This window comes from Rana temporaria, chromosome 4 (assembly GCF_905171775.1).
Source record: "Rana temporaria chromosome 4, aRanTem1.1, whole genome shotgun sequence".
Classification (NCBI taxonomy): Eukaryota; Metazoa; Chordata; class Amphibia; order Anura; family Ranidae; genus Rana; species Rana temporaria.
In genome coordinates, this window is record NC_053492.1 from 353,511,647 (window position 1) to 353,566,028 (window position 54,382).

General features: G+C 42.7%; 1 protein-coding gene across 3 annotated transcripts; it reads right to left on the minus strand.

Moving 5' to 3' along the window:
• Positions 1 to 2,185: 2,185 nt before the first annotated feature.
• Positions 2,186 to 54,173, minus strand: C4H1orf198 (chromosome 4 C1orf198 homolog). Of its 3 annotated transcripts, none has more exons than XM_040350836.1 (4): positions 53,647 to 54,171; positions 31,949 to 31,999; positions 9,201 to 9,794; positions 2,186 to 3,162 (listed from the first exon to the last, which is right to left on the minus strand). In XM_040350836.1, exons 1-4 carry the CDS (start codon positions 53,986 to 53,988, stop codon positions 3,106 to 3,108), a joined length of 1,044 nt encoding a protein of 347 aa, XP_040206770.1. In that variant the 5' UTR covers positions 53,989 to 54,171; the 3' UTR covers positions 2,186 to 3,105. The 3 variants fall into 3 exon arrangements, with proteins under 3 accessions (XP_040206770.1, XP_040206771.1, XP_040206769.1); XM_040350835.1 differs by lacking the exon at positions 2,186 to 3,162 and adding an exon at positions 4,869 to 5,318 and having other exon boundaries at positions 53,647 to 54,173; XM_040350837.1 differs by lacking the exons at positions 2,186 to 3,162; positions 31,949 to 31,999 and adding an exon at positions 4,865 to 5,318 and having other exon boundaries at positions 53,647 to 54,173.
• Between the last annotated feature and the right edge of the window lie 209 nt (positions 54,174 to 54,382).

The window sequence follows — 54,382 nt, forward strand, 5'->3', positions numbered from 1 at the left end:
GGATTCCTGGCTAGTAAAAGTATCTGCATCAGCAGTCAAAATAAGCAGTCTTAAAAAATATATATAATTTGTTGTAATAATTGGTGTAGGTACTGGTAGTACTAATAGAGACATTGGGGTCGATTTATTAAAGGCAAATCCATTTTGCACTACAAGTGCACTTGGAAGTGCAGTCGCTGTAGATCTGAGGGGGACATGCAAGGAAAATAAAAAACAGCATTTTTGCTTGCACATGATTGGATGATAAAATTAGCAGAGCTTCCCCTCATTTCAGATCAAAAGCGACTGCACATCCAAGTGCACTTGTAGTGCAAAGTGGATTTGCCTTTTGTAAATCAACCCCATCGCCCATATGCCCAGTATTATTACACTTAGGTTTCTGGTTTCTATGAACCCTGTTTTTTTACCTGGAGATCCTGCCAAGTAACAGCACTTCCTGTTGTAGGCAGAGACAGCTAAGCCACCATCTTGCAATTACTAGCAGCGGTGTCAGCCTGCCATGTGCCCCGTTTACGTTGGCAGTTGGGCTACCCATTTTATAGGCTGTCCAATGGCTAAGGCTGCATTCACACCTAAGCGACAGCCGCGTTCGCGTGTAGCGGCAGATTTGCCGCGATTACAAATGTTTCAATTTTTTTTTTTTTCCTAAAGTATTCCCATTGCTGTCTATGGGAAAACGCGCCTGTCGCGTGAAAAAAAGGGTCCGGGACTTTTTTTCAGGCGACAGGCGTTGCGCGTCTATGAGATGTGAACCATCTCCATAGACGGCAATGGGAATTCTCCTCTCTAACGACAGAAGCGTCCCGCGTCGGGCGTTTTGTCGCTTAGGTGTGAATGGGGTCTAAATGAAGGTGTTCACACAGCAGGGTGACAACGCGGATTGAAAGGCAGTGGCTTAGTGTTGTCAGTTTGCAACAGAAAATACAGTTACAGGCAGGAGCTTCAGTTAAGAAACCGTGCAGCCATTTCCCACACACAAAAAACTATTTGCTACAGTGGGGCATGATACCAAACATACAAAAAAAAAAAAAAGACTAGGGGTCGGTTTACACCAGAACGTGTTACAGAAAAAGGTGCATTCTGTGTGCATTTCCTGCGCCGCGCCCAAAGAGCAGTGCCTGCGCAATCAGCTGCAAGTGCCAATATATTCTTAACGACACCCCAAATGCAGATTGTAAAAGCAGTGCGTTTTCCTGCACCAGATTACATAGTACTGCAGTACCATGCGATCTTATGTAGTGCGTTTTTGAAAAGTAGTGCACTTGCAGCTCATCAGATAAATAGGCTGAAAAAATTGCACCGCACTGAATTGTACAGGAATCACACAAGATCCGATCCTTAGGGGTTACATAAACCTTGATAGGGAAACTCACAACTGGGCTTATGCAAGAATTTGTATCTTATTCTTTAACCCAAATCAAGTAGCGAAGGATGCACACCATCTCCTTGCTTCCAAGGATGCAGAGTGTAAGGTCAGGCAGTTTGTTGGGGCAAATTTTCAGCCGACAATCTCACATCCTGTCTCAGCCCAGGTTTACACTACTGGGATCACAGACATCGCATGTGATTTGCACCCACACCTGTGGTGTTGATCACATGCGAGATGCAAGTTCAGCCATATAGTTGTATGGCTGAACTTGCATTAGATTCGCAGGTAAACAAGTGCAGGGACTGAAATCGGATCGCATGTGGGTTCTAACCTATGCAATCCGATTCCTGTGCGAGTTCACAGTTCGCACTGCGAACCGATCTGGGGGGTGTCATTAACAATGGAATGAAGGAAGGAAGTGCGAACTGCCTGTGGGAGAGATGCAATGCGGGAATCAGCGCTGTAATCCGCATCGCATGAGTGTGAACCTAGGCTCAAACTTCAATCTTTAAAGCTCACGATTAAAATATTAATGGAGGAATCAATATTCTGTCCTTGCGATACATAGCATAAAGTTAAGTAAACAAAAAGCTTTACATAGGTCTAATCAGTATATGCAAATTAAATGTAAGACCACTATTTTTTTTTATCAAAACGTTACACTTCACGTATAAAAATGTTGCATTACTTTTTTGTTCCGTTTTTGTGTTGGAAGCATTAAAAATAGTTACTGAAAATATAAATATATATTTAAAAAAAAAAAAAAAAATGTAAATTTAATGCGTTAATGCTAAATATAAATAAAACCACTTGTTGTTAAAACTGGAAATAAAAGTTTATTTTCTTTGTACTGCCTTTTGCCTTTAAAATATATTTTTTGTGGTCAACTTTTACAATATCTCTAAAACCTTTGTTTTGTAAAAAATAAAAATGGCAATGTAATTTAAGCAGAAAGATCATTTTGTCATAAGTGGCTGATATGTTGGTAAAAAGGTGTCATCATATATAATTTAACAGCTTTGGGTGGTTAGTGTTGTTGGAAATCAAGACAGAAAAGTAGTATATCTACGTATCAAAAATAGTTATATCAGCATTATTGTAATGATGGGGACCAGAACTAAATATATACACACACACACATGTGCTAATTGGAGATTCTTTAACCCTGTTTACTTGAGAAAAATTCTTTACAATTCTATCCTTCAGCCTGACATCACTAGCACAGAAGGAACTTTTTTCATTCCTATCAATTCTTGTTGTCAAACCCTTCTTCTATTCAGTAAATACTCTAGGATATAAATACTATTTTACATAGGGTGCTTAAAAAACGTATATTTTTAGTTTTGCAATTAATTAACCCAAAACGCCAAGCTGAATTTAGGCTCCCATAAAGTAGATTAGTCCAACAAAATTACAAGCTAGTTTAAAATGAGTAGTAACAGGCAATTTTGGTTTTAGCTTCCCTTTAAGGGCAATAGTAAAATGCCACAAAATATTTTTCTCAATTACTGTTCAAAAAGTTACATTTAAGAAGGTCGATAGTTTAAGCACCTTTTAAAAAGAGCTTGACTTTGCCAAAACAATACAATAAAATTTTAACTAACAAAATACTTCACAAAATGATATAAAATAATGCATACGGTTTTACAAAAAGCGGTTTAGGAAGGCAAGAATTTGCAGGTTACAAAGAAACAATTTGCACATGATTCCGATTGGTTTGATAGCAGCCTTTGGTGTTACCAATTATCAAGGAAATCAAATCCAGTCTTCAAGAGCATACTGCTAGTGTTAATCTGTAAAGGAAAAAAAAAAGACTACTGTCACATGTATAAACCAATACAAAAAAAATAAAAAAAATAAAAAAAAACATGAAGAAAAAAACTTTAACAAGGTATGAAAACGCAGCTTATTTACTCGGCTATGAATTTCAAATAATTATAGTTGGCAACATAAAATTTCTAGAAAACCAGTTTTAGTTTGTAAAGTAAACCTCCTGCAGTTTCCTTCATGCTCAGCTGTGGTAAAACATTTTTTTTTGATTGGAGGCTGTTGTAAGCTGTTTAAAGCATGCAGTATCTCCTCGCAGATCTCTAGCGATCCATGGAACCCTATTGTCGAACCTGCTGCCCCAGGGCCACATGCAGGCTTTTGGCACCCTCAGAGGCCCTTTATTTTAAAATATATTTTTTACGATGTATCTTGCTGAGAGAAATATCATGTGTCACAAGTCATTTTTAATGGGACTGTATGAAGCACAAAGATGAAAGCATTGGTTTGTAAAAGGGACTAAAAGAGCTGTGATCTCCAGTGGTCCCACGTAATTTGTGGGACCGCTGGAGGGCTGATATGGGAAGGAGGTGAGGAGAAGCTGAATAGATAATATTGTTAGAGCTCAGACAGTATATTCGGGAGAGGAAGTGTCTGACTTAAACAGAGCATACTAAAGCCAGCCATAGATGGTTTGAATCTCAGCCGGTTCAGCAGGGGCCAGCCGAGATTCCATCCATCTATTGACTTGGGTACAACCAGTATGTTGAAATTCTAGCATGCGATGATTGCCAGTGGCTATAACTGCTAGCATAATGGATCATTGTGTTCTTCCGGCAGGGACAGTATAGGGTGATGGGTACCTGTTGATGTTCTCTATAAATACACCTTTATGAGATTATTTTTGGAGTTTGCAGCCCTTGCCACAAAAACCTCCTCCACCATTGGGAGAAAGACATTTCATACTGTGTGGACTCCAGCTGATTATGCATCTCTCTTTTTATTACAGAAATTGTGGGGGTTGTAAACCTCCCTTTACACTTTGTACCTATAGGCAAGACTTTTTCTAGGCTTACCCATAGGTAATGTAAATATCTCCTAAACGTGCACTGTTTAGAATATATTATCACTATACTGTGCTGATGAGATCATAGGCGCATGTGATCTGAAGAAACGGGCACCCGTGGCTTTTCTTCAGTAGCAAGTGCTGGGACTGGAGGCTCCCACACGCATGAGTGACGTCACGTGGCTCCAGCCAGTCAGAGCTGCGGCCCTGGAAGGAAGAGGAGCGAACATGGATGCGGCCTGCAGCGGGATGGCACGGGCGGGGTGTCACATAATGTGCTTGTATGCAATGCATACTAGCACATTGTGTCTTTACTTTGCATGGGAGGGAAAAGAACATTTTAGCAAGGGTTTTTATGCCCTCTTTAACAACCAGCGATAAGGCTACCACCGGAGGAGGAGGAGGCGGCGAAGAAACAGCAGGCGGGCAGGTCAGCCGGGACCAACAGCTGTGAGGGGTGAAGGGAGGAGGCTGGACCAGAGAAGCTGGATGGCAAGATTGTACAATGCCCATACTATCCTGGCGGTGGATAGGGTGGAGTAAGGGTGGGGGGGGTGCATTTATTTTACCCATTTGTTGATTGCTAAGGAAGCCGGCATATGCGCAGCATACAGGGAAGAGCAGTCCACATTATGTGATGTACAGATTAGAATACACAATAAACTATCCCCAAAAAAATGTATACTCAATACAGCATAAAAAATACATTTTTACAATTTAAAAAAAGACTTGCTTTTGGCTGTAGGCTGGTTTTCTGCTCCCACGGCTGTGCAACTACTCAGGTGCCCACAGTGTGTTCATGGTGGGCACCAACAACCAAGGCTGTCAGAAATGCTCTGGCCCTGTAGAGTGCCTCATGTTGATCTATAGTTGTGACTGGTTGGGACAGTAAGGCAGTGCAAGCTAATGACGCCACACCAGTCAGTACCAACTTTTCCATTCCTCTGGTATCCCAGTGGCTCCTGAAGCTCTGTTCTTCCAGGCTGAAACCTTCACTTCCACTAGCTGGCTGCATTGTAGAGAAAATTATGCAACCAATTCTTCACTGGCTTTTCAGAGCTGCCTGCAGTTTGTCTCCTCAATTGATGGCTCTGCTCTCTCCCACAGAATGCTGAGCTGAAAAGGATGACAGATCAGGAGAAGTGGCCATAGCTTATGAGAGGCTAGTAATGGAGAAGTCTGCACACTGCAGGGGTCCAGACAATTTTTTTTGGGGGGGGGGGGGGATACACTACACTAGAATACATTTTAAAACTGGAAACAAGCTGAATTTCCATTGTCTTTAAACAGAATATAGCCTTAACTTTTATGTATACAAAATTATACATGTGTTTAAAGTTCAGCTTCAAAATGTTTTTTGTTTTTTTTATATTTTTGCTTTTGTATTTATGTTCTTATGCTCTGTAATTTGGCTCTGTGCCACTTTGTGCAGTTACCTTCACTGGGCAGGTAATGTTGGGGGCCTCCCTCGTTGTCTACAAGCCCAGACTGCCCACACTTGAGCACTAATGTCCCTCAGACCTGAATGAGATTTATCCGTACTGCAGAGCTACGTCCATTTCAGGTCTTTCTCATTTTTATTGGCCAGGCTGTAGACCATGTAGTCAAGTGAGGTTTTAATGACTAGTGGTAAGCTGAGGAGTATCTTATACAATCTAACATTTCTCTTTTAGGGACTCAAAAGAAAGCTTTCCCAGTGCCTTTAAATGCTTGCTGAACAGTGTTCTTCAGACTAATGTTCACAAGCAAAGAAAAAAAAAAAAACGTTCCATGCGAACCTTTAAGTTCATTCTTTTTCATAAATACACATGAAGATTGGGGGATGGGAGTGACTAGCCAGAGGACCAATAGATGGCTAGAATATACTGTATGTACATCTACATCTTGGTTTGTGACTATTTAGATAATACAGTCATTATGTATTCAAATAAGAAGAGGATAGCAGTGCAGGATCCTCATTAGTATTATGAATTTAATTTATTCAGCAATAAAAATAGTACACTTACATGTTAAACTCTTTACATCCAGCATAGATAGAAAACGAAATCACCGCAGAGCTGTCAATGCATGTCAGCAGTGTGTACCTCTAGCCGGCAAGGATCAGATTCTGACAGCTATCAGAGAAGCAACCGATGCCCGACATTCTGCATACTACACTCTGCCTCTTGGAACACCCTACATGCTAGTGAGAGAGGTTCCACGAGTGTAATATGTTTTCTATGCTGGATTTTAACATGCACGTGTACCATTTTTATTGATGAATACGTTCAATTCATAACTCTAATAAGGATCCCACGCTGCCATCTTCTTTTTGTTGTTTGAGCTTTTTGGATCTCCCCGGATCTACTTGGCAAGCTGCAGGATCCTTGTCATGTGAAATCGGCCTTTGTCTATAACACGTTTGGTACCTTTTGATTGACTGCTTGAGGAAGCTGACCCTTTTAGTGCACTACTTGTTTGTGAATTTTATGTATTCAAATAAGGATCTGTGGTAAAGGGCAGTTGGCTGAAAATTATGCTTAAAGTTAGATTTGTCAATTATCAGTTCTCATATCCTTCCAAAATGGCACGCCTGCCAATTATCTGTGGCAATTGTACTCTGCTGTGTATTTATTTATTTTGCAGAAAACAAACACGTAGAAAATTAGATTTCAAGGACCATAATTGTTGTTAGCCATGAAATGAAGACTGCATCATATAGCCAAAAGGAACAAATGGTTGATCAGGAAATTGATGATTTGTAAAGATAAACAGATTATGCAGCAGTAAGTTGTGTATCTGCCACACAGATGCATTTCCCTGTAACAAAGTGCCCTTAAATGTAATATGTACATGGATGACAAAATGTGTTCAGTAATTAACATGACATTCAGGAAGAAAAGGCTTATAACTGAAAAATAAAGGTGATGTATCCCTATACATGCATACATCCATGCAAGACATATGCATACATGTGGTAGAAAATATTGTTAGTAATGTACAGTAAAACCTTGGTTTGAGAGTAACTTAGTTTGAGTGAGTTTTACAAGACAAGCTACATTTTTTATAAAATTTTGACTTGATATACAAGCGATGTCTTGATATAAGAGTAGCATCATGTCACAACTGAGTATCAAAGAGAAGAGTGGAACGCATTATGCTCGCAATCCAAGGTTTTACAGTATAAGAAATAAAATGTTGGCAAATTACAGCAGATAGATCGGTTTGACTTTTTTGTGGTCTTAACTCTAAACCGTCATCTTAATTTTAAGGGCTTGCACACATGGGTAGCAAAAGTGGAACCTAGTGAACACTTAGAAGAATATCCAAGAGCTAAACTCTGGATTATTGGAAGTGACGGATTACTGAAGTTTTACAGGAGCCCATTCCCAGCTAAGGACTATGGAGTTGCCATGGTAAGTAGCCAAGGTCGCTGATGTGGTAGACTAGAGTCAGCCAAATAGATAGCAGGGACATAATGGACAACAAATTCAAGGTCAGGTCAAGCAAGCAATCAAATCCAGGGAGTCCAACTGTTCTGAGGTAGTAGTAGGAGTGGCAGGTATACCAGCCAAAAAAACGTGTGTCTGGATAGACTGAGAACAGATAGGAATAATGAGTGAAAGTATTTACCTGGATCTTCTTCCCTCTTTACAAGTGTGTGCAGGGGAACCCCCACAAGCTTCTATGGGAAGCTACTTTGCACAGCTAGAAGATTCAAGCAGTAGGAGATAAACATTCTGGTAGGCCATGGATGCAGGATTTCAGAATGTATGCAGTTGGGGGTAGGCTACGTAAGGTTAGAGAGAAGTAAATTATACTTAGCCTTTAAGTAGTTTCCATTGTGAAACTGCACTGTTTTTCATGCCAATATTGAATGTTTATACACAAGTTGCACAAAGGTTTCAGCTTCCAGTTTGCCAATCAATTGTATATCAAAAGGTGTTGCAAAACTTTCTAGCAACACAGAGTGTGAGTAAAATTTGCTTACAGAAGGTATGACATAAATTAACCACTTGCCGTCGCTGCACCGCCGAAATACGTCCACAAGGTGGCTCTCCTAGGCGAGACCACGTAAATGGACGTCCTGCCTATTAGCCGCCACTAGGGGCGCACGCGCGCCGCCGGAGGCGCGCGCCCCCCGCTCGCCCCCGACTCCCGTGCGTGTGCCCGGCGGGCGCGATCGCCGCCGGGCACACGCGATTGCTCGGTACAGAGCGGGGAACGGGAGCTGTGTGTGTAAACACACAGCTCTCGTTCCTGTCAGCAGGGGAAATGCTGATTTTCTGTTCATACACTGTATGAACAGAAGATCAGTGTTTCCCCTAGTGAGGCCACCCCCCCCCCCCCCACAGTAAGAACACACCCAGGCATACTTAACCCCTTCCCCGCCCCCTAGTGTTAACCCCTTCACTGCCAGTGGCATTTTTATAGTAATCTAATGCATTTTTATAGCACTGATCGCTATAAAAATGCCAATGGTCCCAAAAATGTGTCAAAAATGTCCGAAGTGTCCGCCATAATGTCGCAATACCGAAAAAAAAATCGCTGATCGCCGCCATTACTAGTAAAAAAAATATTAATAAAAATGCCATAAAAATACCCCCTATTTTGTAAACGCTATAACTTTTGCGCAAACCAATCAATAAACGCTTATTGCGATTTTTTTTTTACGAAAAATATGTAGAAGAATACGTATCGGCCTAAACTGAGGAAAAAAAATGTTTTTCTATATATTTTTGGGGGATATTTATTACAGCAAAAAGTAAAAAATATTCATTTTTTTCAAAATTGTCGTTCTATTTTTGTTTATAGCGCAAAAAATAAAAAACGCAGAGGTGATCAAATACCACCAAAAGAAAGCTCTATTTGTGGGAAAAAAAGGACGCCAATTTTGTTTGGGAGCCACGTCGCACGACCGCGCAATTGTCTGTTAAAGCGACGCAGTCCCGAATCGCAAAAAGTACTCTGGTCTTTGGGCAGCAATATGGTCCGGGGGGTAAGTGGTTAAACACCAACCTGTGAAAACAGTTGAGGTCCTGTTGAAACAGTCTCATCATTTGCAGGTCCCTTGCTGGTTTCCATTACAGGTTTAACTGGCTCTGGCAGAAAGACATCATCTAGTGTGCTGACAGAAGACTGGCTTGGCCTAGAATTCTCCAAAGAGACAACACTTGGAATGGTAGTCTTCGGCTGTTTGGTAATCACAACTGGCTTTTCAGTCAACGGTGTTGGTTTCTCAGGTTTGGATACTTCCTTTTCCTTCTGGAAGGAATCTTGCCTATAATATACAGGTAGTGGCTTTTCACCTTTTTCTAAGGACTTTATCTGACTCGGTGTTAAAGACTGAAATTCTGACTGTGAACCTTCAATTCTAGATCGCTCCATGCTTATTTTCCAAAAGGCTGACTCCTCTTCTTTCCTCATTGGAGTTGATCCATCATAGTTGGGTGTTCTAGCAACCGGGGTATTCTTAACTTGGGGATTGCCAAGAGGAGTCTTAATCTGATTGGTTTGATTTACAGGTTTAGGGGTTTGCTTCGTTTCAGTCTGAGCAAGACCAGTTGCTAATTCTTGACCAGATAAAGAGGCGACGCTGAACTCCATTTGACTCTGTTAAATTAAAATTCACGATTAGACAATTTTAAAGAACAAATAATGATTTATAAACTGTAAAGTTTTATCTGTACCAAAATAACAACTGGCAATATTATCTGATTGTAATCCTGGTCACATAACTGATTTTGGAACTTTTATAGAATATATTTACAAAACATACAAGTTACCTAAATTAACAAAATCAGGGCCAAATATGCAATATCCCATACTAGTTGTCTAGATAAAAAAATAAAAATAAAATGTGAAAAATGTATTGCAATACAAATGAGATTTTCTCTAAAGCATTTGGGGCTATTTGACAGCTGCACAGAAGGCACTACGGTGCATGTGAACAAAAGTTCAAGACTTGGCCACAACAAGACAATTTTCAAAATACACTACTGCTTGTGAATATATACTGTAATGATATTGATCTTAATTCGTGTTGCCTTATTTGCTCTCAAATCAGGATACAAAGAATTTTGGATCTGCTCCTGTTTGGCATGTGCAGTTTATGAACTTTACAGAGCCATCATTGTGTACATAATATGGCCTAGCTTCATTTTGTGCATGGCTCCAATTTATCTAAAACCATCCCTGAGTGTGCATCAGTGTGGACACTGCTTAGTGAGCAATGGCTGCTATGAAACAACACACAGCTCGAAAAATCGGGAAAAGTTCTTTAGCCATGACTGATTTTAGTTGCAGGGGTGCTGCTCTACCTTTAGATCTTGATCTGCAGCTCAAAACAAGTGGTAACAGTTTATTTATTGCCACAGCTAAAAGCATCCCACTGCCTACTACAGATACTGGTGGGAAAGTAGATTTAAAGCGCACAAAAAGCATACTTCTTTCAGTAAAATGCAGGTTTATATTTTTCAATACTTAGGAGGTATATTAAAAAAAAGCCTTTGTGCAGCCATAGGGAAACACTATTTTAGGAGAAAGCCAACCAGTGCAAGGCACGGGAAATGCATCATCTGTTTATTTACATATTGTCATTTTAGATAAGTGACTTACGGTATGTAAAGTATGCAGGCAGCAGGTCTTTAAATATTTTGTACAGTAGTCCACCATGGACAAGCAAATATCCTGGATTTAGAAACAGGCAGTGTAATTGTTCACTGGAAATTTAATCTGTATCGTCTACGGAATACATAAGAATTTTCCTACCATGCGAAAGACGCCAGATTGGAATGCCAATGTATAAACCTCTGCATACCGACATCTGTAAAGACCAGGAGCTAAAGGATTCTCAATTTAGAAATTCAGAGCTTGTGCTGCACAGATATACTTAATGTGAACATGTACTCCAGACATGTTAATAAACTATACAGGCATTTAAACTTATCCTATTGTACAGTATATTCAAATTATGTAAAAATGTCCATGAGTAAGATTGTGAACATGGATATGACCCGATTGGTAGCCAAATACAAATGCCAAATCAGTCTTTTTATACTTCACTGACCTTAAAGCAGAACCCCAGCCAAAAAATGGTCTGGGTCTGTGAAGCACAAATAGCCCATTAACCACTTAAGGACCGCCTAACACCGATATACGTCGGCAGAATGGCACAAGCAGGTACCTGTACGTACTCTTTAAGTGCCCAGCCGCAGCTCCGTGACCACTGCCACGAGACCCGCGATCGGTCACAGGAGCTAAAGAACAGGGAGATGTGTGTGTAAACACACCTTCCCCGTTCTTCACTGTGGCAGTGTCACTGATCGTCTGTTCCCTGATATAGGGAAAGACGATCAGTGATGTCACAAGTCCACCCCAGCCCCCCTACAGTTAGAAACACACATGAGGTCACACTTAACCCCTACAGTGCCCCCTAGTGGTTAACTCAATTGTCATTTTCACAGTAAACAATGCATTTTTATAGCACTTTTTGCTGTGAAAATGACAATGGTCCCAAAAATGTGTCAAAATTGTCCGATGTGTCCGCCATAATGTCGCAGTCACGAAAAAAAAAAAAAAATCGCTGATCGACCGCCATTAGTAGTAAAAATAAAATTAATAAAAATGCCATAAAACTATCCCCTATTTTGTGAACGTTATAAATTTTGCGCAAACCAATCGATAAACGCTTATTGTGATTTTTTTTTACCAAAAATAGGTAGAAGAATACGTATCGGCCTAAACTGAGGGGGAAAAAAAGTGTTTTTTCAGTTTTTTTTATCTTTTTTGGGGATATTTATTATAGCAAAAAGTAAAATATATTGCTTTTTTTCAAAATTGTCGCTCTATTTTTGTTTATAGCGCAAAAAAATAAAAAACTGCAGAGGTGATCAAATACCACCAAAAGAAAGCTCTATTTGTGGGAAAAAAAGGACGCCAAATTTTATTTGGGAGCCACGTCACACGACCGTGCAATTGTCAGTTAAAGCAACGCAGTGCCGAATCGCAAAAAGGGGCCTGGTCCTTTACCTGCATATTGGTCCGGGTCTTAAGTGGTTAAAAAACAAACAAAATATATATATATTTTATATTTATTATATATACACCAGCTTTTGCAGCAATATTCAGCTTCAGTCCACAGTTTTCCCCATCCAGTACTTTTTTTTTTTACTGCCAATGGATGTACTCAGTCTGATGGCCGGTGTTCTATCGATTTGTGCCCTCCATCAAAAAGTGAACGGAAAGTCACTCCAGCCGATTTGCCGATCACCATAATGCAGAACACAGGCATCATTTAACCCACTTCCTCTGAGCCCAGGTTGTCCCAGACCTTCTCCAGCCTTTTTATGGTTTAAGGAGAAGCGGCCTAATGGTGTGCTTATCCGTTACTCTGTTCTCTCCAACTACCCGCATACTTCCTGTCAGCACACGAACGGATTGGTTCCTTGCACTGCTTCTTTCTTACACACTGCAGCCCTGCTGCACAGGAGAATGCAAGGGGCTGCTACCAGCTCAAACTCAGGAACCTACACATCTTGCAGTCAAAAAAATACATTCAATAATTCTAGAGCTGCGGTAATTTGTGTCTTTTATATCTGCCTAGTCGTCAGCCTAAACAATATATAACAACTTACTGAGTCCAAGATTTGGACTGACTAATGTCCACTGTGCTACAAAGAACCTTCTTAAATATTTCTTCCATTTTCCAGCATGCATTTCATATGCCCGATTAGCTCTGAACATTTTTTGCCCTGGTTCACATTGCAGCGATTTGGCATGCGATTTGACACGTCAAATCGGCGTCTATTGCCGGCAATGGCACCATCCGAATCGACGCGGCATTGATTCCCAAAAGTAGTTCTGTACTACTTTTGGCAACTTTGGTGTACAATTTCGAAAGACATCTGTGCAGAAATCCGCACAGAGATCTCTGAAATCGCCCCTGAAGTCGTGACTGACATGCGGTAATGAGATTGTGCGAGTTCAGCTGAACAATTTCATTCCCGCTGTCAGTGTAAACCTGGGCTCAATCAGTGTCAAAAACTAGATTTTAAGCGCACTCTGAAAACATGATAAATGTGATAAATGTCCTGACTGCATAGAACTAATATGGTGAGTATAATGATTCTGTAAAAACAGGAGACAGAAAATAACTTTTTACTGGCCAATACGTCCTGAAATTGCTGCAGCTTGTTGTGCATCTGGACAGGCAATATGGGGTATATTTTCATTTGGATAGTTTTACTATTGGAGTCTGAAGCCTCGTACAGACGACCGGCCGTGTGTATGCTCGATCGCAGTTTTCCAGACAGGAAAACTGCCGGAAAAAAAAAAAGCTCTCGTGGCAGTTTTCCTGTCGGGAAACCTGGTCGTGTGTAGGGGGAAAAAGTTAGAGAGCAGGTTCTCGGGTTTTCCTGGCTGACTTTTTACCGCCGGGAATCACGTATGTGTGTACGAGGCTTCACAGTTTGCTGTAAATTCATGATAGTCAGTTTGGGCCTTTAAAATATTTAGGCTCATATGTGTGATCATCATTTTTTTAAGATTCTTAGTTCAAGTCTTAAAGTGTAGTTCCACCCATAAATATAACATTACATCAGTAGTTTTAAAAAAATGTCATTAGTCCTTTACGAATTTTTTTTTTTTTTTAGATACCTTCAAAGTGTTGTTGCTAGGCAGAATAGTTAATCTTCCCACTTCCTGCACCTAGGTGCTTAATGCTTCCTAACCTACACCGCACAGACTCCTGGGAATGTAGTGGGTGTAACTTTCCAGGAGTCTGTGCACTCCCCAGTCTCAAAGAATCATGTGACTTGGACAGCACAGGTGCTGAAACCTGATCTGACACTGCTTGTGCAGCACTGAGTATGTGCGAAATCTGCAAGGCTGAAATCCAGGAAGTCATACAGTCTGGCTTCATGATGCCCACACTTAAGATGGCCCCAGTCAATTTCTATTTTATAAAGTGTCTAAATGCTGTAACAACCTAACAAAACGGACCTTAGTTTACAGACCAACTTTACTAGAATACATTACGCTTGTGTATTACAGGGGTATTTATATTTAAAAAGTGAAATTGTGGCCGGAACTCCACTTTAATGATTTATAGAAAGTCAAACACTTAAAATCTGTACCATACATTAGACATGTAAGACATTTTTTATATATATATATATATATATATATATATATATATATATATATATATCACACACACACACACGTATACATATACACACACACAATTTAAAGTGGTTGTAAAGCCACTTTATAGATTCCCCTCTGTTCAATGATGTTTTGTGCCACAGTGTATGTTCTATATAAAAAAACTATGTTGCTGTATACCTTTTTCACAGTGCCTCTCGGGGTATAGAACGTACACTGGGGCACATACCTTCACTGAACAGAGGGGAATCTATAAGGTACACAAAGTTATTTTAGCAGCAGGAGGGGAGGGCAACGACAGGCAGAGAGGGGAAGAGACGAGAGACAGCGGATGACGGAGGCACGTAAACTGACCACGGTATACAGGCTTAGCAGCCATGATAAATGTGGTCAGTTTACAGAGGGGAGGGAAGCACCAGGCAGGATCGGCCATGCATTTTAGATGATAGAAAGGGCCAAACTACACAGCACAAGCACTATGACGTTATTCATGCTTATCCATTTTTTTTTTTTTAAGGGTTACAACCACTTCAAGAAGGTGTATAGCACCTGCAGGTTAAAACAGTTATCTATGCATGGAACCAGGAGTATCCCCAAAATAAACTACCAAAATAAAATATTACAACACAGTGAGCATTACTTATTGCTCCATCAAAAAATAATACAGGCATCCCTGCACTTTTAATTACTGACCTACACTATGCAGTGGAAATAGAAGTATAATAGCTAGATTCAGGTAGGGGCGCGCATCTTTAAGGCGGCATAGCGTATCGTATTTACGCTACGCCGCCTTAAGTCAGAGAGGCAAGTACTGTATTCACAAAGCACTTGCCTCCTAACTTACGGCGGCGTAGCGTAAATGGGGCCGGCGTAAGCGCGCCCAATTCAAATGAGGATGGGGGGGCGTGTTTTATGTTAATGTTTGGTGACCCGACGTGATTGACGTTTTTTACGAACGGCACATGCGCCGTCCGTGTACATATCCCAGTGTGCATTACTCCAAAGTACGCCGCAAGGACGTATTGGTTTACGTCCAGCCCCATTCACGGACGACTTACACAAACGACGTAAATATTTCAAATTTCGACGCGGGAACGACGGCCACTTTGACGGCGGCAAAGTGGTTGTAGAATCCTGACCGGACGTCATATGACGTCCTCAGGATTCTGAGCGGCTGCGCGCCCCCGGGGGTGCGCATCGCGGCGGTCGTTGTTGCGGGGTGTCAGTCTGACACCCCGCAACACCGATCTCGGTAAAGAGTCTCTCACGGAGACTCTTTACCACGTGATCAGCCGTGTCGAATCACGGCTGATCACGATGTAAACAGGAAGAGCCGTTGACGGCTCTTCCTCACTCGCGTCTGACAGACGCGAGTAGAGGAGAGCCGATCGGCGGCTCTCCTGACAGGGGGGGTTCGCGCTGATTGTTTATCAGCGCAGCCCCCCCTCGGATCGGATCGCCACATGGACCACCAGGGAAGCCCACCCTGGACCACCAGGGAAGGGCAGATCAAAAAAAAAAAAAGGCTAAAAAAATAAATAAAAAAGCATTGAAAAAAAAAAAAAAAAAAGATGCCAATCAGTGCCCAGTGTCAATCAGTGCCACCTCACATTGTCCATCAGTGCCACCCTACAGTGTCCATCAGTGCCACCCCACAGTGCCCATCCATGCCCAGTGCCCACCTATCAGTGCCCATCTGTGCCACCCATAAGTAGCCATCAGTGCCACCCATAAGTGCCCAGCTGTGCCACCTATGAGTGCCCAGTGCCGCCTATGTGTGCCCATCAGTGCCGCCTATGTGTGCCCATCAGTGCCGCCTATGTGTGCCCATCAGTGCCGCCTATGTGTGCCCATCAGTGCCGCATACAAGCGCCGCCAATCAGTGCCACCTCATCTGTGCCCGTCAGTACTACCTCATCGATGTCCATCAGTGCCATCTCATCGGTGCCCATCAGTGCCGCCATATCAGTGCCCGTAATTGAAAGAGAAAACGTACTTATTTACAAAAAAATTTACAGAAAAAAATAAAAACGTATTATTTTTCAAAATTTTCAGTCTTTTTTTAGTTGTTGCGCAAAAAAAAAAAAAAAAAAAAATCGCAGAGGTGATCAAATACCACCAAAAGAAAGCTCTATTTGTGGGAAAAAAAGGACGCCAATTTTGTTTGGGTACAGTGTAGCATGACCACGCAATTGCCATTCAAAGTGCGACAGTGCTGAAAGCTGAAAATTGGCTTGGGCGGGAAGGTGTATACGTGCCCTGTATGGAAGTGGTTAAAATTGACTAGGCCAGCTATTTGTTCGACTAACTTTACGCCGGGAATCGCCTTACGTAAACGGCGTATCTTTACTGCGACGGGCGCACGTACGTTCTTGAATCGGCGTATCTAGGCATTTTCTACATCGAACTCAACGGAAGCGCCACCTAGCGGTCAGCTGAAAAATTGCAACCTAAGATACGACGGCGCAGGCTGTCGTATCTTAGCTAGGTTTAAGTGTATCTCAGTTTGAGAATACACTTAAACTTACGACGGCACAACTCTCTCTGAATCTGGCTATAAGTGTTCAGGTCAAATGGCTTCCTTATATGTTTTCAAACAGTGACAGCTGGTACAGGGAACTTCTCCCCGTACTGCTGCCACAGGAAAGGGGGGCAGCGGGCCACCATTATATTTTTGAGTGGAAATGTAACAAACTTCTCTTAAAACATTTTTGGATGAGAGGGTATGCTTTTCATTATGACCACCTAAGCTTATCTCATAACTCAACGAACATTACAGTGCATCCACCCTCTCAGCTGGACACAGGCTTTATTAAATATCTCACAAAAAGTTGACATTGCTAGTAGCGTTGCACCGATACAGATACTGCCATCGGTGCCGATATTAAGCATTTGCACAAGTACTTGTACTAAACAATACTAAAACTTCAGACTTGGTCCACATATGTAGGGGCCGGTTTGTAGTGCCATTTCGTTCAGAGATTCAGGTGCGATTCCAATGTGAATTGTAGTGTAAAAAATTAGAAAATCGCACCTGAACTGAACTGAAATTACACAAAACTCTTTCAAATTGCTGTTCAAAAAGAGCCTGGTATCTGGTTTTACTTGCTGCATTAGACATACAGAAATCTTAGACATACAAAGGTTTGCATTTTATCAATAGGACATAAAAGGTGCAAAGTATCTACAGCTCCACACCAGCAGACACCGTGAATGACTATTACTGCCGTGGAGAATTCTTGCCGTTTCCTTTTTCTTTACAGTCAAGGGAGTTACAATATTTTTTGTATTTTTTTGTTTCTTTTTCTTTTTTACTTTTTGCCAGTTGTGTCCCCACAAAGAAATGTTTTACCTTACCTCCTGCTAATGGTCGGTGTTTGACAAGTGCAAGAAGTGATGGGATGGTTTTTGGCAGGAACAGAGATGGCAACAACAATTGTAAAATTGTATCAAATACTTACCATAATCTTCCTTTCCTGTCGCCAATCCATGGCAGCAGAGAAAGGCCTGGTTTGTAGTCTACACACCAATTCATCCCAAAGGTGTTCTATCGGGTTGAGGTAAGGACTCTGTGCAGGTCAGTCAAGTTCCTCCATCCCAAAAATTCCCATAGACACACTCCTAAACCTTGTGGACAGCCTTCCCAGAAGAGTTGAAGCTATTATAACTGCAAAAGTTGGGCCAACTCAATATTAACCGCTTGCCCACCAGCAGCAGTTATACGGCGGCAGGTCGGCTCGGCTGCACGAGATCATGTAATATTACGTCATCTCGCGATTCAGCCAATAGGGGCGCGCCCCCCGCTCGCCCCTGGTCCCGACGCGCGTGCCCGGCAGTCGCGATCACCGTCGGGCACCCGCGATCGCTCGTTACAGAGCGAGAACCGGGAGATGTGCGTGTAAACACACAGCTCCCGGTCCTATCAGGGGGACAAATGCCTGATCGTCTGTTCATACAATGTATGAACAGCGATCAGTCATTTCCCCAAGTCAGTCCCACCCCCCCTTCAGTTAGAACACACACAGGGAACATAATTAACCCCTTCCTCGCCCCCTAGTGTTAACCCCTTCCCTGCCAGTGGCATTTTTATAGTAATCAATGAATTTTTATAGCACTGATCGCTATAAAAATGACAATGGTCCCAAAAAAGGTTTCAAAAATGTCCGCCATAAGGGCGCAGTACCGATAAAAATCGGTGATCGCCGCCATTACTAGTAAAAAAAAAAAATATTAATAAAAATGCCATAAAACCATGCCCTATTTTGTAGACGCTATAACTTTTGCGCAAACCAATCAAACGCTTATTGTGATTTTTTTACCAAACATATGTAGAAGAAGAATACGTATCGGCCTAAACCGAGGAAAAAAATAAAAACCGCAGAGGTGATCAAATACCACCAAAAGAAAGCTCTATTTGTGGGAAAAAAAGGACGCCAATTTTGTTTGGGAGCCACGTCGCAGGACCGCGCAATTGTCAGTTAAAGCGACGCAGTGCCGAATCGCAAAAAGTGCTCTGGTCTTTGACCAGCAATATGGTCCGGGGCTTAAGTGGTTAATAATAATAATAATAATAATATAGTGTGAACCTGGCCTAACTGTATTCTGCAAAAAAAACTATCCAGCTTTGTTTCATTTATTTTTATTTTTTTTACGTTGGCGCTCAGCATTTATTCTTTTTGATTTGTAGGGCTGAAGTGGTTAAACCCTACAGAGTAGGATGGCATTAAAATTCATGTGCATGTAAAGGCAGGCGTCACAATACTTTTGGTAATATAGTGGAGTTACCTAGAAGAGTTGCCTCTGTTGGGTCTTTATTGCTGTCTGTTGGCTTCCCGTCCCAGCGACACTTTCACCCTCTTATTTTTTTGTTTCGGTTTCACCAACACAGGGGTGTGGGGGTCATCATTGAGTATACCCTCAGCAATAAAAACACGACAGAAGTTCTGATCCTTACCCACTTCAACAAAAAAAAAATATATATATATATATATATATATACACATGGGGTTGGGAGGTACGTATGATTTCTTACCCATTTATAAAACTCTGGAATCAATTAATAGCACTAGGAAGATCGGACAAAAAAAAAACAGCACCACTTCTATTTTTGCCTTCTGATTAAGCAAGGAGACATTTTACTGATTTGGAGGCTGCCGTGAAAAGAACATCAATTTGCTACAAATTCAGAAGGCAGATTTTCGGAGTCTATTTTTATACGTTATTCAGTTGGTAGGAATGTATGCTATTTCACAAGCATGCAAGGCCTACTGTGACCAGAGAAAAGCTGTTTAGTTTGGCAGTCTGGAGAATTTTAAGTAGCTGAGGAAAAGGAATCTAATTCTGTACCTGTAATAAAGACATGAACCAAAGGGCAGGGTGACAATTAGAAGATCGTTTTATCCATCAGACTAATGCTCATCACATATAAAGTACAGTACTGTTACGGTTTTATTTAACCAATGGATTGGAGGTGGACAAAAAAGGAATCAGTCATACAGATTACACTATAGACATTTAGATCAGTGTTCCTCAATCTATTTTCAGTCGGGACACCCTTTAAAATGATGCACAATGTTAACAGTTTACATATCACAGCACCATCTACACACATAGGACACCCAACATTAAAAGGGGATTTATTTTTACAAACCAATATACCTTTGCACACTGGTACCGACTGGTATTCCAGCATTTATCTGCTCCTTCATTCAGCTAATGTAACCCCAATGCTGACGGAGGGGGGCAAACAAGGATGTCCTCCCTATCAGCCTATGACAACATCAGTTGTTAGGACACCAGAGGTGGCTCAAGGTGGTAATGCTGCACAATGAAATCCTGTGACTTTGGGTAAAGGCAGGCTTGATCCACCAGCAGACTTCGTACATTTTTTGGGCAATTTTTTAGGCATTTTGCCAAGGCACCCTGAGGAACCCAGAAGGCACCCTGGTTGAAAAAGGCTGCCTCAGCAGTACTTTAATGTCCTATGTGTTTCAACCATATTAGGGCGGCTCTATGGGAATGGAGCCACTCTAAACAAATATTTCAAAATGCTCTCTTTTATGGTATGGAATTGAATGCAACCACAGGCTTAAAAAGAAAGGCAAAACAAGCAAACATGGTAGTGCCGAGGTCTGTAGCACTAAAATCTATTTGTAACCTCTTAGTGACCGCCCATCATAGATTTGTGGCGGCTCTGTGCCAGATCACGGTCGATCTGACACTTCCAGGTCTAGGGCGCATGTGCCACTGGCGACCCGCTGAGTCCGCCGGGCCCCACCAAACGTTCAGGGGAAAGGCAGAACAGCAGACTGTCTGCCTATGTAAACAAGGCAGGTAGCCATTCTGTGAGAGGGGAATGTGCTGATCATGTATTCCTGCTAAACAGGAACATGGATCTTTACAATTCCTCCAGTCAAAGCACAGCCCCCCCAAGTTAGTAATCACTCCCAGGGAACACATTCAACCATTTGATTGCATCTGATGTTAACCCCTTTCCTGACAGTTTCATTAGTACAGTAACAATGCATATTTTTTTAATCAATATATCATTACTAGTAAAAATATATATATATTTATTTATTTTTATATATATATATATATATTTTATTACACACACACCCCCCAATAGTTTGTAGACGCTGTAACTTTTGCACAAATCAATATATATATATATATATATATATATATATATATATATATATATTATATATATATATATATATATATATATATTTTTTTTTTGGTGGTATTTTATCACCTCTGTGATTTTTTTTTTGCACTATAAACAAAAAAAAGGAGCGACAATTTTGAAAAAAAAGCAATATTTTTAACGGTTTGCTATAATAAATATCCCCCAAAAATATATATATATATATATAAAAAAAAAAAAAAAACTAATTTCTCAGTGTATGTCGATATGTATTCTACTTTTTTTTTTGCAAAAATATCGCAATAAGCTTATATTGATTGGTTTGTGCAAAAGTTATAGGGTCTACAAAATAGGGGATAGATTTATGGCATTTTTTATTATAATTTTTTTTTTTAGTAATGGCGGCGATCTGCAATTTTTATCATGACTGCAACATTGCGGCAGACACATTTGACACTATTTTGGGACCATCTATGGACCTCAAGTCGCATCAAATTCAGACCAAAGTAGTGCAGTAGTAATTTCTATTTCAAACTGAATGGGTTGTTTTACAAGGTGATGGTTTACAATCACTTAAACACAAACAAGGAAACAAGGACCTTCTATTGCTGTCAGCCTCCTCCAAATGTTTATATTACTTTTTTTTTTCAATCTGTGATCTGACTTTTTGTGGCTACATTCTCTCTCTATGGTATGTAGGAAGGTAGCTACCCTCTGATGCTTGCTCCTAAAAAGGACTGCAGGATTTTTAGTGTGCAAAGCGCCATGCACAAGATTGCAACCAACATGCACTTATTTAACAAAAACTGAAAAGATCTTCTGGACAGAATGGCTTTCGAGTGTAAAGCAGTCCTATATAAAACTTGACTATACGCAAGCCATTTAACCCTTTTCTCTGGCTTACTAAATGTATGAAAGATGAGAGTTCTTTGAATAAATAGATGCCAAATCTCAAAATTGCTCATGAAACAGCGAAAGACTGCGTTGACCAAAATTATCCATTAAACCACTTCAGCCCTGGAAGGATTTACCCCCTTCATGACCAGAGCACTTTTTGCGATAAGGCACTGTGTCGCTTTAACCCAGTGTTTCTCAACTCCAGTTCTCAAGGCGCCCCAACAGGTCATGTTTTCAGGCTTTCCATTATTTTGCACAGGTGATTTGATCAGTTTCACTACCTTAGTAATTAACACAGCCGTTTCATCTGAGGGGAATCCTAAAAACATGACCTGTTGAGGCGCCTCGAGGACTGGAATTGAGAATGGGGTTGCCACCTCATCCCTTTAAACCCGAACACACATGAATTACACAGGTTCTGAAGCTGATTAAGGTGGTAATTAAACTCACTTGGTGCCTTATCTGCATCAAATTAGACTCGGAAGCTGTGTAATTAACATGTGTTCGGGTCTAAAGTGATGAGGTGGCAACCCTAGTTGAGAAACAAGGCTTTAACCGACAATTGTGCAAGCGTGAGATGTTGTACCTAAACAAAATTTACATCCTTTTCCCCCACAAATAGAGCTTTCTTTTGGTGGTATTTTATCACCTGTGATTTTAATTTTTTGCACTATAAACAAAAAAAAAAAAAAAGAGCGAACATTTTGGGGGAAAAAAAAGCAATATTTTTAACTGTTTGCTATAATAAATATCCCCCAAAAATACATATAAAAAAAAAAAAAAAAAAAAAAACGAATTTCTCAGTGTATATGTCAATATGTATTCTCCTACTTTTTTTTTTTTTAACAAAAATATCGCAATAAACGTATATTGATTGGTTTATGCAAAAGTTATAGGGTCTACAAAATAGGGGATAGATTTATGGCATTTTTATTATTATAATTTTTTTTTATTAGTAATGGCGGCAATCTGCAATTTTTATCATGACTGCAACATTGCGGAAGACACATTTGACACTATTTTGGGACCATTGTCATTTATACAGCAATCAGTGCTACATATATGCACTGATTACTGTGTAAATGACACTGGCAGGGAAGGGGTTAAACTCTAGGGTCAATCAAGGGATTAAGTGTGTCCTAGGGAGTGATTCTAACAGTAGGGGGGTGGTCTCACTACTACATGACAGAGATTCCTGCCCCCAATGACAGTGAGCAGTAGATCCCAGTCATGTTGCTAGGCAGAACATAGGCATCTCCCCGTTCTGCAGCTCCGTGTCACGATCGTGGGCCCCCGGCGGACATTGAGTCCTCGGGAGCCGCGATTTAAAGAGGACATACCTACACGCCCATTTGCGCAGCCGTGCCGTTGTGCGCTGGTCGGCAAGCGGTTAAAATCCTTTACAGTTCATATTGGGTCAAAAACCTTTCCTCCTAAGCTAGTGTGTGCAGCAATACCTAATGTGCAGCCTTTTACCACATGCACACCCTACTTGCAAGATTTGTGTATGTATGTGTGTGTTTGGAGGTGTTATATATATTTATATATATCTCTATATCTTTTTAGAATTATTTAAAAATGTATTTCCCTTAAAACTTCATTAAGTTACAGCCGCCCAGATCGTTTTTACTAAGCAGCGGGCAGCTAGCTGAATAAAGTAGATCTCACAACTGCTATAGCTTGCATCCTATTACTGCATTGTAATAAAAGGGCGAATAGAAGCAATTAAGAGTATATATGACAACCGCCAACAGAATTTAAAGGCATCCTCAAATCATTCAAACTATTTTTACTGGGTCATGTCTGACCATGACATTTGTTCTAAGGTTAAGCGACATTCCATGCATACAGAGTGCTTTCTGCATTCAAACATTCATTTTCAAGATGTTGCTAATTAATTGCTGGATTCAATAATTATCCGAGAATTCAGGAAAGATAACTTCACCATGGATTTATTATGAACTATTCAGCCAAGGTTTTAAAAGCCAATAAACAAGCTTGTAATATTTAGCAGACTGTTGGAAAATATCTATCTTCAGGAATAAAAAAATAAAAAATGTTCTATGCTACTTCTTGGCATTTGTAGCTTGGGACAGTAGCTAATTTTGGTGCTAAAAAGTAAAAACAAAATCCATCCAGTGTCTATAACCTGGTCTATTTTTACTTGTTGAGCACACCCCAACACCTTTTCATTAAACCATAACACACAACCCCTACAATAAACCCTGAAATCTTAGCCTCCTATAAACACCTAAGGATAACTCTACCTTTGGAGACACATTACATGTGTATTTAGGGTGTAAAAAACTGAAAATTGGATCATACTTACCAGTAATTTTCCTTTCCTGGTGCCTATCCATGGCAGCATACCTGTGATAGAGCTCCGCCTCGACTCCTCCTTCAGGACTAGTGAATAGCATAAATTAAAGGCATAGTCCCTCCCCCAACATTCTCTGTAATATAGAATACCAAGGGTGGGAGCGTATGCTGCCATGGATAGGCACCAGGAAAGGAAAATTACTGGCAAGTATGATACAATTTTCCGTTTTCCTGGTGCCTCCATGGCAGCATACCTGTGATAAATAAATAGCTGACACGGGTGGGATAATGCTTTACAATAAATGTTTAATTAGAAGAGGACATAGCAGCCTGAACTGCCCTTCTTCTGAACTCAACAGTCGTGAGAGCTCCTGGACCAATATGGTAGTGTCTGAGGAACGTATGGTGAGAAGACCAGGTGGCAGGCAGCCCTGCACACCGTCTCCAACAAAACATTAGCCCTTGCTGCCCAGGAAGCCGAGACTGCCCTTGTAGAATGAGCATTCACTCAGGATGGAGGATATTTTTCACCCTGTAGGCCTTCTGGATTAACTTTACAACCCAAGATGCCAGAGTTCTGATGGAAGCTTCTTTGCCCCTGTATTTACTGAACGGTACAATGAATTTCTGAAGGAGTCGTGGCTTCTAGGTAGGCCCTGAGCACTCTAGATACGTCCAGCTCACGACAAGACTCTGAACCGGTGTCTGTAAACACTGGTACTGCCCAGGGCTCCAACAGGTGGCTTGGAGTAGCAACCTTAGGTGTGAACCCTCGAAGGGGCCGAAGTTCCACCCTGTCGGGGAAGATGTGGTCTTCACCTATCCCTAAGGAGTGAAGTTCCAAGATCCTTCTGCCAGATGTAATGGCTAGCAGGAAAGCCGTCTTTAGTGTCAGGTTCCATATTGCTACTTGTCCCACTGGAGCAAAGGGATGGTCAGATAGAACTTCAAGGACCAGGGACAGATCCCACTTAGGAAAAGATTGTCTGACAGGTGGACGAAACTTCAATAAGTGACTAAGAAAGGAAAATGTGAATCTGCGCTACAGAATATTTTCAAAATAATAATAATAAGGATCTCAGGTAGTAGGAAGATATATATATATAGTATATAGTATAATTAGTGTGAGGGGCTGCCCCTGCAGAAAAATCCCCACAAAATGGAGAAAAGTATGAGAAAATAATAAAAAGCAGGTGGTGGCGCCAACCTAAAGTGTAGAATGTAGACTGATGTCAATTAATAATTAATATTGTATAAGTGATATAGTAAAACAGAAAACCAAAAACCAAAAAATGTTGCGTGATGATCCAAAAACCAAAATGCAAATAAAATCAAATCAAAGAAGTGTTCCAGTGCTTAAATCTCATTCCTTCTCTGCTTCATGCAAAAATTGAGTGAATCAATAAAAATATATATAGTGCAATGTGCTTTCAAAAAACAGTATTTATACTGTAAGTAAACAGTCTTTATGCAAAAAAAGTCCCATGCAATAAATAAATAAAATAATTGAAATAATTAAAAAGTGCTGTGTGCTTCTTCCACGTGGGAACAACGTAGATGTAAATCTTCTGTGCAAAAAAACGTGCTCTCTCCCTGTGGTCCCGCACTCACCAGATACTTGAACCCCTGCAGGGGTAACAGGCGTTCCCAGTATAATATACTGACAAATCCCTGGATCTTCCCAGGATCTAAAAATCCACCGCTCAGAAGAGGAGACAAATAGATTGCCCAATAGTGTGATACCGTTTTTAAATGATGAACAATTTTTTATTCACATTAACAGGGTACTCACATTTAGTAGACAAGTTAAAAACACATAACGCATAAAAACGTGCTGTAGCTTAGAGTAGCGTCTGCTCTACCGGTTTCGTCGATCTGACGTCATCTGGAGCGCGCCTCTAAGCCCCCAGCACTTCCTTATTTATATAGGACGTTTATGTCTGAAACGTCCGCCATGTTGTAGTTTTTGAGGACAGGAGTCCAGCCGCTAGAGGTCCTATAATATAAAAATTGCGTCCGCCATGTTGTAGATTATGGCAGACAGAAGACCAAAAACCTGGAGTTCCTATGAGGGCTAAAAACACGCTCTGGAATACATCCGCCATGTTGTAGTTTATGAAGACCGAAGTCCTGTGTTTAAAGTTACTCTATGTGTGTCACATGTCACGTCACATGTGTGCTGCTACATGTAATGAGTTCTCTTATTTTGTGTGAGGATCCATTTGTTGTTGAGGAGAACTCTGTTTTTTTCTTGTTAGTTTTTTTACTAACACGACATGGTAAACATTTTCCACATTTGTGGAAACCTTTCAGGTTCTTGAAGATTTGGATTTGTTTAGGAGGGTCTATTGCATTGTGGACTAATCTATTTCTGAGGTTAGGGGCTCTTCGGTATATAAAACTCGGTTTGTTTGGTAACAGATTTTTTAGACTTTTATCAGATTGTAGAATAGGCCAGTGTTGTTTAAAAATTCTTTCAATGTCCTTGTGTTGTATATTATAACCTGTTAGGAACGCTGTATCCATAAATTTCTTCTTTTTCTTGTTGTGTGTACCTTTAATAATGTTGTCTCTGTTCATTCTCATGACTTTTGTTTTTAAATTTTCCAGCTCTTTTCTTTTGTAGCCTTTTTCAACAAATTTATTAATAATTTGTGTCGCCTGTGCTTCAAAGTCAACACTATTACTACAGTTTCTGAACAGTCTCATAAGTTGTCCCTTAGGGATATTTTGAATCCATTGCTTGTGATGGCAACTGTTTACAGGAATATAACTATTCCTGTCAGTTTTCTTAAAGAAAGTTCTAGTGTGAATCCTGTTGTCCACTTTAAATAACTGTAAGTCTAGATAATCTATAGATTCTGTATTCCAGGTCCCCGAGAACGTGATGCCGTAAATGTTGTTGTTGATTTCGTCAAAAAACATCTGTAATTCTATTTCCGTGCCTCCCCATACAATCAGAATATCGTCTATGTATCTTCTGTAAAATTTCAATGGTGGTCTCATTACTCCTTGTATTTGTTCCGCCTCCCAGTGATTCAGAAAAATATTAGCTACACTGGGGGCGTACTTAGCCCCCATTGCCACCCCTTTTGTTTGGACATAGTATTGTCCCTTATTCCAAAAATAATTGTGGCTCATAGCTAAAGTTAGACCCTCCAAAATGTAATTTATTTGTTCCTGCTTTAGTTTGGAATCTCTATGTAAAGCCCATTTTACTCCTTCAATATTCTCTTATTTTATAGATATTATATGTTTTAAGTTACATTTTTATGGTCCAATTGCAATGACCTATATAATAATCCTTTTATGGCCCCAATTTATATATTTTTCTTGTTTATGGTCTAACAGCAATGACCTATAGAATTATGTAATTTCTATTGTAGCACTTTATGTCTGAAAGACACATGCTTTTATGTCTTGAATATTGCACCGTTCTGTTTACAATCGCAAAGTATTTTAACTATAACAGGGAGATTCAATGCTAGTCACTCTGTTGCTTTAATACATAGAGTAACCTCAGAACAGGACTCCGGTCTCCAAAAAGCCATAATACGGCAGACGTTTTTTACATTTTTACATTAATATAACTCGTTTTTTACACTAATATAACTCGCAAATACATAGAGTAACTTTAAACACAGGACTTCGGTCTTCATAAACTACAACATGGCGGATGTATTCCAGAGCGTGTTTTTAGCCCTCATAGGAACTCCAGGTTTTTGGTCTTCTGTCTGCCATAATCTACAACATGGCGGACGCAATTTTTATATTATAGGACCTCTAGCGGCTGGACTCCTGTCCTCAAAAACTACAACATGGCGGACGTTTCAGACATAAACGTCCTATATAAATAAGGAAGTGCTGGGGGCTTAGAGGCGCGCTCCAGATGACGTCAGATCGACGAAACCGGTAGAGCAGACGCTACTCTAAGCTACAGCACGTTTTTATGCGTTATGTGTTTTTAACTTGTCTACTAAATGTGAGTACCCTGTTAATGTGAATAAAAAATTGTTCATCATTTAAAAACGGTATCACACTATTGGGCAATCTATTTGTCTCCTCTTCTGAGCGGTGGATTTTTAGATCCTGGGAAGATCCAGGGATTTGTCAGTATATTATACTGGGAACGCCTGTTACCCCTGCAGGGGTTCAAGTATCTGGTGAGTGCGGGACCACAGGGAGAGAGCACGTTTTTTTGCACAGAAGATTTACATCTACGTTGTTCCCACGTGGAAGAAGCACACAGCACTTTTTAATTATTTCAATTATTTTATTTATTTATTGCATGGGACTTTTTTTGCATAAAGACTGTTTACTTACAGTATAAATACTGTTTTTTGAAAGCACATTGCACTATATATATTTTTATTGATTCACTCAATTTTTGCATGAAGCAGAGAAGGAATGAGATTTAAGCACTGGAACACTTCTTTGATTTGATTTTATTTGCATTTTGGTTTTTGGATCATCACGCAACATTTTTTGGTTTTTGGTTTTCTGTTTTACTATATCACTTATACAATATTAATTATTAATTGACATCAGTCTACATTCTACACTTTAGGTTGGCGCCACCACCTGCTTTTTATTATTTTTTCAATAAGTGACTACCAAAGGATCCTCCGCCCATCTCTTATTTGTTGCGGCAGAGATTGCCGCTACCTGCACTTTGAGGGAGCTCAGACCAAGTCCTGTCTGAAGGAAACCTAGAATATTGGACGTAGAGGGAAGGATTGGATCAAATCCATTTCCGGTAGCAAATGACAAGAACTTGTCCCAGACTTTTGAATATATGGCATTAGTTTCTGGCTTTTAGAAGGGTTGTTATGACTCCTGGGAAACACCCTAGGGACTGGAACCTTCGCCTCTCAACCTCCAGATTCGAAGATTGTACTGTAGTACCATGCAATCCGATGCATGTAAACGCACTGTGATTAGGATGGTGTTAGGATTACATTGGAACCTACAGCAGATCACACACCCAGTGCTTTTTGCACGGGGTGCGTAAAACGTACCACAGAACACGAGTTTCCCACACTAGATTCTGATATGAACAGGCCCTTAAACTTAAAAGGTCAAGTTCACTTTTGAGTCATTTTACGATGCAACATGTTTTTTATTTTCTAAATAGGTTTCTTTAACCACTTAAGGACAGAAGGTGTTTTTCAGATTCGGTGTTTACAAGACTAAAACAGTTTTTTTTGCTAGAAAATTACTTAAAACCCCCAAACATTATATATATTTTTTTCTAACACCCTAGAGAATAAAATGACGGTCATCGCAATACATTTTGTAACACCGTATTTGCGCAGCGGTCTTACAAGCGCACTTTTTTTTGGAAAAAATTAACTTTTTTTAATTAAAAAATAAGACAACAATAAATTTGGCCTAATTTTTTTATATATTGTGAAAGATAATGTTACGTCGAGTAAAATGATACCCAACATGTCACGCTTTAAAATTGCGCCCGCTCGTGGCATGGCGTCAAACTTTTAGCCTTAAAAATCTCGATAGGCGACGTTTAAAAAATTCTATAGGTTGCATTTTTTGAGCTACAGAGTAGCTCTAGGGCTAGAATTATTGCTCTTGCTCTAACGATCGCGGCGATACCTCACTTGTGTGGTTTGAATACCGTTTTCATATGCGGGCCCTACTCGCGTATGCGTTTGCTTCTGCGCGCGAGCTCGTCGGGACGGGGCACTTTAAAAAATTTTTTTGGGGTTTTCTTATTTATTTTTATCTATTTTATTATTTTTTACACTGAAATAAAAAAAATAAAAAAGTGTAAACATCCCTTGTAATAGAAAAAAGCATGACAGGTCCTCTTAAATATGAGATCTGGGGTCAAAAAGACCCCAGATCTCATATTTAGACTTAAATGCAAGAAAAAAAAAAAAAAAAAAAAAGAAGGAAAATTTGTCATTTAAAAAAATGACAACAAAAAAAATTGTCTCTTTAAGACGCTGGGCGGGACTGACGTTTTGACGTCACTTCCGCCCAGCAAAGCTTTGAGGACGGGTGGGGGCCATCTTGCCCTCACTCAAGTCCTCACACACCAGGCAGCAGCATCCGATCTCCTCCGCCGCTACCGACGGCTCCGGTAAGCGGCGGAGGGCGCGGAAGTGCGGCGGGAGGCCCCTCTCCCGCCACCGATAACGGCGATCTTGCGGCGAATCCGCTGCGGAGACCGCCGTTATCGTTTACAGGCCCGTCCACTGAAAAGATGGATACCTCGGTTGTGGCAGCAGCTGCTGCCGTTACCGAGATATCCATCTTTAAAAACAGGACGTATATATACAGTGGGCGGGCGTTAAGTGGTTAAGCTAGTGCATTGTTGGTTCACTTACCTTTTCTTCGATTTCCCTTCTAAATGTTTTTTTTCTTTGTTTGAATTTCTCACTTCCTGTTTCGCCTCAGTAAGCTTTCCACCATCATCCAAGCAGTGGAAAGTCAGTCAGAACAGGTTACTGAACAGCTTACTGAGGAGGAACAGGAAGTGAGAAATTCAGACAAAGAAAACAAAGAAGAAGAAAAAACATTTAGAAGGGAAATTGAAGGAAAAGGTTAGTGAACCAACAATGCTAGAGCTTAAAGGAACCTTTTTAGAAAATAAAAAACGAACCTTTACAACCTCTTTAAAGCCAACTCTCATTTCTTGAACAAATATAGCAGAAACAGAAAAAAAAAAAGGAAAACCTGCCAGAAATATAACATTTTTTCCACTCTATCCAAAAAAATTAAAATATATGGCTGAAGTTAGGTTTTAACAACTTAAGACCCGGACCAATATGCAGGTTAAGGACCTTGCCCCTTTTTGCGATTCGGCACGGCATCGCTTTAACTGACAATTGTGCGGTCGTGCAAAGTGGCTCCCAAACAAAATTGGAGTTCTTTTTTTCCCCACAAATAGAGCTTTCTTTTGGTGGTATTTGATCACCTCTGCGGTTTTTATTTTTTGCGCTATAAACAAAAATACAGCGACAATTTTTTAAAAAAAATTCAATATTTTTTACTTTTTGCTATAATAAATATCCCCAAAAAACATATACATTTTTTGGTAAAAATATTTACTACTAATGGCGGCGATCAGCGATTTTTTTTCGTAACTGCGACATTATGGCGGACACATCGGACACTTTTGACAAGTGCTATAAAAATGCACGGATTACTGTAAAAATGGCAATTGCAGTGAAGGGGTTAACCACTAGGGGGCGCTGTAGGGGTTAAGTGTGACCCTGTGTGTTTTTGTAGGGGGGCGGGGCTGGACGTGTGACGTCAGTGATCGTCGTTCCCTATATCAGGGAACAGACGATCACTGACATTGCCACAGAGAAGAACAGGGAAGGTTTGTTTACAATCACCTCTCCCCTTTCTTCAGCTCCTGTGACCCGATCGCGGGGCACCTGCAGCGATCGGGTCTGCGGGTCCCAGGGGTGCGGTCACGAAGCTTCAGACTGGGTCGCGAGCGTGCCCGCGACCCACGGCTGGGTTTTTAAAGGGGACATATATATACACACACGTCCATGTGCCCAGGCGTGCCATTCTGCCAACGTATATCGCTGGGCGGCAGTCCTTAAGTGGTTAACATATATCTTCAGCCCTAGCCCAATCACTTAAAAACCCCTGCAGCAGTATACTTACCTTATTCCAAAGCATCAGCACTGACAGAACCAGAGATCAGTGATTAAAAAACAAAAAGCTTCACAATCAAGCAATATAAAATAGAACTTACTCGAGTTTCCCAAGAAAATGGTGCAGAGTGTTCATCTTGCCATGTTATATCCTGAAAAGCAGAGTAACGAAATGTCAGTATCCACTCTGTTACATCTTTAATTTAGATTGTGACTTATGCTTAAATTATCTGGCACGTTGAATAATCCAAAGGATCCCAGTGCAGGCGCCTGCTTTAGCAGTTAGAAGCTTACTGTACAAAAAACAACCCTACAAATCAAAAAGAATAAATGCTGAGCGCCAACGTGAAAAAAATTAAAATAAATGAAACAAAGCTGGATAGTTTTTTTTGCAGAACACAGTTAGGCCAGGTTCACACTATATTATCATTATTAAAGATACTTATATAGCTCCATCAATTTTACGCAGAGCTTTACATATACATTGTACATACACATCTGTCCCTACCCTCAAGGAGCTTACAATCTAAGGTCCCTAACTCACATACATATACTAGGGCCAATTTTAGACGGAGCCTATTAACCTACCAGCATGTCTTTGGAGTGTGGGAGGAAACCCACACAGGCACAGGGAGAACATGCAAACTCCAGGCAGGTAGTGCTGTGGTTGGGATTCGAACCAGCGACCCTTTATACGGCTAGGCAACCCACTACACCACTGTGCCACCCAGCGCAGGTCTACATGTAAATTGCATGCTTTCCAGCTCCCGTAGCAAAAATATCACTATTTTTTAAAGGCACCTACTACAATAGGCCATCTTGACACAGGTGGGACTTTGCTTCATCATATCAGATACTGCAGCAAGGAGACCAGTAGGGGGCAGTAGTGACATCACCAAAATGTCCTGATCTTCTGAGACTAGCAGTCAGAAGCAGCAGTGGCTTAGATCACACATTACAGACATAAAACTGCAGAGTTGTATTCACACAGGTGTGCCTAGGTACCCTTGCATACCAGAAAGCACACTGGTCTGGAGTTCCAGACAAAGTACATTTTGAGTTATTAAAATATTCCCTCTTAATATTGTTAATAAGAATATTAATCATAAAAATGATAATACATTTTCCATTTTCTATAAATGTTTACTTTTTGAGTTCAGGTTCACTTTAATATGAGGCGCACCCACGGCACTGGTGTCTGAGAAGAAGAGGAGATGAATCACTCTTCCCACTCATTCAACTTTGGGTTTCATTTTTTCGCTTTAGCTTTTGAGCTTTGCAAGCAACAGGCTTTTTCCGCAAAGCAGTTAAGCTTAGCCTGGTAAATAGGAGCCAATAGTTCCATCTGCTTGCTAAAAATAGGCATTATGAAAAACATCATATGCAGTAAAGTTTCAAAAGTTAAATTCTTTAGATCTAAAACATAAGAAAATGTATACAAAAATATGGTGCACTGTCCTTCAAGCACTATGGGGGTTATTTACAAAAGGCAAAGTGCACTTGAAATTGCAGACGCTGTAAATCTGAGGAGTAGATCTGAAATGAGGGGAAGCTCTGCTGATTTTATCATCCAATCACATGCAAGCTAAAATGCTCTTAAATTTTCATTGCATGTCCCCCTCGGATTTACAGCAACTGCACTTCCAAGTGTACTTTCAGTGCAATTTCAAGTGCACTATGTACCGTATTTATTGGGGTATAGCGCGCACCCCTAAAGTTGCCCGAAATTCCTGTGGAAAAAAGATTTTTTGTACTTACAGTTTTGGTGTCTTGCGCAGCGTCCATCGGCGGCCTCGTCGGGTCCGGCGTCCGTCTGCGGCTTCGGGTATCCTCTTCGTCGGGTCCGGCGTCCTTGCGTCCTCCCCGCTCGTTTACCGCACCAAGTTTGAATACTGCGCCGACATATACAGAGCGCAGTACACTCGTGTATGGTAGGGCAGGCTCGGCTACTCTCGCGCTGACGTCCTGTACGTCCAGGACGTCAGCGCGAGAGGAGCCGAGACTGCCCGACTATACACGAGTGTACTGCACTCGGTATATGTCGACGCAGTACTCAAACTCGGCGCGGGAAAGCGGGTATCGGCGTATATCGCGCACCCACGGTTTTGCCCTGATTTTCAGGGCAAAAAAGTGCGCGGTATACGCCGATAAATATGGTACTTGTAGTGCAAAGTGGATTTGCCTTTCGTAAACAACCCCCTATGTGTCCCAAAATGAATTATAATTCATTGTGACTCAAGATATTAAAATCAAAATGTTTCTTTCATATTTTTTGCAAGGCTCTGAGCATGCTCAATGTCTCATCGGAAATCACTGACTCCTTCCACAGTACAATATAAGGGTAAGGCAGCCCATACAGGTTGAAAAGAGAAAAAAAAAAAAAAAGGGGGGAAATTACGGATTTACCCATCTACACATTCAAGGTGGAGGGGGGATCACTCCCTGCTTAGATATTATGTTCCTAATCGGGAAGACTCAACCAAATTCCAAAAATCATAAATGGAACTAGAATACATACAATTTAGATGAAGTTAAAGCGGAACTCCATCCTAAAGTTGAACTTCCGCTCATCGGAACCCTCCCCCCCTCCGGTGTCACATTTGACACCTTTCAAGGGGGAGGAGGGTGCAGATACCTGTCTAAAGACAGGTATCTGCACCCACTTCCGGCCACACAGTCTGCAGGCAGGACTTCAGATCCCCCCCGTTGTGTTCTGGGAAACACAAGGCTCCCAGAACACAGCGGGAACCAGTGAGCATGGCGCACACGACTCGCACATGCGCCGTAGGGAACCGGGTAGTGAAGCCGCAATGCTTCACTTCCTGGTTCCCTAACCGAGGATGGCGGGGGGGGGGAGGGGGGTCAGCAGAGTGACGAGTGATCGCTCGTCCTCTGCCGACGACGGCGCTGCACTCCAGGACAGGTAAGTGTCCTAATATTAAAAGTCAGCAGCTGCAGTATTTGTAGCTGCTGGCTTTTAATATTTATTTTTGGGCGGAGATCTGCTTTAAGCGATTCTAAGGCCTTGTACACACGAGAGGATTTCCGCTGGAAACGGTCCGCCGGACCGTTTCCAGCGGATAAATCCTCTGGCGGATTTTGATCTGATGGCTGTACACACCATCAGATCAAAATCCCAGCGGAATACATCCGCGGTGACGTGCCGCGCCGTCGCCGCATCGACCCTGGAAGGTAAATACTTCCACGCATGCGTCGAATCATTACGACGCAGGCGAGGGATGGGAGCGGACGGACTGATCCGGTGAGTCTGTACAGACGACCGGATCAGTCCGCTGGACTGGATTCCAGCGGATAGATTTCTTAGCATGCTAAGAAATTTTTATCCGCTGAAAATCCGTCGGTTGGATTTTTATCCGCCTGAAAATGTCCGCTAGGCCGTACACACGACCGGATCTATCTGCTGGAACTGATCCGCGGATCAATCCCAGCGGATCGATCCCAGCGGATCGATCCGGTCGTGTGTACGGGGCCTAACAAATGTCAGTTTCTTATAGCTAAATACACATGCTAAAAATAAAAAAGGAATATCGCATCTGCTGGTACTCCTCTAAGTGAAATATCCACACTACTTTTGCCACAGACCAAACCCAAAAGCACATACTGGGGGCGGGGCTTGTTTAACCCTTCCATTGCCACACTTAAAAAAAAAAAATCTAGGGAACTAGAGAACAAAATAGTGATGGTTCCAATTTTTTTTTTTGGTCACAAAATATTAGTGCAAGGATTCATGAAACGCAAAATTTCAGTAAAATACGTTTATTTTAGGGCACATAAACGCAACATATTACCCAACTTTTGGTGAAACATAAAAAGAGGAGGTTGCTCCAGGTTAAGAGATTCCCAACATGTCAAGCCATACAATTGCATGTACCTGTGAAATGTTAATAAATTGTTAGCACCCTATAATTTCTATAGGGAATGCTTTAACCCGTTCAGCCCCGGAAAGTTTCACCCCCTTCCTGACCAGAGCATTTTTTGTGATACGGCCCTGCGTTGTTTTAACTGACAGTTGTGCAGTCATGCGATGCTGTACCCAAACAAAACGTTTGTTCTTTTTTTCCCCCAATAGAGCTTTCTTTTGGTGGTATTTGATCACCTCTGCGGTATATTGATTTGTTTGCACAAAAGTTATTGCGTCTACAAATTATGGGACAGATTTATGGGCTTTTTAAAAAAAAATTACTAGTAATGGTGGCGATCAGCAATTTTTAGCAGGACTTGCGACATTGTGGCAGACAAATCTGACACTTTTTAGGGACCAGTGACACCAATACAATGATCAGTGCTAAAAAAAAAAAAAAAATATGCACTGTCACTGTATAAATGACATCATGGGCGATTAAAGGATTATATATGCTCCTAGGGGGTACTTGCTAACTGTGTGGGAGATGGTTTGACTGGGGGGGAGAGAGATACATGTTCCTGCTCAGTAGGATCTCCCTCTTCCCCACTGACAGAACGTTGATCTGTCTTGTTTACATAGGCAGACCTCCATTCTGCCTCTCTACAAATGATTGCAGGGCTCCCGGCAGACATCGCGTCCACTGGACCCGCCGATTGGCTCCCGCTGTGTCCAGTTAACTATTATATTGGGCCTATAATTGTCACTCTGGCATGTGTAGTGCAATATACTGTATGTTTCTTGCGTAGGTGTACATTTACATTTGTACGTGTGTATATGTGGGGGGGGGGGGGGGCTCAACAATTTGGGGGGGGGGGGGGGGTAAGTGCTTAGTTCATTTTTTACACTCTCATAACTTAATTTTTTTCAAGTCCTGAAATAAAAAAATAGATATTAACCAGGATATAAAAAAGAAGTGGAAAACTCAAAAGCACCACTGCTCATGAAGAGAAGTCTGTCCATAGAGGTAGAGTTTCAAAGAAAAAGGACATGTCTGAAGCTGACAAATGAAAAGAATTTACAAATCAGATCATTAATAACTGGAGTATTATGGGCATATTTGATGTGTTTGAATCAAGAAGTGAGACAAACAACAAATTACAGAGTGGTGGAGGAGTGCTTGATGCCTTAGGCATAGTGAAGCTACTTAGGTTCTTGCATGGTGTGAGATTTCCAGAGGATGCAATGAATAATAAACCAGAGAGGTTATCATGCTATTGACAAAGTCATGTCATCCCCTGTGGCCAGTGCTAAATTGGTGCGAAAGTCAAGTTCAAAACCAAGCATACTTCTAGTCAGTTTAAAACCTAATTGAGAATGATAACAGAGGAAGTCGGAGTTCAGTCTTTCATGGATATGCAGGCACAAATGTCAGATCTGAAATCTTTTGAGCTCTTGTAGGAAGACAACGATACCCTACAAGCCAGTCACACGTATGGAAGATTAAAATTGGCTTCTGCATACATTCAGAAACTGACAGCTAAAATGCTATAGCTCTGCAAAGCTGTAAATGCTGCAAATAGAGAATTCTTGGATGAATGAAACAGTTATATATATAAAAAAAAAAAAAATGTTATGACATGTTTAACATGATGACTACAATTTAAGATCAATTTAATGATGCCTTGGATAAAAAATAAATAAAAAAGTATCGACTTCTATCAAAAACATGAACGGGTCTTAATGTAGCTAGAAGCTGACAGGCGTGTAACACGTCACTCAATGGTTTGCTGAACACGTCTCAAATACATTTCAACACTTGATAAATGTACTAGGCAGAGGTAGACTCTGTGGGCTCCGATGACAGAGCCGATACCAAACGCTCATTTGGACTTGGTGGAAAGGTTTTATTTCATGTAAAACTAAAGAGAAATTATAAATAAATCCAGATCTAATCTTGCAAATTTTTGGTATGTGCAATATCCATTGTTGTGTTTGTTTACCGTTTACTTCCCATTGGGATTTTGAAATATACAACGTTTTTTGGACACCTAAGATGTGGTAGGAAGAGATCTTTCCAACAAAAGATAAAGCTGCTTGGTGGCATAAACAATTCATAAGCTTTTTTTCCTTTAACTGTTCTGACACCTGTTGAACATAAATTTGTTCGTCCACAGGATTTAGCTCTCTAAAATTTGCAACTTGAAGGATTGTCTTCCTACAGATTGCTTTAGGCCTTGTCCACATAGGACACATTAACCACTTAAGGACCGCCTCCTGCACATTTACGTCGGCAGAATGGCACGGCTGGGCACAGGCATGTACCTGTACGTTGCCATTAGGAGCCCAGCCGTGGGTCGGTCGCTCGCAACCCGGTCCGAAGCTCCGCGCCCACGGGACCCGATCGCCGCCGGTGTCCCGAGATCGGTCACAGGAGCTGAAGAACGGGGAGAGGTGTGTGTAAACACACCTTCCCCGTTCTTCTGTGTGGCAGTGACACTGATCGTCTGTTCCCTGATATAGGGAATGACAATCAGTGACATCACACCTACAGCCACACCCCCCTACAGTAAGAATCACTCCTTTAGGGCACACTTTCTGTCTTTGCAGATGACACCAAGCTATGCAGTGGAATAACGTCCTTACAGGATGTCTCCAATTTACAAGCCGACCTCAATGCTCTGTCTGATTGGGCGACTGAGTGGCAGATGAGGTTTAATGTTGATAAATGTAAAGTTATGCACTTGGGGGCTAAGAATATGCATGCATCATACATGCTAGGGGGAGTACAACTGGGGGGATCTGTAGTGGAGAAGGATCTGGGGGTTTTAGTTGATCATAAGCTCAATAATGGCATGCAATGCCAAGCTGCGGTTTCCAAAGCGAGCAAAGTCCTTTCTTGTATTAAGAGAGGTATGGACTCCAGAGACAGAGATATAATTTTGCCCCTGTACAAATTAGTAAGACCTCATCTGGAATATGCAGTTCAGTTTTGGGCACCAGTTCTCAAAAAGGACATCTGAGAACTGGAGAAAGTGCAGAGAAGGGCAACCAAACTGATAAGAGGCATGGAGGAGCTCAGCTATGAGGAAAGATTAGAGGAACTGAATTTATTCACTCTTGAGAAGAGGAGAATTAGGGGGGATATGATCAACATGTACAAATATATAAGAGGTCCATACAGTGTACTTGGTGTTGAGTTATTCACTTTACGGTCATCACTGAGGACAAGGGGGCACTCTTTACGTCTAGAGGAAAAGAGATTTCACCTCCAAATACGGAAAGGTTTTTTCACAGTAAGAGCTGTGAAAATGTGGAACAGACTCCCTCCAGAGGTGGTTCTGGCCAGCTCAGTAGATTGCTTTAAGAAAGGCCTGGATTCTTTCCTAAATGTACATAATATAACTGAGTACTAAGATTTGTAGGTAAAGTTGATCCAGGGTAAATCCGATTGCCTCTCGGGGGATCAGGAAGGAATTTTTTCCCCTGCTGTAGCAAATTGGATCATGCTCCGCTGGGGTTTTTTGCCTTCCTCTGGATCAACTGTGGGTATGGAGTTGGGTGTATAGGATTTTACTGTGTTTTTTTATTTTGTTTTTTGTGGTTGAACTGGATGGACTTGTGTCTTTTTTCAACCTGACTAACTATGTAACTATGTAACTTAACCCATTAGCGCCACCTAGTGGTTAACCCCTTCACTACCATTGTCATTTTCACAGTAACAGTGCATTTTTATAGCACTTTTCGCTGTGAAAATGACAATGGTCCCAAAAATGTGTCCGCCATAATGTCGCAGTCATGAAAAAATTTAAAAATAAAATAAAAATAATAAAAAAAAAAAAAAAAAATCGCTGATCGCCGCCATTACTAGTAAAAAATAAATTATTAATAGAAATGCCATAAAACTATCCCCTATTTTGTCAACGCTATAATTTTTGCGCAAAGCAATCAATAAACGCTTATTGCAATTATTTTTACCAAAAATAAGTAGAAGAATACGTATTGGCCTAAACTGAGGAAAAACATTTTTTTTAGATGTTTTTTGGGGGATATTTATTATAGCAAAAAATATTGAATTTTTTTCAAAATTGTCACTCTATTTTTGTTTATAGCGCAAAAAATAAAAACCTCAGAGGTGATCAAATACCACCAAAAGAAAGCTCTATTTGTGGGGAAAAAAAGGAGGCCAATTTTGTTTGGGAGCCAAGTTGCACGACCGCACAATTGTCAGTTAAAGCGACGCAGTGCCGAATCGCAAAAAGGGGCAAGGTCCTTTACCTGCATAATGGTCCGGGTCTTAAGTGGTTAAAGGGGTTGTAAAGGTTCATTTTTTATTTTCTAAATAGGTTCCTTTAAGCTAGTGCACTGTTGGTTCACTTACCTTTTCCTTCGATTACCCTTCTAAATGTTTTCTTTGTCTGAATTTCTCACTTCCTGTTCCTCCTCAGTACGCTGTTCTGGCTGACTAACCCCCATGGATGATGGGAGCAAGCTTACTGAGAAACAGGCAGTAAGAAATTCAGACAAAGAAAAAAAACATCTAGAAGGGAAGTTGAAGGAAAAGGTAAGTGAACCAACAATGCACTAGCTTAAAGGAACCCATTTAGAAAATAAAAAACAAACCTTTACAACCCCTTTAACCACTTCAGCCATTTTGCTGGTCAATGACAGGGCCACTTTTTGCGATTCGGCACTGCGTCACTTTAACCGACAATTGCGCGGTCGTGCAACGTGGCTCCTAAACAAAGTTGGCGTCTTTTTTTTCCAACAAATAGAGCTTTCTTTTGGTGGTATTTGATCATCTCTGTGGTTTTCATTTTTGGCGCTATAAACAAAAAGAGCGACAATTTTGAAAAAAATAATTTATATTTTTTTACTTTTTGCTGTAATAAATATCCCCCAAAAATATATAAAAAAAATATTTTTTTCCACAGTTTAGGCCGATACGTATTCTTCTACATAATTTTTCGTAAAAATAAAAAAAGAAATCGCAAAAAGGGATTTATTGATTGGTTTGCGCAAAAGTTATAGTCTACAAAATAAGGGATAGATTTATGGCATTTTAATATATATATTTTTTTTACTAGTAATTGCGGCGATCTGCGATTTTTATCGGTACTGCGAACTTATGGCGGACACATTGACACATTTTTTAAACCATTGGCATTTTTATAGCGATCAGTGCTATAAAAAAAATGCATTGATTACTGTAAAAATGTCACTGGCAGGGAAGGGGTTAACACTAGGGGGCGAGGAAGGGGTTAATTATGTTCCCTCATTGTGTTCTAACTGAAGGGGGGTGGGATTGACTAGGGGAAAAGACAGATCGCTGTTCATACATTGTATGAAGATGCGATCAGTCATTTCTCCCCCTGAAAGGACCGGTTCTCGCTCTGTAACGAGCGATCGCGGGTGCCCGCGCCCCTAGTGGCTGCAATGCAAAAATCACGTTATATTACGTGATTTTGCGCAGCCGAGCCGACCTGCCACCGTAAAATTACGGTGGGCGGTCGGCAAGAGGTTAAAGTATACACGCCTAAAGGGCTGTGTTTACCTTCACAGGTGTTCCATGCATGTCCCATCCATGTCAATTAAAAAGGCAGCAGCTGCCCCCTATTTGACATTGGTGCGGGTATATGTCCCCAAAGTCGACACCGAGTTCGGGGTAGGGTTGCCACCTCACTGCTTTAAACACAAAAACATAAGGGGTTAGACAGTTTCTAAGGCTAATTTAATGCAGATAAGGCATCAAGTTTAATTACCACCTTAATCAGCCACAGAACCTGTGTAATTAATATGTGTTCGGGTTTAAAAGGATGAGGTGGCAACCCTAGTTCTGTGACACAAGCATGAATATCAAATTTGGAGCAGCGGCTGTCGCTGCGGGTATACACGGCTCTCTACGGGTGCGCCTCTTGTGAACGTGGTCTTACTAAACAGCTCACTAAGCATAGTGTACAATCACTGACAGCTTAAAGTGCTTGTAAACCTCAGACATGAACAAATCATTACCCTCTATAGCAGTGGTCATCAACCCTGTCCTCAGGGCCCACTAACAGGCCAGGTTTTATGCATTACCTTGGGGAGATGCACTAGAATACAGCAATCGCTGAGCAGCAAATGATATCACCTGTGATGCATTTCAGTTATCTTGCAAACCTGGCCTGTTAGTGGGCCCTGAGGGCAGGATTGATGAACACTGCTCTATAGTGTGTATTTGTCTCAATTAGGAGCACTAAGTCTAGTTTCTGTCTGCTGCTTTGTTCCTCTGCTATCAGCATGAATCTGTTGACAAGTTTTCCTGACACCAAGTGGAAAAAAGGTGACAGAGGAGGGACCTCCAGCTGATTGTCAGCCTCAGCTCTGTCCCTTCCCTGCAAACAGCCCTCAGAACTCTACTCACTGAGCTCTCCAGAGCAGTGTTTCTCAACTCCAGCCCTCAAGGCACCCCAGCAGATCATGTTTTCAGGCTTTTCATTATTTTGCACAGGAGATTTGATCAGTTTCACTGCCTTAGTAATTACCACACCTGTTCCATCTGAGGGAAATACTGAAAACATGACCTGTTAGGGCGCCTTGAGGACTGGAGTTGAGAAATACTCTCCACCCCTTTTTTTCTGAACTCTCAGACCAGCTTATAAAATTCAGCACTTTTAATAGATGTAGAAAAGAGAAGACTGCACATAGACAGATATCCTTCTACAGAAGTTGTGTTTCATCTCTAGTCCCGTCACTGGGTATATGAAAGGGTTTACAACCACTTTAAAAAGGTTCCACATTACTTAATTGTATCTTAACAAATGGATAGAATATCATAGAATAGAATATCACAAATGATGCACTGTCCTGTTGTCTTATAGGAAATGCACAACCATCCAACTTGCAAATACAGCGAGATAGCAAAGACCAACATATAAGCTATAGATCCTCATATGAAGAAAGGGATCCCCATGAGAGAAGCCTGCCTTTCTCATGAGTTACTGGCCCTTCATAGGACATTATTTTCGTACCATGGAATATCTCTCCAATCACAGCCACACACAAATGACCTTCATTTTACAATTCAAGTTGCTGGACAGAAAATGTGGAAAAAAAGGAAACAAAGGCATTATCAGCAGCAAGGCCAGACTATGCGGTTATTACATTGTATTCAATTAGTGATTAAATAACAGAGGGTACTTTGATTTGATTGTGGAGTTGAATGCCTCTTTAGTGTGTCCCTTTGGAGCTGCAAGGACATACTAATGGAACCATATCAGCATGGTGGGGAGGCGCAGGCATCGGCCACACCTTGAATCTTTGGTTGCTGAAGATTTCAGTGGTATACCTCAGCAAGAGAGCTCAGTTTGGGCTCACTCTGGTGGCAGAATTTGTATTATTAATGTACTTTAACAGCTTAAAATATACATTTCCGAACGGCTCCGAACTGTTCCGAGTGTCACCAGCGTCCCCGCCCCTCTGGCCAAATGCGGTACTGCACACCCCATTAGCTTGAATTCTGCTTGTTTTGCGAGACAACACTCACAAACCGAGTCGGAATAAAAAAAAGTTGCTCGTCTTTCAAAATTCTCGTTAACCGCGTTTCCAAGATTCCACTGTATAGTATATGTTCGTCAAATCTCTATTAAAAATAAAAATGTGAAAAGTGCAAAATCTTTTTAAAGAACATATATTATATTAATATATATAACACACACACACTCACATACACATGCAAAATGCACTTAAATTCAACCTTTGAGTTGGACAGCTGTCACTATCCGATGTCTGTGGATAATGATGGCAAATTTCAACACATCATGAGTCTGCCCTGGAAAAGTTATGAGCTTCTTTCGACTTTTCATAAAGTCCAACGCTCATACATCGACTTTTCATAAAGTCCAGCGCTCATACATCGACTTTTCAGAAAGCCAAGCATGAATACATCCCAGCAATGTAATTTGGCAACCCTCAATATCCCCTGCATTGAAGCACGCAGTGGTGGCATGCCACTTTCTGTAAAGAGATTTTGCCTTTTCAGCAGACGTAACTAGAACTGTCAGGGCCCCGGTGCAAGAACCCACCAAGGGCCCCCCTAACCCCAAGCTGGGGCCCTTTATTCCTGTTGCAAGGCCCTTTATTACGGTCCCGTAGTGGGCCCCCTTTCACATGTTCTGCAGTGGGCCCCCTTCTTGCTGTCTTGGGGCCGCCCCACGGTGGCAGAACCGCCAGGGCCCAGTCACAGGGGCTACCTTTCCTGCCACTGGTGTCAGTAGTTTTTATTTTTGTAATTTTAACTAGGGGCAGCAGAACCTAGGTCAGTCATAGTTAGGTGGTTAAGTGTAATTCTTTGTTGACCCTCATGGGCTCCTCTGTCCCTCCCCCCCTCTTCTGGGACAAGTAGTTCTGCCTTCTTTGTATCCCCTTCCCCCATGACAGGTCCTTTGCCCCCTTCCACTGACTGGTGTATGGCTCAGGAACAGGAAGGCAGAGGAACTGTCACCCCCACCGCCCCTCCTATCCAGGTGCACAGGGGAGTTGCATGGGCCCCCTGGAGCATGGGGCTGGGTCACAATTTAGACCACTATAATCTCGGTCCTGGCTCTATACAAGTTTGAGGATGTGCACTATTAATGGAGGCACCATCGTCCTCTGCTGGAGGGGAAGAAAGCTCCCTTTATATCTTGCCCCATGCAGTAGGGATTAGTCACAGCAGGGCTGCTGTTAGAATTCCAGGCCCCCGTACAGCCTACCTGGCAGGGCCCCCCCCCCCCCCCCCCAATGTATCAAGACAATATTTTCACCAAAATTATTATTAGTGGATACAAACATAACAGAGAACCTTTGTGAATTAGCCATGTTTCAATAGTTGTTTTACATTTTATAGAAAACAATTAAATGTTGAACATTTTGCAATTATTTTATTTTATAATTTTTTTTTTAATGATTACAATATTTAATTATAATTTTTTTATAATTTGTACTATTTTTTTACAGGACAGGGAAGCCTGTAGCTGCGGAGTGGGGGGGGTCACAGTGACAGAGGGCACATGGCGGGATCAGAAGCAGGCAGAACAGGGTGGGGGATTGCTGTCAATTATAGGAACCATGCCCTGTGTCTGTCTCTACACACAGCATCTGAAAGCAGGCAGGAGGGGGAGAAGCTGGCTTTCATCTGCTGCAGAGAACCGCAAAGGGCATCCTTCTGTAATTGCCCCTCTGCACCAATTCCCCCTGCTGTTTGGGCCCCCCTGTGTGACCGGGCCCCCTACAGGGGGACTAGTGCCCCCCCCCCCCCCCCCATCAGCGGCCCAGAGTCACAGCATCACTGGCCATCTTGTCAATTCTCTATGCAAGAGAAGGGAGCTCAAACCTGTTGGGGCCCTTTATTATTACAGGTACTTATAAACCTTTCACACTGATCATTAAATCCTATGGAACTCTTCACACCAGTCAGTTGCATTTTTAAAAGTCCTGTATGTTGTATTTTTGGTGCAGTAAAAAGAACACTCCAAAAATGCATCTCCCCATTACAATGAATAGAAAGCGCAGCAAAAATGCCCCCTACAGTTGCATTTTTGGTATGTATTTTGAGTCATGTGTCCTGGCCGAAATGCCCCCTACAGTTGCATTTTGAGTCACGTGTCCTGGCCGAAATCTGAACCATATACAGTATGGACAGGCTGATTGAATCCAAATTGAGCCATTGATCAGCTTGGGTACAATCAGCCTGCCAGATATTCTACATACAATTGTATTCTGATGGCCGGGAAGGCTCCCCAGACCCGAGCTGGCAGAACACAATAGCGCTGCAAAAGGCATTCCCTGAATGTGTTGATGGGGGAATCAAGTGATTATCCTTCCTTCCTTCTTTCCTTCTACCAGTAATCTATGGCCTGCTTTAGAGTCTGAAAGGAAAAAAAAAAGGGCAAAAGGGAGAGTTCTATTTTATCTGTCAGCAAATGCATGTTACATGAGAAAAAATGCTGACAATGCAAAAATTAACAGTAATACCACCAATGAATGACCGCCAATTGTTACCTGAGCTCCTCCATCTACCATCTCAAATCTTCTCTACCTTCACAGTTAAGAAGACTTTTCGCTCTTAAGAACGATACGCTAGACTTGGTGCCCACCCTACCCTACCCCCCCCCCAGGTGTTATCCGACTCGTCTTCCAGGAACCCTAGATTACATGCCTTTATTCTATCTACAATTGTTTTGTAATATCTCTTACAAATGCTGTTATTTCGTTTTCTTTTCTTTTGTTATTTTTATTTTTGTTATCTACAATCTTCATATAGCTCAATAAAAACTTTTTGAAAAAAAAAAAAAAATGCAATACAAATTGGAAGACTGGAATGACAACTGTCAACCACTCCAAAGCCCCTCCCAAATTCCGTGATATCAGGAAAGCCTGCAAGAACTATCAGGATTAACTGTTAACTATTAACTATCTGGGATTAGTTGTTGGATACAGTATGCTTGCGATGAAATAAAAATGAACCTGCTGGTATGAGTTCTGCATTTACACAGTGACATGTTGTACAAAGAGTTGCAGCGTTTGTATTTTTTTCCTAATTTTTGTTAGAACTGTAAGGTGTATGTGCACAGCGTGTACATTATAGCACATTGGCATGGGCTATTTAAAGCGGGGGTTCACCCTATCGACGAAATTTTTTTTATTTTACCATAAAATCAGGCATTGTAGCGCGAGCTACAGTATGCCTGTCCCGAATGTTTTACCCCCGTACTCACCTTGTACGCGTAGATCGAAGATACCGGGGAATGGGCGTGCCTATGGAGACGGAGGATGATTGACGGCCGGCTCTGGCGCGTCACGCTTCTCCGGAAATAGCCGAAATAGGCTTGGTCTTCACGACGCGTGCGCATAGCCTGTGCGCAGGCGCCGTGAAGAGCCGAAACCTACTCCGGCTGTCTTCGGGGAGAGTGACGTGCCAGGGCCGGCCGTCAATCATCCTCCCTCTCCATAGGCACGCCCATTCCCCGCGGGAGCCGAAAAATACGATCTCCGATTACAAGGTGAGTCCGGGGTTAAAAAAATCGGGACAGGCATACTGTAGCTCGCGCTACAATGCCTGTCTCGATGGTAAAATCGTGTCGGGGGGGGTGAACTACCGCTTTAAAAATGCAACATGTCCTACTTCTCTTCAGAGCACATCAATGCAGAGCATTAGTGTGAACAAAATGCACAGGACAGAAGGCACAATGGGCCAGATTCACGTAGCCCGGGCGCAGCGCAACGTAACCGATTTAGGTTACACCGCCGCAAATTTTCTGTCTAAGTGCCCGATCCACAAAGCACTTACCTGGAAATTTGCGGCGGTGTATCCTAAATCAGTCCGGCGCAAGGCGGGCCAATTCAAATGGGGCGGGTACCATTTAAATTAGGCGCGCTCTCGCGCCGGACGTACTGCGCATGCTCCCGACGCAAATTTCCCGACGTGCTTTGCGCGAAATTACGACGCGCCAACGTTTTGTGAATCGCAACGTGAAAAAAAGACTTGCGCCGGAAAAAAAAAAAAAAAATGTAAAAAAAAAATCAAAAGCGACGCGGGAAAGACGGGTATACTTTTAGATGGTGTAGTAATTTTACACTTTGTAAAAGGTGCCCTATCTTTGCGACGGCAAACTAACACTTGCGGCGACGCAACGACGGGAAAAAGTTTCGTGGATCGCCGTAACTGCTAATTTGCATACCCGACGCTGGTTTACCATGCAAACTCCCCCCAGCGGCGGCCGCGGTACTGCATCCTAAGATCCGACAGTGTAAAACTATTACACCTGTCGGATCTTAGGCATATCTTTGCGTAACTGATTCTATGAATCAGTCGCATAGATAGAAACAGGGATACGACTGCGTATCAGCAGAAACGCCGTCGTATCCCTTTTGTGAATCTGGCCCAATGTTCCGTCTATGTTTTAGGCTACGCTACTCAATTGGGTCGGTGTGAGCGAGCACCTAAAACATACTTTTTGGATTATTTTGCGTTGTGCATGCTACAGCAGCTTCTTGAGCGGAATTTAATGCAATATGACTGCCAAGAGACAAAGAAGGATAATCGACTGTACCATTCATCCTTTATATATCATATAGGGGTTATATCCACACAAAGACACACCATTGAAATCTTGCTGAAAAAAATAACCAACTTGCTATTCCTATTAAATCAGCAACCACTTATATCGCACACACACACAATAGAATGTATACTCTGCGCTGCTTGGCCCTCTCCTTCTTCAGAATTCCCCCGTTATTAGTAGGTATAGAATATACCCGTAAAGAAAAAAACTTAAACTGTTATCCTTACCCAGTGGCAGCTGGTGCTCCAATTTTTTTTTTTTGGGGGGGCGCACAATATTAAACAAATTTGCGCACAAGTTCTAAAAATAGGGCGAGGGGGGGAACTGACAGATTATGATGGAATGTTGGTGACGGGGGAAGCAGCGCACAAGAACAAAAATTAGGATATGTCCCCGTGCTGCTGAGTGTAAACAAATATAATATTCTGACGCTGTGCAGAATCAGTACATTCAGAAAATAGTGCAGCTCAGCTTAAAGGGTAAGTTCACCTAGAACTGGATGCCGGAGAGATAAATCACCTGCCACTTTCTTCTGGTCTCAGGGGTGCTACTAATTATATCTTGGATTTCCCAGGTCTGTAAACCTGCTGTGCCCATTATGTGGGGTTCCAACCGTCCCTGTGCTGAGTTCCCAGGTCTGTGAACATGCTGTGCCCATTATGAGGGGTTCCAACCGTCCCTGTGCTGAGTTCCCAGGTCTGTGAACATGCTGTGCCCATTATGAGGGGTTCCAACCGTCCCTGTGCTGAGTTCCCAGGTCTGTGAACATGCTGTGCCCATTATGAGGGGTTCCAACCTTCCCTGTGCTAAGTTCCCAGGTCTGTGAACCTGCTGTGCCCATTATGAGGGGTTCCCACCATTCATGTGCTGAGTTCCCAGGTCTGTGAACCTGCTGTGCCCATTATGAGGGGTTCCCACCATTCATGTGCTGAGTTCCCAGGTCTGTGAACATGCTGTGCCCATTATGAGGGGTTCCCACCATTCATGTGCTGAGTTCCCAGGTCTGTAAACCTGCTGTGGCCATCATGAGGGGTTCCAACCGTCCCTGTGCCGAGTTCCCAGGTCTGTGAACCTGCTGTGGCCATCATGAGGGGTTCCCACCATCCCTGTGCCGAGTTCCCAGGTCTGTGAACCTGCTGTGGCCATCATGAGGGGCTCCAACCGTCCCTTTGCTGAGTTCCCAGGTCTGGGAACCTGCTGTGGCCATCATGAGGGGTTCCAACCGTCCCTGTGCTGAGTTACTGGGTCTGTACACCTGCTGGTTGCTGTGCCCATTATGAGGGGTTCCCACATCCCCGTGTCGAGTTCCCAGCCGGGTTCGTACACCTGCTGTGCCCATTATGAGGGTCCCCAGTGCATCAGCAATGCCAATGGTAGCACACTGCACTAGCCCTGCTGACATAGCCACTTTTTATTTGCTGGCACCATGCTCCGTGTCCCAGGATGACACCTCTGGAAGGTTTGAAGTCCACCAGATCAACACATCAGAACCAACTAAACCCATCTCTTCCCTAGCCACAGTAATACAAGTGCACCCTGCTCACAGGCAGCCGACTCCTCTGCTCAGGCCTTGCGTTCCATCCAGCTTTGGACCGGGAGGAGTTACTTGAGAAACCTGATGAGATGCCGCGGGCCCGATAAAATCACTGTCCTACGGACCACGCCAATCAGTAACTACCACAGGAAACATAATGCTACAGTGGGAGTGTTCAGAGCACATCGCTATGCGAGGACACCAATACAGCTTCTTGATCTGTGATCCGCTGCTCTAGCCAGGACGTTCAGGCCCCACAGATACGATACTTAAATCAGGAAGGCTGGCAACTCAGATGCTCTTGAATAAAAGTACCAGCATGCTTTAATGAAGGCTTCTTAGCCAAAACACGTCAGTATATAGCCTGTACCCTTGTAAATAATAAAGTACTTTTTTTTATTTAAGAGCATCCAAGTTGCCAGCCTTCCTGATTTAAATACAGTCGACGTGTTAAGCCGCATACACACGATCCAGAATCTTGTCAGGAAAAAAACGTTGTTTTTCCTGATGAGATTCTTGGCAAGAATCTCTTGCCGCCCGAGTGTACACACACTCATTTCAAAAGAACCGCGGTTCTTTTGAAAGGCAAGAACGCGGTGACGTCATCGCATACGACGAGCATGCGCTCGTCACATTCCATGCCGTCGTCGCCATCTTGCTTCACCCTACCTATGCCGTGGAAGCTACCGCGCATGTGTCAAAGTAATTTCGAGCATTCACGGGTTTCCACGGCGACAGGTAAGTATACAGACGCTCGGCTTCCTCGTCGGGAAACAGGCCGACAAGAATCTCGACAAGAAAATAGAGAGCAGGATCTCTATTTTTCTCGTCGAGATTCTGGGCAGATTTCCAGACGGGAAACACACGCTCGGTTTACTTGGCAAGAAAGCTCTGCCAGCAGTTTTCTTGTCGAGAAAAACGAGCGTGTGTACGAGGCTTGAGTCTTATGCCGCGTACACACCATCACTTTATGTGATGAAAAAAAATGACGTTTTTAAAAACGTCACTTTAATTGACTGTGTGTGGGGGAAAACGTCGTTTTATGTCTTGTAAAAAACGACCAAAAAAAATTGAAGCATGCTTCAATTTTATGTGTCGTTTTTCAAAAGTGCACTTTTTACTTCACAGAAATTGACCGTGTGTAGCAAAAAACGTCGTTTTCTAAGACGTTTTTTCATCCACGCATGCCCAGAAGCTACTTATGAAGCAAGCTTCAATGGTAAAACGTGGTGGAACGTAACCTCACTTTGCAAGAACATTGTGAGAAAAACGATGGTGTGTAGGCAACTTCGTCTTTGAAAATTGAAGTTTCAAAAACGTCATTTTTTACTTCACAGAAAGTGTCGTTTTTTTTCATCACATAAAGTGATGGTGTGTACGCGGCATTAGTTTGGATAACCATGAACTATTTATTGACAAGAGAAAAATATGATACTGCGCTAGCTAATTAAGTAAACAGAGAATAAATAAGCTGCAACAAAAATTGTGATATACACACACAATATACAGACAAAAAGGAAAAAATAAGTTGCGCTAAACCATAAGTGAGTATAAATTATTAAATTGAATAATGATAAATAAGTTGATATAAATAGTGTCCATAAGGTCCAACGGACAAAAAACAAAATATAAAAACGTAGTGAAAGTTCAGATCAGGTGAGTGAATTAATGGGTAAAAAATGCAACGTGACTGGCAAGCATAAATCCTCCACTGGTGCAATAGATGAATATATGATTATGCGCTTACCAGAAGGGCAAGCAAACAAGGCTTGCAGCTGGAACCCCCAGCTAGGGTCTTTATCAGGAACTGCCACTGATAGTCTGGATGGTATTCCTCCAAATATGTCGATAGATTCAAAATCCAAGGAGCATGAAAGAAATATATCATATGGTGATGTACCGCAGATAAATCGAATTAATAGCACACCAAGGAAAGCCGCCACCGATAGGTTCCATTTTATCGGAGATTTACATGGCGGCGCCGCTGTGAGGCTTTCTAAGGACTGTACACAGCAAGCACAGAGATACTTGTTTGCTTGCCCTTCTGGTAAGCGCATAATCATATATTCATCTATTGCACCGGTGGAGGATTTATGCTTGCCAGTCACGTTGCATTTTTTACCCATTAATTCACTCACCTGATCTGAACTTTCACTACGTTTTTATATTTTGTTTTTTGTCCGTTGGACCTTATGGACACTATTTATATCAACTTATTTATCATTATTCAATTTAATAATTTATACTCACTTATGGTTTAGCGCAACTTATGAACTATTTATTATACAGGTATTGGCAGTGAAGTCACAGGGCTATTCTCCACCATTGTGTAGCAGTCGTGTCATTACATGCAATGTGTATGTTCCCAGATCCATGCCATTGCATGTCATTTCTACCTGTAATTATTCTATGCAGTGTATACCTGTCACCCTCCTATGCAGCGTGTCCCCGTCACACCACCCCCATGCAGCGTGTCCCCGTCACCCCAACCCCCATGCAGCGTGTAACCCGTCACCCCAACCCCCATGCAGAGTGTCCATGCCACCCCCCATGCAGCGTGTCCCTTTCACCCCTCCCCATGCAGGGTGTCCCTGCCACCCCCCTGTGCAGGGTTTCCCTGTAATTGCAGGCAGTGTGTCCCTGCCACCCCCCTGCGCAGGGTTTCCCTGTAATTGCAGGCAGTGTGTCCCTGCCACCCCCCTGCGCAGGGTTTCCCTGTAATTGCAGGCAGTGTGTCCCTGCCACCCCCCTGCGCAGGGTTTCCCTGTAATTGCAGGCAGTGTGTCCCTGCCACCCCCCTGCGCAGGGTTTCCCTGTAATTGCAGGCAGTGTGTCCCTGCCACCCCCCTGCGCAGGGTTTCCCTGTAATTGCAGGCAGTGTGTCCCTGCCACCCCCCTGTGCAGGGTTTCCCTGCCACCCCCCCATGCAGCGTGTCCCTTCCACCAATGCAGCGTGTCCCTTTCACCCTTCCCCATCGTGTCCCTGCCATCCCCTGTGCAGGGTGTCCCTTCCACCCCTCCCCATCGTGTGCCTGCCATTCCCTGTGCAGGGTGTCCCTGTAATTGCAGGCAGTGTGTCCCTGCCACCCCCCTGCGCAGGGTTTCCCTGTAATTGCAGGCAGTGTGTCCCTGCCACCCCCCTGCGCAGGGTTTCCCTGTAATTGCAGGCAGTGTGTCCCTGCCACCCCCCTGTGCAGGGTTTCCCTGCCACCCCCCCATGCAGCGTGTCCCTTCCACCAATGCAGCGTGTCCCTTTCACCCTTCCCCATCGTGTCCCTGCCATCCCCTGTGCAGGGTGTCCCTTCCACCCCTCCCCATCGTGTGCCTGCCATTCCCTGTGCAGGGTGTCCCTGTAATTGCAGGCAGTGTGTCCCTGCCACCCCCCTGCGCAGGGTTTCCCTGTAATTGCAGGCAGTGTGTCCCTGCCACCCCCCTGTGCAGGGTTTCCCTGTAATTGCAGGCAGTGTGTCCCTGCCACCCCCCTGCGCAGGGTTTCCCTGTAATTGCAGGCAGTGTGTCCCTGCCACCCCCCTGCGCAGGGTTTCCCTGTAATTGCAGGCAGTGTGTCCCTGCCACCCCCCTGCGCAGGGTTTCCCTGTAATTGCAGGCAGTGTGTCCCTGCCACCCCCCTGCGCAGGGTTTCCCTGTAATTGCAGGCAGTGTGTCCCTGCCACCCCCCTGCGCAGGGTTTCCCTGTAATTGCAGGCAGTGTGTCCCTGCCACCCCCCTGCGCAGGGTTTCCCTGTAATTGCAGGCAGTGTGTCCCTGCCACCCCCCTGTGCAGGGTTTCCCTGCCACCCCCCCATGCAGCGTGTCCCTTCCACCAATGCAGCGTGTCCCTTTCACCCTTCCCCATCGTGTCCCTGCCATCCCCTGTGCAGGGTGTCCCTCCACCCCTCCCCATCGTGTGCCTGCCATTCCCTGTGCAGGGTGTCCCTGTAATTGCAGGCAGTGTGTCCCTGCCACCCCCCTGCGCAGGGTTTCCCTGTAATTGCAGGCAGTGTGTCCCTGCCACCCCCCTGCGCAGGGTTTCCCTGTAATTGCAGGCAGTGTGTCCCTGCCACCCCCCTGTGCAGGGTTTCCCTGCCACCCCCCCATGCAGCGTGTCCCTTCCACCAATGCAGCGTGTCCCTTTCACCCTTCCCCATCGTGTCCCTGCCATCCCCTGTGCAGGGTGTCCCTTCCACCCCTCCCCATCGTGTGCCTGCCATTCCCTGTGCAGGGTGTCCCTGTAATTGCAGGCAGTGTGTCCCTGCCACCCCCCTGTGCAGGGTTTCCCTGTTATTATCCCATGCAGGATGTCCCTGGCAGTGTACCTACCTCCTCCCCGAAGTGCACCACCTTCTGGCCGCTCTGGGTTTTGAGGACGGGGTAGCAGGGGACAGGCTGTGTGTCGGCGGCTCCCCTGTGCAGGACATATCTCCTCTGCACCTCCGGGTCCACCATGCTCTTGTCTATGGCTTCGTCCTGCTCTTTGGGCGGCATCTTCTCCCACTGAGTGCCATAGCGCTGGCGGACCCGCTCCTTATCCTGCATGATCTTCTTGGCCATGGAGTTGAGGGAAGAGAAATAAGCAAAGCGATTCCTTTCCTTCTCATCCAGGGGTCGGTTACCCGACACAGCAGTCCGAGCTGCGGCTATTGCAGCCGCCATAGAAGCCATTTGTTTGCCTGGAGCGGCTCCTTTGTGATGTCCCTGAATTTAGTGATGGTGTCCCTGGCAGCTTCCAGCTACACTGGCACCGAGGACTCGGGGAATCCAGCCTTCCACATTCCTCCTCCTCCTCCGTCCTTCTACAGACAAGTCACTTCCTCTCCGCCGTCCTCCCTCCTCCTTCCAGGCTGTCCTTTTCTGGACTTCCTGATCCTCCTCTCCTCAGACACACTTCCATGTATACAGCTCTCTACCATTATCACATGCCTCATGGAGGAATTGTATATACAGCTCTGTCGCATTATCACATACCTCATGGAGGAATTGTATGTACAGCTCTGTCACATTATCACATACCTCATGGAGGAATTGTATATACAGCTCTGTCGCATTATCACATACC

What these genes read in the sequence shown, in the direction of transcription:
- C4H1orf198 (XM_040350835.1), bottom strand. Translation starts at nt 53,988, where the DNA reads ATGGCTTCTATGGCGGCTGCAATAGCCGCAGCTCGGACTGCTGTGTCG. An exon ending in TGGTGCACTTCGGGGAGGAG is followed by an intron (nt 32,000 to 53,646) that starts GTAGGTACACTG and finishes TCTGCTTTTCAG; the next exon opens with GATATAACATGGCAAGATGA. An exon ending in GACCTCAACTGTTTTCACAG is followed by an intron (nt 5,319 to 9,200) that starts GTTGGTGTTTAA and finishes CATCCTTTTCAG; the next exon opens with CTCAGCATTCTGTGGGAGAG.